General features: G+C 44.2%; 1 protein-coding gene across 1 annotated transcript; it reads right to left on the reverse strand.

Annotated features, from left to right (window-relative positions):
* Window positions 1-12,518: 12,518 nt before the first annotated feature.
* Fermt1 (FERM domain containing kindlin 1) lies at window positions 12,519-45,973 on the reverse strand. The gene is made up of 14 exons (XM_051144693.1): window positions 45,781-45,973; window positions 43,282-43,515; window positions 39,628-39,774; window positions 38,167-38,380; window positions 36,706-36,808; window positions 30,134-30,241; window positions 29,444-29,575; window positions 27,763-27,812; window positions 23,178-23,302; window positions 22,251-22,357; window positions 20,944-21,165; window positions 20,229-20,353; window positions 15,723-15,864; window positions 12,519-12,752 (listed from the first exon to the last, which is right to left on the reverse strand). Exons 1-14 carry the CDS (start codon window positions 45,971-45,973, stop codon window positions 12,579-12,581), a joined length of 2,076 nt encoding a protein of 691 aa, XP_051000650.1. The 3' UTR covers window positions 12,519-12,578.
* Window positions 45,974-72,089: the final 26,116 nt, after the last annotated feature.

The raw sequence follows: 72,089 nt of genomic DNA on the forward strand, positions 1-72,089 counted from the left end.
GCCCCACTAGGGCAAGTGTTGCTGTGAGGTGCAAAAGAAGAAGATAGGGCAACACCCAGTTTTGAGATGGAAGCTATACGGATAGTTCTGGATATCTAACAAGACAGCAAGCCTTAGTGGCTTTAACCAAGCCCTTCTAGTCTGTTCCATGTTTTCTGGTGAGGAATTTGATCAGAGCTTGGCTCTGTAGCTCATTTACTTGGTAGCATTGGCTGAAGTCGTAGGTAAGAATCTGCTTTGACTGGGCTAGATTGAGAACTCAGGTGATTTCGCTCAATGGCTGGTATTGCTCTGAGGAAGGCCAGATGGTCAGTTTCAGGCACTTGACTAGGCCTCCTCAGGAGAGTGATCAGCCAATTAGATACGTCACATGGTCTGTTGTTACCTGTGCCTGGAAGCTGCATAGCGTGACTTCCTCTGTGTTCTATAATCAGTTCAACCATGGGCCCACTCAGATCTAGTAGGAGACACTCGAGATCCCACCTCTTTGTGGGAACACTGGTCAGTACTATAAAGTATAATCAGCACCCCTACCCAGGCCGAACACACTTCCAGGCCGCATGCAAATGTGCCAGGAAGCTGGGAACAGCAGTCATACTTGGAGAGTGGAGATTGCAGGAGTGGAAGGGCCTTCAGAAGTCTCATGGGGACACTCAGAAGCCTGGAGAGGGGCCACTCTTCTCACTGAGGCAGGAGGGAAGCAAGTCACAGAGAGGGCAGATGCAGGGGTAGGATGATGCCACACAGCTCAACAACATCCAACTGACAAGGCTGAATAATGAGAGCTGAGAGAGAAGAGAGGGCATAGCATGGTGGCTTCTGGGCTGGGCACTATATATATAATGTGTGTGTGTGTGTGTGTGTGTGTGTGTGTATGGATGTATATATATGTACACACACACACACACACACACACACTCAAAATAAGAGTGGCAGGGCCTTCCCCTGCCATGTGAAGATATAGTGGACACGTGGGAGAGATCTCTCTGATAGAGTGTTCTCCTCCCAACGGACCTGAACCTAATGTGATCTCAAAAGCCCAGGACTACAGTGACCCCACTCACCTGTGTCATGGCAGTCCCAGGCTGCAACAAGGGCAATGTCAGAGCAGGCTGCAGAAACTGTGGCTACCCTGGTCATCTGACTTCTGAGTGCTGCAATTTCCTCTTAACCACCGAGCCATCTCTCTGGACACAAAAACAGTTCTTTAAAAAACAGTTTGGCAAGATTCAGTGCTCAGAAATTTACTTGATAAGCAATGTCTTCTTGCAAATGATGCCAAACGTGTTTGTAATTCTTTTTTTATTATGTCTATTTATGTGAGGTGGGAAGTAGGGCACATGCTCCATGTTGCCACGTAGGCTCTCTGTGTGAGAGAGAGGTGTGCTATCTTAGTGCCCTCTTCTCCTTGTGCTTTGCCTTCAGGCGGCAAGACAACCGCAGAGCCTCCAAGCATTGCAGCCACATTCAGGACGCATGAGCTGGAAAAGTTAAGTAAAAACAAATAACACTGCTGTTTCATCAAGGTAAGAGATGGTCACAGGGGTTGCCAGGGCATAGCTCAGGCCCCACTGGTCACAACTAGGCCATATATACACCCTTATCTGATAGGACTGTCATGATTGGTGTAGAACAGTGAACATCCACCGTTGGGGTGAGAGACATTGACTCCATCAAAAATCAAGTTCTGTTACAGAGGAGGAAAGGAGGCCGGGTGGTGGCGCACGCCTTTAATCCCAGCCTTTGGGAGGCAGAGGCAGGCAGATCACTGTGAGTTCGAGGCCAGCCTGGTCTACAAAAGCAAGTCCAGGACACCCATGGCTACACAGAGAAACCCTGTCTCGAAAAGAACAAAACAAACAAAAACAAAAACAAAAAACCAAAAAAACAAAACAAAACGGAGGAAGAAAGGAAAATGGTTTCTGCATGTATCAGTCCTCGCCACAGCAGCAGACACTGTTTGGCTTTGCGATGGCTTGCCAATGTCCTTCTAGCCCTTACTCTTACCTACTGGATGAACTCTGGCCAGGTCTCTGGCTATTATTAGATTACCACAACAGCTCTGAACTGTTCCAGTGGGGCCTGCCTTCCATTGCTCCACCATCAGTTGCCACACTTGCATTTTGCAGGCCAAGCTGACGGTGGGCCATTGTGGAGAAGACCGTTGCATAGTTTTCTGTACGGATGACATCTGCCAAGCTTGAGTAAATTCCTTGCTCCCCTCTCCACTTGGCAAATCCTTTGTTGACCTTTAAGGCCGAGTCTAACTATTCCCCCTGAGAAAACTTCCTGATCTTCTCTAGCCTCTGCTATCACAAACTTTCCTCGGGCTTCTTGGTTTCGTGTGTTTTTTCATTTATTGTGTTTGTGCTCGTTTTAGTGCATGGCAAAGTCTTTGCTCTGCCCAAACCCTAGCCATGACCCTGACCCTATCCCTAACCCTGTCTCTCACTTGCTCATGCATTTTGTGTAACCTTAGCAGCTAGCAGAGTTTCTGACACATCGAGCATGCCCATGGAAGCGGCAGTCACTCGTTTCCCAATACCCACTCTCACTACTTATACCAGTAAAATAACCCTGACTTCTAGCTGAGCCTGTGGCTGCTTCGAATAAAAAGCAAAATACTTCAAATTCCCTGGAGGAGAGCTAAAGCTGTGTGACATGCCTGGAGCCACAGCTGCTTTGTTGGACCAAGGGGTGGCTTTGGGGCTACAAGCTGTACAAGGTGGAGCCAAAAGATGAACGTATACGCTTGCCTTGTACACTGATGTTTAGTCTAGCATTGCCTCCATGAGGAGGTTCAGGTGGAAGAAAGGAAACTTTCCCCCAAGAAGAGACTCAATAGTAACACACACACACACACACACACACACACACACACACACACACACACACACACACACACACACACACACCACACTTTAAAGTAAGCTGATCTAGACCAGACATGGTGTCACATGCCGGTTACCCAAGCACTCAGGATGCTAATGCAGGGGAATCCAGAGCTTGAGGCCAGCTTGACTTGAATAGTAGGAGTCTGAAAATTAAAAAAAAAAAAAAAAAAAAAGGACAAGGTGCTGAAGCTCGGGATGTAGCTCAGTGGTGAGAGCTGGCCTCCACAGGCAGAGCTCTGCACTCTATCTCCAGCCCTGCAAGGGGGAAGAAGGTTGTTATAGTTGAATTACAATAGCTGAACCTTACACAGGTTGAAAATGATTGGTTGCTAGGTCTATTTGGTTCTGACATATATTATGTCATGTGGGTATTTTTTAAAAAAAAGATTTATTGTTTTAAAAAGTTTAAATTATGTATTTGCGTATGTTTCTGTGTCCCCTCTTCCCTCCCCCTGTGGATGTTTGGGTCCAGACACTTATCAAAATGATGAGATCTGTTAATTTAATGTCTGCTGGTATCGACTTTGTACTTTTCCATGGTCATCTGGGCTAGGGGTGGCTGTTAGTGCAAAACACACACACCATTAACAGTGGACATGTGCTAAGCTACTAGTAACACGTACATGCCAATTCCTTTTTATGATGTACGGTTCTGAGAGCATCATTACAACACACAATACAAATGTGCTTCCCTCAGTCCCTCCTCTCTTCTACAAAGAGTAGGCACGGTATGCCTCGCGCATAGCCTCCTATCTGACTGACTCCATGCCTGTCTATTTCCTGCCGCCCAGTGGTTTTGTTTGTCATGCTCTGTTCTACAGGTGACAAGGAACGGGCTATTTAGGAGCTTGTTTCCAAACATTCATTGGTCATTTGCTTTCCTGATGAGCACATGACCCCCAGCATCAGCTACAAAGGGTAGAAAAGGTCAGGACAACATTTCAGTCTACTGCTCCCCAAAGGGACTTGGTCCCCCAGAGAAAGTTGTTGCTCTCTGTGTGATTTGGCATCAACCGTTTGCTAGCAGCCGAAGTTTGGGCCAAGCGTTTGTCACAGATCTCAGGTTGGGATTTGATAGCCTTTCCCTCCATCTTGAGCCCACCCCTGACTCCAACTTGCAAATGCCTGCCACATTGGACAAGTACAGAGACACTTGGCATCTGAGGAGTTGTGTGACAATTGGCATCTGAGGACTTGTTTAGTAAAAATATTTGTCATTTGAAATCTAATATAAAGTAATTGGAGGGGCAAATGCCATGATTTTTATGGATTTCATCTAAATATGTTCTGTGAACAATCAACTCAGGTGTTCCTTTGTAAATGTAACTTTTATTCGCCAGATGTACTTGTCGTCTTGGAGGTTTGCTTCTGAATAAGCTCACCCTGTCCAGTTCTTTCTGAACTCTGGCTGGCTGGTTGAACTCAGCTGTTCTGGCTCAAACTCTTCTCCAAGGTGACTGACTCAAGCTGGCTTCTCTCAGGTTCTCACTGAGTTGCTCTGCTTGGTCCCAGACTAACTCTGGCAACTTATTCTTCTTGTTCCTTCTTGTTCTCTAGCTTCAGCTCCCTCTGCACGACCTCAGAAATGAACTCAACCCCAGTGCCCGGCACTCATGCAACTGCCCGACTCACCTGCACTCAACTGAACTGACTAAAATGCTCTGCCCTCCCTCTCTTTACACTGCTCCCTTAAGCCACCTCTTTTTTTGTCTGTTTTTTTTTTTTTTTAAGATTTATTTATTTATTATGTATACATTGCTCTGCCTGCATGTACACCTGCATGCCAGGAGAGGGCATTAAATCTCATTATAGATGGTTATAAGCCACCATGTGGTTGCTGGGAATTGAACTCAGGACCTCTGGAAGAGCAGTCAGGGCTCTTAACCTCTGAGCCATCTCTCTAGCTTCTGTCTGTTCTAGTGAGAATTGGGTGTATCCTGTCTCTGATTTATTCTGTCAGATTTTTCTCTGACTGGTCACGTTATCTGTCTCTCAATTAGACATCACTGTCTGGAATTAGTAGTGTGTCTTCATGCCAGCCAGATCATACAGACCTAGAAGGTCTTTGGATGTGATCAGAGCAGTCATGTTGCTGGATTACAATTCCTCTACTGGTGGTTGGGGTCTGAGACAGGTGTCTATTGCTGGGATAAAGAACATGATTCTCCTAGTTACAGTTAGTTGCTGTGATGAAACACCATGACCGAAAGCAACTTGGAGAGGAAAGGGTTTATTTGGTTTATGTTTCCACATCACTGAAGGAAGTCAAGCCCCAAGAGGACAGGTACCTGGAAGCAAGAGTTGATGCTGAGACCATGAAGGATGCTGCTTACTGGCTTGTTCCCCATGGCTTACTCAGCCTTCTTTCTTATAGAACTCAGGATCATCAATCCAGGGATGGCACCACCCACAATAGGCTTGGTCCTCCCTCATCAATAACTAATTAAGAAAATCCTCTACGGACAGACCTTGTAGAAGAACTTTCTCAATTGAGGTTCCTTCCTCTCAGATGGTTCTAGCTTGTGTCAAGTGGACATAAAGCTAGCCAACACAATGAATAAAAGCAACTTGGAAGGGAAGAGTTTATTTCATCTTATAGCTGTGGTACATCATGAAGGGAAGTCAGGGCAGAAAGGAATCCACTGTTAAGATTGACAGCAAGCCACAATGAGTGAAGATACTCAAGGGTCCTGACTATTGTTCCAGGCTTCCTGTTGTGGAGTTCAAGACAAGGAGGAATTGGTTACTAAGGGACATAGCATGGGCCGGTGTCTGTTTTAATCAGGAGATTTGGATTATGTAAGCTTTGGCATGTTGCATGTGCCTCTTTATGCATAAGCTACAAACCATATGCCTTAAACTATACTTAGGCAGAAGATGGTAAAAAAAAAAGGGATTTTTCCCTAAAAGTTCACCTGGGGACATAATTTTTCTTATTGCTCATACACCTCCAAGTAGTTCAGCCTGAACTCAGCCTCCTGAACCCAGGCATAACTGGGAAGACGTTTGAATGGAACCTGTTCTAATCTGATGGTCAACAGGGGAAGGGACACTTATCTGGAGAAGGCTGTGCATGCAGGTCAGCACAGGTAGGTTTGGGGCTGTAGGTTGCTAGCATGCTTCCAAGTGTATTGCTAGAATCTCTCTCTCTCTCTCTCTCTCTCTCTCTCTCTCTCTCTCTCTCTCTCTCTCTGTGTGTGTGTGTGTGTGTGTGTGTGTGTGTGTGTGAGAGAGAGAGAGAGAGAGAGAGAGAGAGAGAGAGAGAGAGAGAGAAACAAAATAGAGTCCCATGTAACTACACTATTCTCCACACCCTCCGTGCCTCACAAGGATGCTTTTGTGAAAAAATACAAGCTAGAACTCCTGGCACAGAATCTTTGAATTCACCTGGAAGATCAAGAGCGGTGCTGGAGAGTGCACTTTAGTGCGCTACTGTCACATTAGCGGTGGCACTAGTCTTTGCATCGTAGGTATTGGCCAATGAGCCTTCTCCATGCCACAGGGTTTCTAAGCATTTACTAGCACACCACTCCTAAGTCTGTGTGATGGAGCTTACAGTGCACACCTGACTGAGGAGGGGACTGGGTGTCACGTCCCTTCCGACTAGCGGAAAATAAGGACATGGCCCGAGCGTTCTTCTCCAGGCAGTTTATTCAGGAACCTTTTCAGCAAGCTTCTTCTTCTCCCGCTCGCTCGCTTCTCCTCCCCCAACACCTCCGCGCCCCTTTATATCCTCTGTCTCAACCAATCAGCAGCCCTTACGTCGGTAGCTCCAATTGGTTCCCAACAAGGCGGGATGCTTACGTTAGAGCAAAGCACGGCCCACAACCCAAATAAGGACTTGTTTACCAGGAGCAGAATTGCAAGTCATCCTGCCTGGCAGGTTGCCAGGCGCCATCTTAGCGAGGGCGATAGCTTCAGCTTCCCACAACTGGGCATGAAGCACAAGCAGCAGTCCTTACTCCAGCAGCATCGCCCACATTCTCTTGCCCTGGGGCAGAGCTGACAACAGTGAAGGCCGTCTTTTTAGCATGAAGTGTAAATGACATAGCCAGAAGAGCTGGCCCAGGTGACCAAGCTGTGTTGGCACTTGCACAGGCCTCCTTCCATGTGCCTTATAGTGCTTTGGTGACTCCATCCTGGTTTGGGGCTTGTGTTTCTGACAAGTGTGCTGGCTGAGGTTTACAGTTCAAGTAGCAAGGCCTCAAGTGGAAATCAACGTGGGCTTAATACTTGGCCTTTGGCTTTCGAGAGCAGTGAGGGAATTCACATGTGATGTGTTTATCTTTGGGAAAAGAAGCATTGGTTTTACTTTTTTTTTTTTTAAAGTAGCAGTGGTTGTCAGGTTGACGTGGCTTCCAGTCCTGGTTCTATGACAACCTCCAGAAAACTGAGTGACATCCCCTTTAAGTACCCCAGCCACCTCCAGCTCCCAGAATACCCCACCGTTACAATGCCATGCAGCCAGGAATAGTATCTGCACTCTCTCCTAATAGCCATATGCCACACTTGGGATCCAGCCAGGCACTGTACTCAAACTAGCCTCCCACTGCCAGTACAGTGCCTTCTCTGTTCCAGGCCCTGTGGAAACCACCACGGCCTTCAAGGGTGATGCATTGTTTGGACCATACCACATAGGCTTTGGAGCTTCCCTTCCCAGAAGTCCTCTGCTCCCTCACACAGGGTTGTCTCCTCCTTATGGCTCACTTTTTCATGTCATGCCACCGCAAATGTTGGGGGCACTCTCAGAAGCTTTTTACTATACGTTCTAATCTATTGGCATTAAGACTAGGTTCCATGTGACTCTGAGCTCAGAACTGGTTTAATTACTAGGGTCCTGTTCTTCATTTAGCCAAAGAGTTTCTCTGAAAATAAGTCTGAGAAGTTACCATATACACTTAGGTTTTCAACTACAGGGATGAGCTCTGAATTATGCTTCGCCACCAGCCAAAAAGCATGCATAGACTGGACCTTGGCCCCCGACATATACGTAGCCGATGGACAGCTTGGTCTTCATGTGAGTCCCCTAGCAAGTGGAGCAGGGGCTGTCTCTGAGATGGTCTCTGTTGCCTGGCTTTGGATCACTTTCCCCTAGCTGGGCTGCCTTGTCTGGCCTCAGTGGAAGAGGATGAGCTTAGTCCTGGTGGGACCTGATGGGTTTGTATGGAGGTGGGGGTCCCTTTTTCTGAGGAGAAGGGGAAGGGGTAAGGTGAAGGAGGGTGGGAGGGTGGGACCAGGTGGAGTAGTATGGAATACTACTTAGCTATTAAAAACAAGAAATTCCCAAAATTCGTGGACAAATGGATTGAACTAGAAATTATCATAATGAGTGAGTTCACCCAGAAGCAGAAAGAGTCAAATGGCATATACTCACTTATATATAGATACTAGCCCAAGGGGCATGTCCCATGAAAGTTTTCACTTACCAGGAAGGTGGGTCAGAAGGGTGGACATCCTATTGGTACTTTAGGTGAGAGAAGCATGGGAGAATGGGGAGATAGAACGATAAGAGGGTCCTAGAAACATACAAGAAGAACATTATGACTGTGGATCTGGGCCCAGGGGTCCTGCTCAAACTATGGTACCAGCCAAGGACAACATGGGAAGTAAACTACCTACCTACATGGGAAGAAGCCCTACCCAGATCTAGCCGATGGACAGGACATTCTCCACCATTGAGTGGAGAGTGGAGATCTGACTTTCACACGAACTCTGGTGTCCCATATTTGACCACGTCCCTTTGATGGGGAGGCCTGGTGGCACTCAGAGGAAGGATAGCAGGCTACCAAGAAGAGACTTGATACCCTATGAGCATATACAGGGGAGGAGGTCCCCCTCAGGAACAGTCATAGGGGAGGGGAGTAGGGGGAAAGCGGGAGGGAGGGAGGGAGGAATGGGAGGATACAAGGGATGAGCTGACAATTGAGATGTAATATGAATAAATTAATAAAATATTAAAAAATTCTAAAGAAAAAAAGAAAGCAATTATGCCTCACGCATGTTAAGCATACATCCTCAGACCAATTGAAATGATTTTTAAATCACTTTAAGAAATAATTATTGCATAACATCCTGGCTTCTAAGGCTACTGACTAAAGGACTAGCTTTCAAATGAAAAAACTCCTAATTTCCTTACTGTTTAGGACTCAAAATCTAAATTAAACAAAATGAAACCTTTTAGTGAGGTATTTCTCTGTCTCCCAGATCTCTTTGGTCCACCTCTACCTTACCCATCTAACTCTGGAGCAGCCAGTTTCCCAAAGCTGATGACACTTTCTTACCAGTATGAGTTTGATATGGGGATGGGTGGCTGGGAGTGGTGGCCACTGAGCCACACAGGACCTGGGGGTGGTGGCCACTGAGCCACACAGGACCTGGGGGTGGTGGCCACTGAGCCACACAGGACTGGGAGTGGTGGCCACTGAGCCACACAGGACCTGGGGGTGGTGGCCACTGAGTCATACTGGACCTGGGGGTGGTGGCCACTGAGTCATACTGGACCTGGGAGTGGGGGGGACAATGGAGTCACACTGGACCCAGAAATGGGGAACACAAAGTCACACAGGATGTGGGAAGTGGGGGACACGGAGTCACATTGGACCGGGGGTTGGGGGACACTGAGCTTCATTGAGTGGGATGTTGACAAAATCGGCTTTGGATCTGGTTCCACTGCTTCTCAGCGATACAACCTCAGGTAATTTCCCTTCTGAACTTTCTGCTCTTCGGTAGAAAGAGTAGAAGAGCTCTTCTTGCCCCCTATGGGCTGGTGTGAGAATTGCATGGAAGGAGTCCTACTACCGTAGGTTTAGCCCTGTTAGGGCTCATTAAATAGGTGCCCTCAGCATCCAGCTATCAAAAATTGAAGTCTTGGCCCTTCCTTTCTCTGGATATATATTTCTTTGTTTTCTGGTAGTTTCTCAAGCTCTAGAAAAGACAAGACATGCCACAGTAAGGATAGGGAAGGACATCTGATGTCCATCAGTGAGAGAAGTGTTGAAAGCGACGGTTACGAAAGGTTCTTAGCTGACCTCTGAGGACTCAAGGTCAAGTGCACTTTAATGCCCTGGAGGAGGAGCTGGGATCTTGGTGTGCAGAGCCACATGACCGCCTGACTGGCTCTTCTTTCACAGGAGAAAGAATGTTCACCTTTAAGCAGACAGCAGCAGGATAGGACACAACTGGACTGTATTCAAGCCCATATGAAACTCAATTTCAAAAGTCATATAAATAATACAATGCAGATTTCAGCATTTATGGCACATAATACAGTAAATTGTGGTGGTGGGCAAACAGTTTAAAATTTCACCAAGGACAAATCCCCTGATCTTTTGTATCTTCTCACACCAAATTATTCCTTTGATATGTTGCTGTGTAACCACAGCAGAAACGCTACTGAAAATTGCATAACATTTGGATAGGATGCAGCCAGTTCCTCTGAGGATTTCATGGAAACATCAGTCAACTGTGAAAAGCGAAGGAGGGACTGACCTGAATGCCTGGGCTCTGGTAAATCAGGGAAGCCCAATTGTCCCTGGGGATGTGTAATCAAGGTGACACATAATCAAAGAGGTCCTTGTGACCAGAGTCTGAAAGAGCTATCTAAGCTCTAGCCTGCAAATGATTTTTGTTTGGGAAAAGGTCTTATTATGGAGTCCTGGCTGGTCTCAGGCTCACAGAGGTCTGCCTGCCTCCTGAGTTCTGGCATTAAAAGTGTGTACACTACACTCCAGCCTAGTGTAGTGTACCAGGGGGTTACTGTGGGCCCTGTTTAGGAGCCAACAGTAGAGCCACGGACAGCAGAGGAAAGACCTGGGATGTTTCCTATGTTTACTGCATGCACTCTACGCTGCTGTCTGCATAAACCATTCCAAGTTAAGTTCTTTGTGATGGGAGCCAAGATCTTCCAAATGCCTAAAGCACTTCTGAGCTGAGCTGAGTCCCAGAAACTCAGTGGGTACCTGGAAGGCCCACGAGAACACACCTCTAAGGCTAAAAGAAACCTCCAGAAGGTTCTTCTGGCTCAGGTCTGTGGTCTCCAGGCAGGACTGTCTCCTGACTCCTGGCATTGCAGAACTCTCATTTCCCCAGTGGCTTTGTTGGGAAACAAAGCAACAGCAGAGGCTGCAAGTTCTCTGGATTCCATCCAAATAAATTGCTGAAACGTGCAGCCTAGGAGAGTGGCAGAGTTCAGGTAAAGCTCTTGCTCTGTCTGTGCATCTCAAGCTGTGTGTGTGGAAGGAGAAGGCTGTGTGTGGACAAAATAAAGCATCTCCCTTTAGCTCTGATGCTGCGTTCCACCCACTCAAAACCCAGTAATTTCTTCCTACTGAAAACCCAGAATATGACATGCAGGCAGCTGTCAAGGGCTTGTACCCGTAACTGGGCAGGGCTGAGACTGCAAACAGTAGCCTCCTCCAAGAGTCTGTTACTGTCTCTTGACTTACAGAGCTGAGGATGTTTAGGGGAAATGGCTAGAATCATAGAAGCAGACTAAGCACCCAGAATTCTGTGGAGTGTTGACAGGAAGACTTCTTTACCACTCAGACCAGCCAGGGCTTGGGAAGCAGCCAGCCAGCAGTCCCCAGAACTTCAGCATGGGGGACTATAGAAACAGATCTACTCTTCTTTCCTTCCTTGCCTGGAATGGAGGCCTAACTGGACTTGGAATCCTGCCAACAGTGGGGTGTTTTTGTTGTTGTTGTTGTTGTTGTTGTTGTTTGTTTGTTTTTGAGTCATTTTTAACTGTGTGTGGGTTTGTGTGTGTGAGTGCAGGTACTCCTGGAGGCCAGAAGAAGACATACAATCCCTAAGTCCTGGGAACTCAACGGAGGTCCTCTGGAAGAGCAGCAAGCCCTCTAACTACTGAGCCATCTTCCCAGCTCCGTGGAAGGTACTTTTTAATTCACAGAGAGCTGGGCTAGCTTTCTTGAGACCCGGCCCAGAACAGAAGCGATTGAGTCGTGGGGTCTTGGCTAAGATCGGGCTTTCCTGTATCTCTTCAGCACCTAGGTCTTTAAGAGAGACTTCAACGTGCCTGTGGGATTCCCTGGGAATGGAGCTTCTAGGGTCAGCGATGATATGAAGACTAATGATTAGTGGTCACCCGAACCGATGTGACAGCCACTGTAAACTGATGATGCCAAAGACCACCACAACCCTATCTTCCCCACTCATTTCTTTGACCTCCAAAGAAAAAGGGTGTGGAGACTCCCTCTGCCCTTTTGGAAAGACGAGAGCTATGACTAGTTTTGTTAAGGACTTTGGTGACTGGGATCCGTACTTGCTGGCTGTTGCTTTTAGGCCTTCCATTCTCACTGCTGACTTTACCATGAGGCATACACGCAGAAGGTCAGCAGCTGGTTGGTTCTTGCCTGTGCCTGCAAAGCCACACATCTGGAGAGCCATACTGGGCCCCAGAGCAGCCACAGGGTACCCGCCCTCTCTCTCCCCCACCCACTTTATAGGAAAAGCAGCAGCCAGAGCCCAGTCTACTGCTGGCGGTGCAAGGCGAAGCAAGGAAAGGGATGAGCTGGCAGTGTGTTCAGACGAGGCAAGTATCTGGGCATCTGGTGGTGGGAAGTGTACATCGCGCTAGTCTGGAATCTACATGTTGGGAAAGCCACAGATTCTGTCCATCCAGGAAGGACTCCGAAGTCCACGTGGGCCAGGTAGGTCGGCTTCACTTCAGTCTTGACCACCAGTCAGTTTGTGAAAGAGGTCCTCATCGAGTGTTTCATTTTGGTCCTTGGATCGAGTGGACAAGAAAATGTAGCCACCGATGTACTCGTGCACAATCTTGCAATCTGCACTTAGGCAGGTGAATGCGATGGAGACATTCTGGTCAAACTCGATTGCCACCTGGAAAAGTAAGCCACGGGTAAACTTAAACTTTGCTCTTTGCGCCCTCTTGTGGTATCAGCTCTGATGCTTGCCTGGTAAATCACTGAGAGTTTCCTTAGGTCCTTCACTCTTTTAGAGGTTAAAAATGTCCCAATACAAGCAGTGGAGTAGCTGGGTCTTGAGGAAGCCCTACTCCCAGTTTTCTGAGATAGCGCCAGATAGATTTCCAAAGTGGTTGTAAGAAGATGCTCCACCACACAACAAGGACATATGCTCAGCCATGTTCATAGCAGCCTTATTTACAGTAGCCAGAACCTGGAAACAACCTAAATATTCCTCAAAGAATAGATAAAGATGGGGCTGGAGAGATGGCTCAGCGGTTAGGAGCACTGACTGCTCTTCCAGAGGTCCTGAGTTCAATTTCCAGCAACCACATGGTGGCTCACAACCATCTATAATGAGTTCTGGTGCCCTTTTCTGGCCTGCAGGGATACATGCAAGCAAAACATTGTATATATAATAAATAAATAAATCTTAAAAAAAACCCAAAAGAATAGATAAAGAAACCGTGGTACATTTATCCTATGGAATACTACTCAGCTATTAAAAACAAGGAAATCCCAAAATTTGTGGACAAATGAATGGAACTAGAAATGATTGTACCGAGTGAGTAACCCAGAAGCAGAAAGACTCACATGGTATATACTTACTTATAATTGGATACTAGCCTAAGAGGCATGTCACATGAAAGTCTTCACTTACCAGGAGATAGGAATAGATGTGAGGACATCCTATTGGGACTCTAGGTGTGAGAAGTATGGGAGAGTGGGGGGGAGAATGGGGAAATAGAAGGATCCAGAGGGTCCTAGAAACCTATGAGAAGAATATCATGATGGGCAGATCTGGGCCCAAGGGTTCTGCTCAAACTACTGCACCAAGCAAGGACAATACTTGCAGTAAGCATCGAACCCCTTCTCAGATCTAGCCAATGGGCAGGACATTCTCTACAGTTGAGTGGAGAGCGGGGACTGGCTTGGATATGAACTCTGGTGCCCCATATTTGACCACTTCCCCGTGGTGGGGAGGCCTGGTGGTACTCAGAGAAAGGATAGGCAGGCTACCAAGATGGGACTTGATAGCCTATGACCATACAGTGGGGGAGGAGGTCCCCCTCAGTCACAGACAAAGGGGAGGGGAATAGGGTGAAAGTGAGAGGGAGGGAGGAATGGGAGGATACAAGAGATGGGATTTTTAAAAATAGTATATAATAATTAAAAAAAAAAACAAAAAACAGAATGTCCCAATCAGGAAACTTCTCTTTTGTTTTTGTTTGGTGTTTGGTTTTTGGAGATAGGGTTTCTCTGTGTGGCCTTGGCTTTCCTGAACTCATCAGGCTGGTCTTGAACTCATGGAGATCCATCTGCCTCTGCCTCCCTGAGTGCTGGATTACAGGCATGCACCACTACACCCCGCTGCTTTCTGGATTCTTTAGGATAAAATCTCACTGTGTGTAGCCTAGGCTGGAAGCCCTGAGCCTGCAGTGATCCTCCTGTCTCCGCCCCTGAGTGCTAGGATTACAGGCCTGAGCCACCATTGTGGGATACAGATTGTTTAATGGAGAATAAAACAACCTGCCTTAGTTTTCCAGTGGCCACTGCCCTTTATCCCTTCCTACACTAAAGTCATAAGTTCTAAACACTACAAGAATGACCTGTCCACCCCCAGCCCCTCCCCCGTAGTTCCATGCAGAACTGTAAAGACGAGTGACGTCAGTTCCTACTCCTGGAAAGCAGTATTAAAATGCTTTAAGGTGTTAGATCTATGTTCTGACTTTCACTCTATGCATGTGTGTCTAGTTAATATTTCTGAGAGGACTCCATCCAGCATTCTGAAAAACAGTGTGGGTCTTTTACTGCTCCTTCATGTTGCTGGTTTTCTTTTAGAAAGATGAGAATGGAAAAAGGAAAAATGGAAGATAGCTCCTTTTGTATTTATGTGTGTGTGTGTGTCAGGGAGTGTGCGGGCATGTGCGCGCGCCTGTGTGCCTCCATGTGGAGGCCGGAGAACAAGGTCAAGGGTTTTCCTCTGTCATTCTCTATGTATTCTTTCAAGACAGGGTCTGTCACTGAACAAGAGCGCCATGTTTGAGCCAGCTTGGATATTCAGCAAGCTCCTGGGATGTGCCTGGCTCCGTTCCTCACTGCCGAGGTTACATGTATTTATAGTTGTGCCTAATGTTTTACATGGATGCTAAGGATTCATATCCAGGTCCCTTGAGCTTATACAGCGCACACTCTTTACCACTGAGCCATCTCGCCATATGCAAGGCAGATTTTTATACCAGCAGCATCCAACTGTTCTGCACCATCAGTAGGTTACTGTCTAGACTTTTCTATGATGTACGCTTGGCCTAAACATAGTTCCTAGGAGTTGAGATGACGGCAACTGTTACACAGCTGTGGGATCACGAGCTCATGTCATAGGACAAGTTTCCCTTGGTCATCTCTGGGCATCTCTATCGCTCCTTCAGCACTATTCCCCTCTTGGGCCTGGACTGTTCTCTGGGCAAGCAACTGAGCCTGTGGGTCCACATGCAGCTCTAGCTCCTGGCAGTTAGATGAGGCTTTTATGGATTTGTTTTGTATGGGGCTTCATCTAATGTAATTTCTGCTAAACAATGATTGTGCTCAATCATATATAATCCTGTGGTGCATTTATGAAATTGGAACAAACTACACAGAAGGTTGGTAATCTGTATGTGGAGTTGTCCTAGATGCTAAACCAATTGGCAGTGTTAACTGAAGAGCTCTGGGCCTGGACATGTTAGGAAACTGTTCAGAAATATATGGTAGTATGTTAGTGGGCAATTATTATATGTCTGTGGCTCTAGAGTTCTAAGAATAAAGGCACATTAAAAAGAAAAAAAGTGGAATCTCTGAGAATGTGCATTTATGCATGAGCTTGGAGTATGGGTAACTTCCGCCTTACCTGGCGGATTTCCCAGTTGACTTTCCACTGCCTCATATTGGCGAATCTCCATGTTGTAATTGGAATCCCAGTGACTGCATCGATTCTAATCAACCTGTTATATGAAACGCCCAGGATGTCATCTTTCTTGATTCCTTTAAATCTGAAAATAATAGCATAAATTAAGAGAACAGCTTATTTATATATGATTTCTTTAAAATAACTTATTATTATTAGTTGTATGCACGATGCATATGTGTGGGTGCAAAACACACCTGTGAGAGTCAGAGGACAAGTTCACCTTTATGTAGGTTCCAGGGACCTCAGGTCACCAGGCTTGTGTGGCTTTTACCTGCTGAGCCAGCTCACTGGCCCCACATACAGTGTCTTAAAGGTCACATCATAACAGTTCTAAATTATCTCAGAAGAAAAGGCAATGAGCAACCTGCTTCCTAAAGGAGGGCTATTTTATGGTGATAAAGAAGATATGGAGAATGGGAGGGAACTAAGGCTTTCCTGAGACACTCTCTAGAAGAAGATGATATCAGAGGAAAGTGAAATCAGAGGAAGTCAAATCACTTCATACAAAATTAGCACCTCTGTGTTCTAGGCTTATGGGGTAGAATAGTCCCGACCAGCACGGAGCGAAAAACATGAATAAGAGAAGTCCATGTGCCAGATAAGACAACAGAAAAAAAAAAAAAAAGCAAAGCTGGATAGGGAGTTCTAACATGAGGTTATTACCATTTTAGATAGAGGTCAGAGAAGGAGGTGACAGAAGGGAAGAGTCAATGCCTGGGGGCGAGTGAGCTACATGGACATCTGGAGGAAAAGTACTCCAGGCGGAAGATACAGTCACTTACATGTATGAGGTAAAGACATATATAGTTAAAGTCCAGCAGGAGGTCTGGGTGGCAGGCACAGAGTAAGGAGGGCAGAGGGATGGACACACAGAGCTCAGCTGTAAAAACATGCTGACTTTGAGCGGCAAAGACTCTAGGTGGTTTTTAGCAGATGTTTAGCTGTCTTAGCTGCTATCTTGGAAGAATAACTGTAGCTGCTATCTTAGAACAAAAAGCTAGAGGCAGAGAGACAAGGTGAGGTCATAGTGACAGTGAGATTTTGTGTGTGCTTTGAAGGCAGAGCTGGCAGGATTTGTGAATATACATGATGTCAGTGCAATAGAGGCCACAGAGTCAAGAATGACCTGGGGCGCATTTGCAGGAAGAATTTCCATTTAGTGAGGTGTCGAGCAATTCAAGGAGGGGCAGCTTTAGTGGGGGAAAGAATAGAAGTTTTGGGCATGGCAAGGTGAGATGCCAACTCATTAGACATTGGACATTAGATGTTTGGTTGGGTGAATCTGCAGTTTAAGAGAGGGTTTCTGGCTTGAGATAAAGGAAGGCAAAGAAATGGCTGAGCCCCAAGAAGGTGAGTATAGTTTGGAGAGTGGTTTAAATCCCATGGGCATGTGTACTCCAGTATTATTAGAAACTGGGGAGACAAAATGAATCATGAAAGAAGATTAAAAGAAGTGGCCAGGGCAGAAGGCGGGGGGTAACTAGGGAGGACTGCTGTGTCAGAATCTAAGGTCCTGAGGAAGGCAAACTTTACAGCCAAAGGCTGCTAAGAGGTCTTATGGCACATGGGCTCAGCAAAGGTCAAGGGTAAGCAGCAGGTGACCTTGATGACAGCAGGTAGAAGGCTGTGGAGTAGGGACGGGCATGCTTCGAGTAGGTTCAGGAAGAGAAGGAACTGGAGGCAGCATGGACAGCATGCTGGAGGGATCCTGCTGGAAAGGGAACAGACACGGGGGCAACAAGAGAGGATGCGAGGAGGGGAGGCTAATAGCAGTGCGGATGTTGTAGGAGAGAGAACAGCAATCTGGGGGAAATTCTAATTGAGCACACCACTGCTCATCTTTCTTCTCTCCTACCTTTGATTAAAGTTGGCGTTGCCTTTCTAGGATCCTTTCTTTATTATTTTATTATTTATTCTGTTACCTCCAGTCTTCATTTTGAATGAATGTCTCTTTTTAGAGACAGGGTCCTTATTTATTAGGTCCATTTGACTTATACCATCTGTTACTTTCATTTTTTCTCTATTTAGTTCTGTCTGTTAACCTTGTCCATTAGAGAAAGTAGGTTGTTGAAGTCTCCCATTAATGTGTAGGGTACAAATTGTGATTTAAGCTTTTTAATGTTTATTTTACAAATGTGGGTGCCTTTGCATTTGAGGTATAGATATTCATATTTAGAGATCATCTTGGTGGATTTTTCCTTTTGAATATTTTTATTACAACTATATCATTAGATATTACAATAGCTACTCCAGCTTGCTTCTTGTGTCCATTTGCTTGGAAAACCTTTTTTCAGGCTATAACTCCTACTGCCTCATCTTTCAAAGGCTGGGATTACATGTCTGCACCACCATGCCCAGTTTTATGAAATACTGGGGAATCCCAGAACTCTGAGCATGCTAGGCGAGCACTCTACCAACAGAGCTACACCTCTACCCCCCTCAATGTTTAATACCAAGTCTTACCACTTGTCTTGCTTTAGTGTTTGGAAACCTCTTGGGCTGCTTTTTAGCTTCCAGGAACTTGGCCAAGTCCTTGCTGCTGCCTGCCGTCATCCTACACATGGGGTCTGTTCAACCCCTTCCTTCTAGCCCTGTTTTAGCAGTTGGAAGTGTAGATAAACAAACAAACAAACAAACAAACAACGTCTTTGGTGTCTGCCTCAACATCTTTGTAAAGAAAATTTTGAGGTTACAGGTACAAGAGCTGATAGGACAAACAGGCAAAAGGAGAAGTCACGCCAAGGAGTAATCATCCTGAGATATCTGTTCAGGGCCTGCCCATAGTTTACAACTAATTACCATGTGATGCACACTGTTTCCTTGTTGGATTTGTTCAACAAAGCAGATTCAGATAACCCCTAGCATGCCCCAAAGCCAAGTCTTGGGAGGACCAATGCAAATGCCCAGGGTCAGAAGCTAGCACGGGAAGAGGTGAGATTGGATGCTGGGGCTTGTTGATTTAAGTACGCCTGCTTTCCACTGTGTTCTGACCTCTGAGTTACAGGCAACTGTATACACAGGTGTGCCACGTGTATTTACATGAGCACACATTGTGCTCATATGTGAGCATTCAATACAACTTTGTCCTCTTTCCATCTGTTTTTCTTCTTTGTGCTTGGGATGGAACCCAGAGCCTTGAGCATGAGCTCCTCCCCTGTGCTCCATGCCTACCCTTTGATGCTTTGAGAGAGCGTCTGGCTCTGTAGCTCAGGCTGGTCTTCAGGCTAACCTTCAACACAGAGTTCACCTGCCTTTGTCTTGATTGGCAGGCTGATAAGCCTGTGTCACCCTGTGCCATTTCCCTGACACTTTTTGTTGTGGTGACTAAAGCAGAAGCAACTGGTTTGTTTGTTTGTTTGTTTGTTTGTTTGTTTTTGTTTTTCCGACAAAGATTATAAGCACAAGTGAAATGAGATGTGAACAGGAGTGAGAAGAGAAGCATGCACACATTCCCTGCCGGCAGGGGCAGGAGGACCCGCATCTTTGGAAAGAACCGAGGAAGACGTACTTTGGTGTATAACAGCATCTGACCAAGCCAGACAGCCACACTGAAGTGAGATTGTGCCACACTGCTTGCTGTGCCAGAGGAAAAAAGCACACATTTTGCTTAGATGCCATTTTCCCTTACTTAGCAAAGTGGACTCGGTTGGGTTAAAAAACAAAACAAAACAAAACAAAACAAAAAGAGTACTGGAAGGTGGGAAAATGATTGGAAGGATCTGGAGAAAAAGGACTGGCAGAAGGTGGGTTTGATTAAAATACCAATTTATAAGCCCGTCTGTGGACACATTTTGGGGAACCATACTTTAAACGGTGGACACAGCCACCATACCGGTACAGATGACCAATGTCTGTGTCCCTGAACTTTGACAAGTCCTGGAACTCTTTTTCCCATAGAAAGATATGGTCTCATCTGTAAAATACCAGAAGGTAATAGCAGATAAGCCGCACAGAATATTGAGAGCCGGCAATCGGCTGTGATCCCCCGGGGCAGGTCTGTATCTGGAATGGCTGGGCACCATAATATATGTGTTTTCTAGGACATCCGTCTAGAAACCCAGAACTCGACAAAGCCACACAAGGGCCACCCTGTGAGATATATGACAGGGAGAGAAACTTCACATGAAGCGAAGTCACAAGTGGCACTAACTCAGGAGCTGACAGTCTCCTTTCAGTTTGGCACAGGTTGGCCTAAAGGAACAGTTTCTTTGTAAAACTCAAACAGTTCCTTTCCTACATTTGGCTGAGTTTCACGGAGTGCTGATTCACTGAGCACAAGGCATGGAAGATTTTTAAGGGCCGTCAAAGCAGCACTCAGGCCATTTGTGAAATGGCAACTTTCTAAAATAAAGAGAATGTGACATTCCAGACTGAGAAGGAAGGAGGCGTCGAGAAAGCCCTCTGTAGCCAAAGGGAAGGGAAAGCAAAGTGGACCCTGTAAATCACCTGACAAGATAGTAGGTGAGGCCGAACTCAGGTAAGGACTGCCAGGCCTGGATGAACTGCAGTTTGGCTTCGACCAGAGGCATCTGAGCCACGTTATGGTGAGCTTCCAGGATCCGGGCTGCCAGCTGAGCAGAAACAGGAGATGTCAGAGCCCGCTTTCCACCCACAGATTGCTTTGTGGCCATTCTCCTTGCTCAAGATTCCCAGTGAGAAAAATAAACACAGGTCTCCCCTGAACTCTGCCAGACGGCCCATTCTCTTAATTAATTATTAATTAATTCATTTTGTCCTTTCTGCAGAGTTGTGAAAATCACCAACTAGAAGAAGGGCCAAGATCAGCCAACACACACACACACACACACACACACACACACACACACACACACACTTCTAAGGTTCATGCAGCATTAATTCCACTGGAATAGGTTCACCGGTGCAACCTTTAACCCACTCAATGGAATCAAGGGTTTGATTCTTAATTTGTAGGGACCAAATAGTTTCATCCTTAATTAGGTTCAACCTATGACTATTACTATATTTAATCAGCAATAAAATAATTTCTAACAAATTCAACAGTGAGCCTACCCACATTGTCTACTGCCCAGCGCATAGTCAAATTTCTCCATTAACCTATTTTTTCATAAGGATGGCCTTAATTGAACGAGTCCCTCCTTTTAGAGTGGAAGTACTGTATACAAACAACCAAGACGAGAACCTGTTTAGACTTGTGCTTTTTTGCACAGCGAGGTGATACTAAACATTCCGGATTCACATCCATGCTCTCGAGGCTGGAAGCCACCAAAGGTGAAGAGTTCCGGTTTTTCATCTTCAGGAATGAAAGGATGCTCATGACCTCTGGCTGGTAGGAGCTGTCTGCCATGGTTTTACCCTTCGATGCCAAGATACAGGCAGCCATCCACCGGGCGTATTGATCTTCCTGTCACAAAAACCAGAGAGCTTAGAAGCAAGTTCACCTCTGGGGCCACCTTGCCACAGACTCAACGGAGCTTGGCTCAACAGTTCTCATCCCAGCCAAAAGGTTAAGAAGCAACAGTGATCCTGGGAAAGCTATTGCCTTCCAATCAAGGGAAGATGTGACGTGGTACACACTCTGAGTGGCTGTTAACCACTGAACGTATCAGCCAGCAAAAGTTTGCGAACGTGTGTCCTGTCAGCTTTGAAGCATTGTGCACAGGGAACTTTGTGTGTGCAAAGGTGATGCAAAGGGATAAGAAGTCCCAAGAGTACGCGTGTGCACAGAGAATACACATGCACACAAAACAAACAAACAGACAAACAAACAAAACCTGGCTTTCATATGATGTAATTCTATCAAGCCAGTTAATACTGGCCTGGAACATCAGACAACCCCAGTGAAATTTCAGATGCTTTTGCAATGTCAGTGCAGTACCACTCACCATGCCTGTTACAGAGCAGCAGCTTGGGATCCTATCTCTATATGACTGCTGTTTATACAGTTCTATAGAGGAGCCTTCAGTTTTGCAGTAATGTGAAAACATGCTTTAACGATCATCATTTTCCCTTTCAGTACAGAATTCAATACATTACATACAGTATTTAGTACTTTACTATAGATTTGGTAATAGATGACTTAGCCTACGTGTAGGCTGGTGTATGTGTTCTCGGCCTGCCTAAGGTATGATAAACTGGGATACTTGTAGGTGTTTTAAATTTGATTTTTGTCTGAACAGTAATTTTAAGTTATGATGTGTTTATGGGATCGACCACATGATATGAAAAATCAACAAGTATCTGTGTGTTTTGCTTAGCTTTGTTTGTTTATTGTGTGAGGGGGTGGGTAGGTGCATGTGTATCCCGGTGCATGAGCGGAGGAGGTTAGAAGGCAAGCTGGGGGAATCCAGTGTTTTCCTTCCACTATGTGAGTCATGGGGATCAACCTCAGACCGTCCAGTTTGACATCAGGTACCTTCACCCACTAAGCCACCTCATCAGCCCCGGCTCTTAGTCTTACTAAAGATCATGGCTATTGGCTTTACTTACATGGTCACATCTCAAGTACAGTTCATTCATACCGTCAGCAACAGGGATTAGTAACTTGATTCCAAATTTTCTCCCCGATACATTTACATCTGGCACAATTTCACACCCTGAAAAAAAAAAGAGCAGGGGGGACAGAAGGGAATGTTGAGAGATCCATTTTAATAAATACCAATGCATATCCACAGCAAAGACTGACCATAAGTCACAGCTGGAGGAGCAACCGATAGCAATAATTCAAAGAAAACTAAATAGGCTTATAAACAACATGGATAAGAAAAATGACTTTACTGTTTTCTTTAAAAAATCAATTGCATTTCATTCATTTTTAGGATGATATTGGTTATGTTGTTAGGAATAATTACATATATATATATATATATATATATATATATATATATATATATATATACATAATTTTTTCTTTTTCTTTTTCTTTATTTTATTTTTTTTTTTTTGAGACAAGCTCTTGATGTGTCCCAGGCTGGCCTTGAATCCATAATCCTCCTACCTCAGGAAGTTATCACTACCCTGGCATAGCTGAGCTTGCTGGCTGGATAAATAACTCAGGGAGCAGAGACACTGATGTGCTGATGTACTTTCAGACATCAGAATGGGTACTGATGTAATTAAGAATGAAACGCATTTCTTGGCATTTTTTTTCTCTTCTGTAGTGCTTGGGTCTGAACCAGGAACCTTGCACAAAAGCACATCCTCTAGCACCAAGCTACATCCCCCAACCTGGATGCAACCTGTTTTTGAGTCAGAAAGCCTCACATGCTGAGTGAGAAGGGAGTGCATAGCACAATGGCCCTGCCCTGTGATGGAGAAGAGCTGCTGTCTGGCAAACAGCAGGCTCAGAGGTTCTTCTGGATCCTTCTGGAACTGTGTTTTCAGTCTGTGCCACAGTGAGGCGCAGAAAACTCTTACCTCTGATGTTTAGTTTTTCTATTGGCTCTCCTTGTTCAAGTTCCTTATTTTTAAAGTAGGCTATAGATGTGTCTTTAAAGACAAACCAGTATTGCTTGAAAGCTTTTAACATTAGCTTCTTGGGCCTGCAAATTAAAGTACAGCAAATATTTAAACATCAGTCAGAACCGCAGAGCACATTACTACACGGTGCTACTAAAAATATGAAGCCAAGCTGGTGATGGTGCATGTCTTGAATCCCAGCACTCAGGAGGATCTCTGTGAGTTCGAGGCCAGCCTAGTCTACCGCATGAGTTCCAAGACAGCCAAGGCTACACACAGAGAAACCATGTCTTGAAAAAAACAAAACAAAAAACCCCCAAACCAACAACAACAACAATAACAGCAGCAGCAGCAGCAACAGCAGCAGCAACCCTTTAAACCTAAACAAAAATATAAAGTGAATGGAATGTTCAGTCCATTACAAGAAAGGAAACTGTTATTTAAACCCCAATGGATTTCTCTTAGTTGTGATAGCTGAATTGTGACGCCATAGCCCCATGTACATGTGCAGGTATTTGTCGAGACAAAACTACTAACTTCCATCTTCTCTGAAGCCAGTCACTTATGTAGCAAAGTTAAGTAGAATATACTCATTTGAACATTTTTAATAAGTATGTTTCAAACTCACTGTAGCTCTATTCAGTGTGGGAATATATGCTACCAAGTTTTAAAATCATTCAGACATTTTATTTTCTTTTATGGTTTTAAGGACTGAACCAGGACCTGGCACTCTAGACGTATGTCCTCAGTCATTGTTGTGTCTATAAAACCACTTTATTGGGGGGATAGTGGGTAGGAATGAATGAGAAAAAAGTATAATGACATTTACATAGGAGGATGCCATCATGTATCGCTTTGTACACCAGTATAAAAATTACCGAGACACTGTATTGAGTTATCACTGACATTATAAAGAGCTGTGTATACTTAATGTATACACCTGGATGAGTTTGGGGATACCAACGTGAAATCACTGCCATTAGTGCCATATCCATGTTTGAAGTCTCTCGTGGTTTTCACATGCCTTCCTTCCTTCTATTCTGTTCAGCGCAGGAACTGTTAATTTTCTAGCGAATTAGAGGTCTCTGCTGTGGAGACCTCCGGGACTCACTTATTTTACAGGCTGAGTCTTTGTATTCTTTAGTCATCAGCCCATTTCCTCCTTATTCCAGGCCACACCACCAGGCTGCCCTATGCTTCTATAAATTTGATGTCTTAGAAACACAACGTTTGTCTAGTTCATTAATGGCATGATTATTGGCAACAGGGTAACCATGGAAACATTGCAGAATATTTTTAAAATGTTATCTCTGGGAGCTGGAGAGTAGGCTCGGCAATTAAGAGTACTTGTTGCACCCACAAAGCCATCTGTTACTCTGTTTCCATGCAGTCCAGCGCCCTCTTCTGACCTCTGTGGGCACCAGGCATGCACATGGCGCACATAATACATGCGGGCAAAACACTCACATGTGTATAGTACGAAAAAAAATCTAAAAATTGCTATCTTCACAACATTACTGTCTTTCAAAATCTGGTTATATTATCATTATTTCATAATTGCTTGTTCTTTCAAGCAGCAGTCAGAGTGTTTATTGCTTTGGAAGCATGTGGTGGCTTACAAGTGATGACTAAAAGGTCATAAGGTTGGGATACTTAGTTTTCACAAAGAAAACATTACAATATCACAGGCCTTTGCCTACATGTGAAGCCAATGAGTCCCCCTACCTGCTCCCTCCCCCCAGGATTTTTGAGACAGGGTTCCTCTATATAGCCCTAGATATCCTTGAACTTGCTCTGTAGACCAGTCTGGCCTTGAGATTTAGAGAGAGATTTAGAGAGATTTAGAACAAGCATGCATGTTATTCCCCATTTATTTATGAAGCATTGCCAAGATCATCGGATATTTATAAATCTCCTGTCTTGCATAGCTTATGTGTAAGTATAACTAGAAGTCCCTTGCTGTGATGGCTTGCCTATAAATAACTTTATCTGCAACATTCATGGAGCCATTTTATCTGCTCCAAAGTGGCATTGGTATCAGTGGTGGCACCTTGCGGCTTTGCCATACTTCCTGTTCTCATGATGTCACTTACTAACAGTGCCAAGACTTCTAAATCTGCTTTTCTCAAATGTGGAATTTATTAGGATCATGTTTGTGTGGTACATACTTACGGGCGTATAGGAAGTGGACTTGACAGGTTTGGCTGAGAGCTCTCTCAGCACTGTTTGGGCCTCTTCCCGTCTACACTGGTTGCGCGTGGGACACGGCTGGGACACTACCTCTCTATTGCTTTCCTGCAGGGAGTCAGTCGTTTTCTCCCTCTGATCTCTTATCAATATTTACTGATTTATTGATTTATCTTTCCCAAGACCCATGATCTAATGAATTTAAGAAATTTTATTATCAAGATTTACAAAAAAAAAAAAAAAAAAAGAAAGAAAAAAAGAAAAGTTTAAATATTCTCTCTCGAATTCTTCATTCTTTCCAAGTCTTTCCTCTAGAACTCCCAGTAGATGCAAGTGAGGCCTTTCTTAGTTATTTAAGTCACATTTTAAATTTATGCCTTTTTGGGTTTTCTTTGATGGTTTTGAATGATTTAATGGTTAATATATTGAAACAATTAAACTTTTTATTAGGCGTCATGTTCTCACTATGTAGCCCAGGCTAACTTCAGACTTGCAGCAGTCCTCATGTTTTTTGCTTAGCAATTTAATATTTCTACGCTACACATTTTGTCTTCAGAATTACTATTTGGATTCTTTCAATATCTCATGTTCTATTTTGCTAGAGTTTTTACTTTTAAATTTCCTTACTGATTGTAATCATACTCACTAGATAGTTTCTTAATATTTTATCATCCAAAATTATTAATGGCCCATCAGCTCATGTGCTGCGACTTTTGGCGGGAACTCACATTGTTTTCCATCTGAAGTGTGTCTGCATCTCCCTATGAGTATTTTCAGAGCTGCAGTTGCGAGGGCTTTATGGGTCTTGTGGTCCCAACCAGCTTCTGTTTAGATTTCCCTTATCATTCGGTGGCACACATCTTTTACTCCAGCACTTGGAGGCAGAGGCAGGCAGATCTCTCTGTGAGTGTTAGCCGGGCCTGGTCTACATAGTGAGTTCCAGGTGAGCCAGAGCCACACAGTGGCCTGTCTCAAAACAAACAATCAAAGCAATGAACCCAACAAAGCAAAACACTGGATACCAGCCCCAGGGCACAGGAACCCAATTCCCATGTGGCTGGGGCTTCATATGCAGAACTAAGTTTCTTTCTTGCTTTTTTTCTTTTTCTTTCTTTCTTTCTTTCTTTCTTTCTTTTTTTTTTTTTTGGTTTTTTCGAGACAGGGTTTCTTGGCTGTCCTGGATTTGCTTTGTAGACTAGGCTGGCCTCGAACTCAGCTCCACCTGCCTCTGCCTCCCGAGTGTGGGATTAAAGGTGTGCACCACAGGTCACTTCCAACATGTCCTCTCTTTGTACACACTAGACCGTCTACAGGAAGGGGCTGTCTTTGTTCGTTTCGCTGGCTGTACTCTATTTGGAGACTATGGGAACTAAATTTCTAGGTGGAATCATTATGTATATTTTGTAAAGCTATTCTTGCCACATTAAATTACTCCCTCCCTCCCCTGCCAAGCTCTGAGTATCATTATACAATTCAGCTGTAGTGTTAGGTACTTATGCCACAGAAGTTACCAGCAATCACACCTTATCATCACAACCGATGACCAAACAAATGTTGTCTTTGGACCCTTGCTTCTCAAGTAGACCCCATTTACCATGCAGTCCTTGCACGTCCTTCTTTGCCTCCTGCACTGTCAAAAGCAACTTGCATTCCCGCCCTCGCGCCCCCCCCCCCCCCCCGCCCCGAGCCACCTGCTCCAGTGACGTGCTGGCTTGTTAAGAAAAGTCAATAAACCATAAAGCGACACAGGGACTGCCTTGTTTCTTTCAGCCCAGCACACCTTGGCACTATCACAAAGGTGGTTGTCACCCATTAAGACAAACAGAAGTGGCAGCAGATTGGCCAACACTGAGCAAGTGAATAGAGGTGACCCCTTCCCTATAAGCCCCGGGGACGAAGTACTGCAAACAAGCAATTCTTATACTGCCAAACAGCTCTCAGAAGGTGCCAGTCCCGAGCCTCCCAAGCAGACCCTAACAGAAACACCGCTGTGGTGTACATGTTCACTCTTGCCGACCTGCTCAAGTCTATGCCACTGGTCCGTGAGCACGTATGTTTCAGGCACTCTGCTAAAGTCTTCAAATGCCCCATTTTATCCAGTGCCCTCAACAAATTCAAGAAGAAGGCACTCCTACTTTATAGTGTAGGAAACCAAAGCTCAGAGTCATTAAAAATTCCATTCAAGTGGCTAGGGCATGTGGTGGAGTTTAAGGTTCAACCCACCATTGGCTTATGCCAAGGGCCATAACTCAGAGCCTACCTTTGACCCGTGAGCCTGCCTCACTTGTATGCAATCCCAGACCCTACTTGCGAGAGTCTCTTACAAGGCACTCTTTTGCCCTTTCAAGATACTTACCGAAATAATTTGAGGTAATCTGCAAGTGTAGGAATATCAGTAATGTCCTCCTAAGGAGAAATACAAGAATTACTAGCAGGAATGTCACAGATGGCCCTGCTAGTCCGCACCTGTGTCACCCAGCGTGTCAGTCACGCGCCACAGAGACTTTACAAATCTGAATCAACTAAAATGAAATGAGAGACTGGGTTCCACGAACCACAATAGCTATCTCTGGGGGAGGAGAGAGGGGGCAAAGAGTGGCGCTGAATGAGGAGCTTGCAGGGGCTCCTGGGCAGGAGACAAAGTCCTGTTTTCTCAATTCTGGATGGTGACTTGGGTGGTAATATTAATTGTTAACATGAGGATAAGAATGTGAAAAGAAGTAAAAAAAAAAAAAAGTCAACTCATACGTACACATCATTCAAGTTAAAAATTGCAGTTAGAAATGATGATTTAGTGTACGAACAGATCGTTTGTAATCTTAAAGTTAAAGTCGGAAAGTCCAGTGGCTTCCAGGTCACTGATTAATCTGAGCCGGACCTGGTTCAAAGTTCGTTCTGAGGCGGCAGTTGAAGGCTGGCTGCAGCCCATAAAGCTACGGAGGGAAGGAGGGAATTTCTCACTTGTTACAAGAAGGATTGACTTCCTGTTACATTTTCAGTGTAGGTGGCAGGCAAAAAGAAGCTCCAGTTCCTGTTTGGGCAGGGCTCTGCTCTCCCATGAAACCAGCGTCCCATGTTAAGGCAGTTCTTGATAAGAAAACTAACAAAGGGTTGCGTTAGAATGTGGTGACTCGGTCTTAGTGCTCACTTGCATCCAGTTTCAGCGGACCCACTGCTTGGGTCTGATGTGATTAAACCGGCAATTAATTCCCTTGGTTGGAACAACAGAAAAGTGCCCAGTGAAAGTCAAGCCACAGAGGCGCTGCAATCACAAGGCTGTCATCCAACCGCCTCTGGCGGGAGGGGGAGGGGCAAGCGTGTTTACTGGTTTGTCTTTTTTTTTCCCCCCTTAGGTATGACTAGAGAGTTTTAGCTTCTGAAATTTAAAAAAAAAAAAAAAAATGTTTAGGAATGTTTGGTGATATCCCAGATCAGTGGTTCTCAATCTTCCTAATGTCGTAATCTTTACCACAGTTCCTCATGTTGTGATCCCCAGCCATAAAATTATTTTGTTGCTACTTTATGACTGTAATTTTGCTACTGTTAGGAATTTTAATGGAGATGCCTGTTTCAGGGTTGTTCAACTCCCCAAAAGGGGTTGCAAGCCACAGCTTGAGGACCACACTGTCCTAGAGAAAGGCCGTCTCTCTTGTCAGCCTTACTCAGTGGCAACATATGACCAGACACTAAGGGTTTCCAAGCTTTTTCTTCACCTTCTTATGTGTCCCATGCTATAGGCTGTGTGGCTCTTTCTTCACTTAAAGGACCAACTCTATGTTTCCTGTTAGTGTAGTGGAGCCCACTGGAATTTCCCCACACGCTATATCAACTGATCCCAGGCAGAAATGCAATACAAAAGTTTCCATTGGTGATGATAACATTAACCCTCCCTTGCAGAGCTAACCCCAAGAAGAGCTGGTTCTTGCTAACTTTAAGCTTGTCACATGAGCAGCACATTTTTCTTTTGGAAGACATTTTCTCTTGGTGCCAATGTGCACTTGTCAGGCCAGATCCTGAGCTACCCGAAGCGTCCGTACCAAAGCGTTGTCAGCCTTTCCTCCTTCGAGAGTCACTTCCAAACTAGTCAGGGCGGCTTCCACTTCATCAACCTCGGACTTGGCTGCAAAGTCCTGTATCTCAGCACGCAGCGACAGTTTGCTGATGTGGTACTAAAACACAAACAGAGGGATTTATTTTTGTTTAGTTAAACTGACGTATGTTTTTGAGACAGGATCTTGCTAAATTGTTCAGGCTAGCCTCAAACTCTCTAGGTAGCCCAAACTGCTCTTGAATTTATGATCCACCTGCCTCAGTCCTCCCACATGACGGAGTTGCAGGTGCTCTCTCTACCTTATCTGGCTCACGACAGAAGTTTTAGAAACGTTACTGCCGCAGATGGATCATTAACCATCTTCTTCTTTGAGAGGAATTTCCCTGGACTCCTGCACACCTTCTGGAAGGAGGTGTGTCTTTGCAGGGAATGACATCTAATTAAACTAATTTTGAGATTTACACGTAGTTGTGGTCAAAGTTAGTCCTGCATTGTCATTGTGCGTATGGGAGGCAAGTGACGGGAGTTGCAGAACAGGTGCCTCATGTCGTGCGTACTTTACATACAAACCCACTCTCTTAATTTTCATTCATGTCATCAAACGAATAGGGTGCTTTAATCAGAACAAACTAAAATTCCTTCCCTCCCCCAAGAAAAGCTACAGACATTCCATAACCTGCAGGGCTGCAAAGATCAGCATCTCTTCTTCTGTGCAGTCGATTTCCTCCAAGAGAACAGCCCACCTGGCTTGCTCGTAGAGTTGGTTTATTCGTACAGCGTCATACTAGAGGAAGAAACAGATGCATATATGAATGTGGGCACCAATGTGTATTCTACAGTACAAAATCCCTCGAACAACTGAGCTCGTTCTTTATCTTCCCACTGCCCCCGCCTGCCTTTGACTTCTGAGGTTGGAAGGAACTTCCCCTAAATACTTCCCAGAGCCTTTTCAAGCATCCAAATCAACCCAGCTGAGGTCCCATGATTTTTCCTCTCCATATCACAAGGATACTGAAAGTAAAAACACGCACTTCATGATAGGTAGTCAAAGATGAAGCTAATTTTCAAACTTTGCCATTCCAAAAAGACTATGACAGGGACTTTTAAGAGGAAACTTTGTACCAGTTCTTTAGGTAAAGCAGCGGAAGTAATATTCAAGTATTGACAGGACAACTTTGAAGAAGAATCACATTGAAAGAGACATTGTACCATCAGGCATCAAACACAGAAATCACAACAGCATCGCATTGGTTTATGATGCACACCAGTTACTAATGCATGTGTGTGTGTGCACGCACATGCACACACACTTACTAGAAAGTAAAAACCATTATATACAGTGTGGAAGATGCATAGATATTTGGGGGGGGGGATCCCAAACAAGGAAAAAAAATAACATCGCCCCAAATGAACTGGTGTATGGATTAAAGAATTAAACATACACAACCTCAATGGGGTTCCAGTTCACACCATTATGATGATTATGATCTGAAAACCAGGCAATAACCAAGGGTGGTGAGGATGCGGTGCCGTCTGCGGTGCCATCAGGACACCAGTACACAGCTGGCTCTAACACGGGACAGAGAAACCAGTAATAAAATCCAGGAGCCCGCAATTCTAATTCTACTCCTTTAAAAGAGTGAGTGTAAGACCTCAAACAGATACTTGGGACTTATTCACAGCAACGTTATCCAGAGTAGCCAAAATGTTGAAGCAACACAAATGCCAATCAAGAGATAAGTAGATAAAGAAAAGGTAGTACATAACACACACACACACACACACACACACACACACACACACACACACACACACGAACGCTAGCCCATGTGGTGGCTTGAATGAGAATGTCCCCCATAGGCTCATATGTTTGAGTACTTAGTCCCCAGTTAGTGGAACTGTTCAGGAAGGGTCAGGAGGAGCAACCTCATTGGAGGAGGTGTGTTGCTGGGGGCCGGCTTTGAGGGTTCAAAGCCCATGCCATTCCCAGTTAGCTCTCTTGTCTCTGCTCCAGTGCTGGGCCTGCTGCCATGCTCCCCAACATAAAGGGCATAGACTCACCCTATAAAACTGTAGGCCGTCAATAAACTCTTTCTCCTATAAAATGCCTTGGCCAAGGTGTTTTGTCACAGAAATTGAAAAGTAACTACGATATTTGGCTTTTAAAAGGAAGGGAAGGGAAATTATCTATCTGCCTGTCTATCTACCTACCTACCTACCTATCTGTCTGTCTATGTAAATTAATCAGGTCATGGAATGTGTTGAAAATTGTCAGTAGTTATAGTTGAACAATTCTGTGAATACATAAGAAGCATTTAACTGCATGTAGTGTGGGTGAACTTATGGTCTTTAAATGAGCGGAGGAAGCCTTCTGTTTCCCTTCCTTTCCCCCTTTCCTCCTTACCATCTTCTTTCTGTTTTTACTCTCTCTTTTTGCCTTGGGGTTGGACCAAACCTGGAGCATGCTGAGTGCACGCTCTCTCCCTGGCGGGGAAGTTCAACATGACAAGATGCTAAAAGTTACGGTGTATAAAGAAGACTTGACATGTAAAATTCAGGATTTACAATGAGAAATAACCTTATAGGTTATATACATCTTAAGATAAAGATTGGAGCACATTTCCATAAATAGAAAAGACAATATCTATTAATATAAATGATCTTCATGAATGAATAGAAAAATCAGACAGTCTAAGAGGATATGGGGTCAACATAGACAGGTGTCTCACAGAGAAAACCAAATGGCCATTTAAACACTGGAAAAGTCGACAAGCATTATCAAAAGTTAGAGAACCCAAAATAAAACAAGATGACAGAATTCCTGTTCTTTCGGGCTAGAATACCTGTTAGGTATTTATGGTATCTGATGTTGTGGGAGGTGGAGCGGCTGGTAATCTTTGTTTCTTTGATTATGTTTTGGTCGATAAAAGAACAAATTAGATAATATACTGACATGAATGACAGTCAGTAAAAAGCTGCAGGCTCAAAGCATGGAAAAGCCCTCATCTATACAGGGAGTACAAGGCCCTGGAAACCTGGCAAAATATAGGCTAGTAAACACGTGTGAAGAGTCTGCAAGGATGGGTAAACATGACGTTGTTTTATTATTATTTTTTTATTTTTGTTTTTGTTTTACTTTTGAGACAGGGTTTCTCTGTGTACCCTTGGCTGGCCTGGACTCTCTTTGTAGACCAGGCTGGCCTCGAACTCACAGAGATCCACCTGCCTCTGTCTCCTCTGGCTACTCTGGATTAAAGAAGTGCGCCACTGCCCCAGGCTTGGACTCTTGATCCTATTTCAGCAAATTCTTGAGTGCTGGAACTACAGGTGTGTGCCATGATGCCTGACTTCCAGTGAATGAGTTTTATGGTACATAAATTATAGTTCAACCAGGACTTGACAGCAAAAGAAATCCAGTGTGCATGAGTTCAGCTGTGGGCATATGTGAATCATGTCAGGTACAGGGGAGCCCAAAGCAGTTAGAGATGAACCTGGCAATGTAGCCAGTCTGCTCTCAAAAACAAACAAACCCAAAAGCCACACAACCACTACCACCCCACCTCACACCACTACCACACCACACCACACACAAAAGAGAGCCCTGTTTTAATTCACAGATTATAAACAGAATCTAAATAGTGATATCAAAATTGTCAGAACTTCATTTGGCCGACGAACTGCCCACCTAGATATCTGCTAGCCCCTCAGTCCCAGCATATCCACCCGCCAACCACGACACAGGACACTAAACCTGTATCATCATTTCTATGATCTCAAGAAAGCTTACTGCTTACGTCTGACCGCAAGGTTCTCTGCCTGCTGGGAATGGGGGGAGGTCAGTATCCTGGGGTCCTCTAATGTGCTTATTGCTGACAAAACTTGACGATACCGTGGACTGTCAAGAGTTAGGAAAAAAAAAAAAGGCTCTTTCCTCAGTTCACATGTTTCAAACATATTGAAAAGAGGCAAACGTATTCACAACAGACCAAATGAGCTGACTCATTCTTCTTAACAATAGTGTGATATGGACATATCGTAATATATTTAATCAGCTCTCTACTGATGGACATGTAAGTGGTTTCCAATCTTTTCTTAATGACCTATAGTAGCAGTGTGTAAAGTTATATAACGACCACTATGCTATAGATGGTACAGTTGCAGGTCAAAGTAGAGTGGTAATTCTGATAGATTTTGCCATATTGCTTTCCACAGAGGATAGATTATTTTGTATTTTGACTTACAATGACTATGTGAGGTTTACCCTGGGTTTTACTATTTATTCAACTAAGAAACACACACACATATATATATATAAAACAATGTCTGCTTTGATAAAGATTTTGCTCACTATGGTTCACTGTTTCACATGGCAGACCTATGCCTTTTAGTTCCTTGGCTTTAAAGCCTGGCACTTTTTGATTTCCTGCATGAAGTTTAGTTTTTGGCTAATAATAATTGCTTGATAAGTATGTGAATAAATAAACAAACAGATGGGGGAAACCTTTGGTTAGATAAACCGGGGCAAGAGTACTGACTTAGCAATTAAAACCACATGAGTATATTTCCTATATGTCGTTACTTGGTTTATAAACAATTTCAGGTAGATTATGAGACTAGAAAGCACAGAGCAACATACTTCATCTGGGAACTAAATGAGGAAAGACTTCAGTTGCAGCAGGGCTAAGGCTTAAAAATGAAGCCACAGATCCTCAGCAATAGGAATAACAAAACAAAAACAAAAACAACAAAAACAAAACAAAACCTCCTTTTGGGTTGTTGGTCAGGGGAGTCCAAAAGACCCCTAAAGTATTATAGTCTATAGCTATCGCCCTTGGTTGCCTCCCAGAAGTTGAAGGTGAAAATCCTGTTGATGATACTACAAATTTCAGTCACAGAACTCAGGAGTATGAGCTAGAGTTGACCTGAAAGCCTCCTTCCTGGAGTATAGCTTTCACAGTACCAGAAGGTGCTATGCAAAATTCCAAGGAAGAAAAACAATTCAAAGTCCTATCCAGCTATGATACCTATGAACCTATGAATTGCAGCAATAACCATCATGGAAAGACATTTTTAATTGTGCAATAGTAGCGCTCATGCCTTGGCAGTAACCAACAGCTGTCTAATTAGACCCAAGTGTCGCTTAATAGGAGAGAAACCATGCTTGGTACTGGAAACCTAGGAGAACCTACTACTGTCACTTCTTAAACAGTATAATTCTTAACTTAATTATAAATACTTACTCTTATACCCATAGGTAATTGTAGCTGTTATCCCTCACCAAAGAAGGCTATATTTTTGTTGCTACAAATGGAGACCGTTACAGGAATCCACAACTGTTCAAACTGCAGAGAGTAACTGACTATGGGTCCTAGCTCCAGTTGACACATATACAACACATCGCCTACACCTAACGCTCAGAACATTCTGGAAAAGAGGGTAAGAGCCAGATGACCAGATAGTCTGCCATGAGATTGTGTCTTCCAGATATGACAGTGAAGCTGTCATATACATCTGCCTAACTAACACCTGAACAATTCTAATAACAGTTGACATTCCAACATGGAGGGGGGAAGTCTCATGGGACCCCACTCATACATAATGAGCAACAAGCAGTTAATTACTGCTGAGTTAGAATTAGTCATCCTCAGGGATGAAATCTGTAATCAGTTATCCAATACCAAGTAGTCTGCCTTAAACACATACACACACACACATACACACACACACACACACACACACACACACACACACACACACACCCCACAAATGGAGTCAGCAGACTGTACTTATGCATTTATTCATATATATGCAAGAATAATAGAGAAGAAAAAAGATGCCATGAATCTGAGATGGAGTGGAGAAGGTCATGTGAGGGGTTTGAGGAAGGAGAGGGGGTGAATGATATATTTTAATTAAAAATAAAATAAAAAAATATTTTACTTTAAGCTAACATACTATTTAAAAAAAACTTTTGTAGGTCAGAAATATTTTATAGTTTATAAAGCACTTTTAAAAACAACAAAAAAATGCATTCACAAAAAAATGTATTGCTTTGTGTCTAGTAGACAGTGCAAAAAAGAAACCACAAACAGGGGTTCACAAGGAATGTAAACAAAGAACAGAGAACAGAACAAAGCAGTTGCTAGGAGAGGGATACATTCATGATCTCTGAATACTTTTGCTGAAAAGCCAAAGTTTCCTCTTTTGCCACAATTCACTTGGGATCATGCATTCCAGACACAGGGCAGACCATCAGCTTTAACTTTTGTCCCATCCAAGGGCTAGGCAGAGTTTTTCCATAGAAATGACAAAGGAAAAAAAAAATGACAAGGAATAGGGCTCAGTCAGTAAAATGTTTAACATGGGGACCTGAGATGAAGTCCCAGCACTCAGCACGGTGGTCCTCTCTGTAATCCAGGGACTGTGCCGGGGTAGACAGGAGGGCTCAGACACTTGCTGCCAGCCAGTCTAGCTGAATTTGGTGAGTTCAGTGTTTCAGTTAGAGACTTTGTCTTAAAAATAAGCCAGAGAGTGGTAGAGGATGACGTCTGATGTTGACTTTGGCCTTCATACGTAGACACACATCCACACATGCACCCCCACACATGAACACATGCATGCACGCACATCCCTAAAACGAAATGAAAAAGAGTAAGTTTTGTTTTTTTCTGGTTTGTTTTTGTCTGTTTGTTTTTGTTTTGTCTTTTGAAGAAATTAAGTAGGAAAGTTAGGGAGCTGAGACGAGCCTTTGAAAGACAGATATAAATCAACCAAGAAGGCCGAGATGCTGCTGCAGAGGAGAAAAGTATAGAGAAAGGTTGAGACAAGCTCCTCACACAAAGGCTCAGAGAGAAACACAGCCTGCTTAGGGTGGATGCAGGGGGTTGCCTGGCCACTCAGAGACTACACTGTTTCATTTTATGTTTTCTACAGTGGGCCAATTAGCGGCCCATGTTCAACCCAATTCCGCAAAATGGCTAATTGGAGGCCGGAAGGCAATAGAAGTCCCAAAGACTCATCTCATCCCTCATTAATTTTCCAAATAAGCTACAGGTGGAGACTGGGCCTAAAATTGGAGTTGGTGACTTGCAGAGCTCTTTGTTTAGACGAGCCCCTTTCCCAAAAGACATTCTAACACTGTGGTGGAGTCTTTGTGGGTTACCTTATGGTCCTGGCTTGTTCTTAAGAACATGCTCTCAATCACACCACACAAGGAAAACAAGATGAAACAAAAGAAGAATTTCTTACTTTAGGATTCAAGTCAAAGAAGGTGTAGTATTTAAATCTCAGCAGTAGCTGCTCATCCTCTTGAATGTTTTGTTCCATAAGGGATCTTGATGAGTCCAGCCAACTAGGACACAACAGATTAGGATTTAATAAACCAGCCCATGTTGCACTCGTAGCCACCCAACATTGCATTTTAAATAAACCCATCAACATGGGCAGGGTAAACAATGTCAACAAAGCCAATGAGCACACAATAGCTTATATTTGCACTTTACCATACTGTTTTTAAGATAAAAAAAATATTCTTAATGATATATTAAAGTGAAGGAGCCATGAGGGTTTGCTGACTGCTGGCGAAGCACCTGCTGGGCCTACATCTCACCACAGGCCTTTGTGCCAAGCTGAGCATGGCAGGAGTTGATATCTAGTGTTTCTTTCCTTTTCCCTACCCCTCTCTCTTTCTTCCTTTCCTTCCTTCCTTCCTTCCTTCCTTTTCTTCCTCCCTCTCTTTTTATTTTTTTAATTTGAGAAAAAAAATCTCACTTGTAGTCCAAGCTGGCTTTGAACACGTGACTCCTTTGCCTCGGCTTCCTGAGCGCTGGGGTTACAGACATGTACCACTATGTTTGTCATTACCTCAGCGTAGCAGATGAAGTGACCATGTCTCAGCGAATTGGATGATTTATGCAAGGTTATAGCTTCCTGTGGAGCCGCATGTAAGTCTGTATCTGACCACCTGTCCTGCTGTTACACTGTGGTCAGCCCAAAGCTAGGTCCAGCTTAGCCAGTGTCCGGCCTTTTGACAAGCAACACAGCATTGTCATCTACAAAGTTCATGATCGCGAACTGTACAACAGTTAGAAATTAAGGAAAAAAAAAAAAAAAACCAACCTCGTCATTTAAGGAACTTGATAATTTTGTGTTGGGATGTATTTGTGGTTATCTTGTGCATGTGTGAGCCATGGGTTGTTCATTGGACATGCCTGGTAGACTTTTCTGCAGTGATGGGAAAAGTTACATGTGCTGTGCAATGCATTAATCTCTAGCCAGATGTGGCTACTAAACATTTAAATGTGAGTAATGTTGCATCTTAATTTTAATTAGGGAGAAGCGACGGTCTATAAAATAAAGTGTGCGCTGGGTTGACCACCTACAATGTCTCTAACCAGTTCATAGAGGCCACCATGCTTATAGACTACTCTCTATGCCCCAATACTCTTTCCACACCCGTAACAGTAAGAATTATAGCCATGGATAGTAAGACATCAAGTTATTTGAATACAACAGTTTTGTCACCCTTTACAGGCACTGGGACCACCATAGTCTGTGTTCATCTTTTTCTTTTTTTCTGTTAAAGATAGCCCTCTTAATTTTGCTAAGAAGCACAATGTTCATGGCTATTAACTCAAAAATTAGATAGTCCCCATCTCTTAGTGTTTGAATGCCAGTTCAGACAGGAGGAGGATGGAGCCCCACCCTTACCCTGCATTCATCTTGGCTTTGTCAACCAAAGATCGAGGCTGGAACATGTCGGCTAGCACATCCGGTGGTGGAGGAGGTTGGCTGAAGGCCAGAACATTGCAGTTTTGCTCCGTCAAAGGGCTGTCACCAAACCAAGTCATAGTGGATAAGGCTGGTGTCCCATTGATGGGGTCATATGTAGGTGTCATGGTCTTACTGTACAAGCCAGGGCTTACTATGAGGCAAGGAAAGAAACACTTTAGAAGATTATACTAAAATGAATTTCAAATTTAAATGGACCAGGAGTCAGGATGGTAGGTCAGTTACACACAGGTAAAGATTTTGTCTGGACCTTCCAGTCTTGGGATCCCAGATATGTAAAAGTTTCCCAAAACCAACACAGATAAATGTTGGTAAGTAAGTCTTTTCTAATCAAAGTTCACTTATTTCCCCATGCTATTAGCAGATTGAGAACATAGATACAAAATGTCTCAGACAGCAAAGAGCTATGTTGCTCCTCCGTCTCCACCCCCAGGCAGGGTTTCTCTGTGTAGCCTTGGCTGTCCTGGACTAGCTTTGTAGACCAGGCTGGACTCGAACTCACAGAGATCCACTTGCCTCTGCCTCCCTAGTGCTGGGTGTGTTTTCTACTTTTAAGAACACAATAGCTGGTTACCTGGCTCTAACTCTGAACTCAAGTCCCCCTTTTACTCTTTGTATTGGAATATACTACACAAGAGAGCCCTCGAGATTGCAAGAAAGCTAGGGAAGCTGTTTTGATGTGGGAAGAAAAGAGTATACCTCCTCCAAATCTTAACCTGCCTTTTCCTGTACAAGCCAATGAAAACAGGCTTAAGAAAGAGCCACACAAAGACAAACCAGGAGAAGAAGAATATATTTAAATGATACAAGTTACCTTCTTCCTAAAATTTACTTCTTTCACCCACAATTCATGGCAATATGCACTAGCATTTTAAAACATAAGATACGCAATTAAAACCATGAGCTACTAGGCATACCTTTGTAAAAGTCTAAATTTAAAATATTTCTAAGCTTAACTAGATATTCCCTTCTCAACTTGTCAGTTGATCCTTCTTTGCTTGGAGAGGAAGTGGGGGTGGTGGGGGATGGAGGGAGAAGAAAAGGAAGAGTGAGAGGCACAGATCCTATCTCTTGCTTTAAGGGTTCTGATGGCTCCTTTAGATCCCCTGATCCGGTCAGTTCACTAACTGATGGGAAGGAGGGAGGAAAAGACAGACAGACAGAGAGAGAGAGAGAGAGAGAGAGAGAGAGAGACAGAGACAGACAGAGAGACAGAGACACACAGAGAGAAACAGAGAGAGAGAGACAGAGAGATTGATTGATTGATTGATTATCTAATTGATTGGTTGGTTGGTTAATTCATGGATTGACTGATTGATTGGCTTTCCTTTGGGATCTACAGTCACAGCGATAGTCACAGCTGGAACAGCAGCCCCTCACCTGGGGAACCTGAGCTTGTTGAGGAGCTTTCCAAGTCCAGGATGTCTTCAATCACTGGCTCTTTATTATTTTTTTCTTTTTTCTTTTTCTTCTTAGAATAGTCACCAGAAGGCCTTAATAATGAAAGTTCTTCTGGTCTTCTAATATCTAAAATAAATCAAAGTAACAACTAACAAAAACAAAAAGCAAGAAAACTAAAAAGCAAAAGAACTCCTTCTGAGCCTCATGGCCATTCTAAATATTTGACAGGTCTCAGGGAGTTGTAGCAGCAAATGTCACCCAGCGCATCTCTTTTGGAAGACCAGAAAGGAACAAAGACCCTCAAGATGGATAAGGATAGCAAATCGTGGCAGAAGTTTCAGTTAGTGTAATTTATAGTTTGTGTTTTAATGTGTGATGAAAAGTTTTCTAACATACCCAGTGCAAAGGGAATGGGACAGTGCCTTCACCGCAGGTTTCCCACCAGCTTCAACCATGGTCAGCGCTGCGCGCCACTTATGTTATCTATAAGCTACCATTTTTTCCCTCTTTTCCTCCCCCCTCCATCTCCTTCCCTCCCTCACCCCCCTGTTTTTGTAACTAACCCAAGGCACATCCTTTTTTCTTTGTGGACCACTGCCTCTGAGATCTTTTTTTTCTCCCTACATAGTACGCATGTGGAGGTGTCTTCATGGTGTCCTGCCTTGCCTTCTGAGTCCCCATCATTCCAATGTATGCCAACCTAACTTTCAATAGTTTGACAGCATCTGTGTATCTGTCAAGGGTTTGTGCTGGCTGCTAGCCATGTTCTGCACTGCCCGCCTCCAGTGGTCCATGTGAGTGCATCCATGCTCCTCCCCACAAAGAGCCTTCAGTGGTAGATTCCTTCTTTGGTACCTTCACACTGCCTCCCAGAGGTCTTGGCTGGCCACAGTGTGATGCTCTTACTGGAAACCGAATGTTTACAATCTCTCTTCCCAGTTTCCACACAGTATCTCCTGGCATCAGGACCTAAATTCTAGATCCCTTATCTCAGAGTTGGCTCTTGAAGAAACCAAGCCATGATAGCCCTTCCCCAACTCATCCCAGGGTACACTTGTGGTCATTACTGCTGATAACACACTGAGCAGCTGTAATTTCAGCTAAGGTCCAAGGAAGGGGCTGCTTTAAGGGTCCTGGCACTGCTCTCCTAGGTCCTCTCATCCACTCAGCTCATGAACTGCTTGGTGGGCTGAGGCCAGAACACAGTAGGAGACTTACCCCATCACCCAAGATATCTGACTGTCAAGCTACAAAACACACCTGGGACCAACCCAGATGCATACTTTATACACACCTGATAACTCAATTATAGTGTAAGCATTAAGCATAAAACAACAAAGTGAAACTCCGCCTAAGATCTGCTCCTCTTCTACTCTTCAGGGAGTCTGCCATAACGCTGTATCTACCTGAGCCAGTGGGGATTGGTGAGATGTTAAGAGCTGCCATTAGGACGCCGAGCAGAGCTCTCTCTTAGTGTCTCTTCAAAGCCACAGTTGGAGAAGAGAGCACTTGACTGCTCTGCCTCAGTGGTGATGTGTCACCTAGTCCCTTTGGCGTGTGAAAAGGCCTTTTATTTGATCGCTTACTTGGTATCTGAATCCTCACCAGACTACTGCTGCTGCTGCTGCTGCTGCTACGACTACTATTACTACTAGCAACAACAGCAACAACAACAGCAACAGCAACAGCAACAACAACGTGTCCTTTTGCTTCACATCTGCCTACCCCATGCCAGGGACACTCTAGGAGCTTGTGCTCTGCCAGGGTATATACCATGTATCAATTGGTTCACTGGACAGCCACTGGGCAGCTGGAGTGTGGCAGACATTGCTATGCTGAGTTAGTTAGTGCTTTCCGTCCTAATCCTGTTTCAGGCCATCAGAACCCTCACTGTCCAACAGGGGCACTCCTAAAGCCGTGAATACTTGCCTTCATTTGCTCTACCTCCCACGCCATTTTGACACACTCTACTCTTTTCCTTGCTGGCTACCCATCTCTGCCTACTTCAAAGGGCAAGATTTCAGTGATCTTCATCACGGTGTCTACCATCCACTACACTGGCTGCTGCATAGTCGGGCTCAACGAGTGGTGTTGAGTGAATGAGTGGAGCAGCTATATAGTTTAGTGGCGGAGAGTGAATAGGCAGTGATGATGCGTCACATTCTGTGTTCACATGTTGGGTGATGCACCATATTCTGTGTGTGTTCACATGCTAGGTGATGCGCCCTATTCTGTGTGTGTTCACATGCTAGGTGAAGCGTCATATTCTGTGTGTGTTCACATGCTAGGTGATGCACCATATTCTGTATGTGTTCACATGCTAGGTGATGCGTCATATTCTTGGTACCAAAGGAGGCATGCACGCATCTTCAAAAACTAGGAAATGCCAACCACTCATGGCACAAAGGTCCCTGTTTCTATAGTGTATCATAAAAAAAAAAAAAAAAAACAATAGTCAGGATAGTGTCATCTCTGTGATATTATACCATGAGACACCAGTTCATTAGGTGGGCCTGGGGCACATGCAGATACTCTCAATAGTTTTGAGCCTGAGGCAGGAGGATCACAAGTTTGAGGTAAGCCTTAGCTACATAAGATCATATTTAAAAACCAAACAAAAATAAGATTAGGTTTCTATTAATAAATAATGTGTGTGTGTGTGTGTGTGTGTGGTACGTATGTAGATATTTGTGTGTATGCAGGTACACTGCACCTGTGTGCACATGTGTGTGAGGCTAGGGGACATCCTTGGGTGTCATTCCTCAGGCATCTTCCAGGTTATTTTTCTGAGATAGGGCCTCTCACTGGCCTAGACCTTGCCAAGTAGGCAGGCTAGTTGGCCAATAAATGCCAAAACCCAGCCTCTCTCTGCCCCCTCACTCCTGAGACTGCAAGTGTGTAGTGCTGTGCCCATCTTCTTAAAAACAAGGTTTCTAGGGGCTTGATAAGGCAAGCACTGTACTGATAAGCTCTATTCCCAAAGAGAACTTTCCTGATTATGCTTCCTGATGACTTTTGTAGACAGAGTTATTTCAGGAGCCAAGTAGTAATGAAGGAATTAGAGCGTGTGGTACTCTCACCTCAAAGACCGAGATCACTCCATGTGTCACAGTGAAGGATTTAACCAAAGCCCCATTCTTTTGTTTGTCTTAAAAATCCAAGTATATGCTGGGTGTAGTGGTGCATGTCTGTAATCCCAGCACTCAGGGAGGCAGACACAGATGGATTGCTGTGAGTTCAAGGCCAGCCTGGTCTACAAAGTGAGCCCAAGACCTCAAAGGCTACACAGAGAAAACCTGTCTCAAAAAACAAAACAAAACTAAACAACAACAACAACAACAAATCTGAGTGTAGTTTGGAGAGGCACTGTTAACATGCCTGCTTCTCCTTACAAAGGTATATGAACATTTAATTGTAAGCTTGTGGAAATGACTCTGAGTTATGTAAATAGTGTTGCTTTCATTTCATTCCACTTGAAGGGCTGCAGTGCTCTGCACTAGGTGTGGGAGTTTACTTCCTTGTAAAGGAGGGTTCTCCAGCCATTGCTTGAGGCGGGCAGAAAGCATAAGTAATTTTCCTGTCTTCCTTTGCCAAGAGTCTAAAGGGCACTGTGGGCCTCTGTAGGGAACTCACTTAGCATTTTGCAGATATCAGCGACAGCCTTAAACACCACAGCTGAGAAGCTGACTCGAAGTCGCACTGTCTTGGCATTGGGTAGGCGAAGGCGAAGCATTTTATGCTGAGGGGTGAAGAGGAGCTTGGCGTCGGCCTGGACCCCACACTTGTCCAGGGTCCAGTGGGTCTTCAGAAGCCAGCAACGCTTCTGCTCCCACCACAGAGCAAAGTCTGACCAGTCCTGGGCTATGTCTGCAAAAGTGGAAAACACAGTAAATCGTATGCGACAAAACAAAATCTTTGTTCTGATGAATGGTAAATAGCCCCAATCCCTCTGCCCACCAATCTTGATAGCTTTAATCAATCTTAATCTCCTCTAGAAATGAAGCCTTTCACTACTGGATCCAAGGGAACAGGACCATCCACCTAGGCCACCCAGGCCACACAGGCCACACAGGCCACAGAAAGCTCTCTTAGCCACATGTAGCTTCTCTTACAGTTTACAAAGCACCTGGGCTGATGACAGACCTATGCATTCTCCCTTCAGTGTCAGCATCCACACCCAGACTTTCCTTCAACATCAGTATCAGAGGTCTCCCTTCACTGGTGTGAAGTCAATTCAGTCTTTCATTTTGCTAAATTAAGAGACACCAGCCAATTCCCACCCCAACCCGGAGACAGGGTTCTCTCTGTGTAGGCCTGGCTGTCCTGGAACTTGCTCAGTAGACCAGGCTGGCCTCAAGAGACATCAACATTTTAATTTACCTGTTATTTCTCTCTTGGTGAACGTTGCTGCCTCTTTTTGAATTAGCAACCTCTTCTCTCAATGTTCTTGAGTAGAAGCATGAGATTATTACGTAAGGCAATGAGTCAGTGATTGTTCTCTGTGGCATAGAAACTAGCTGCTGTGGCTGGGGTATGGCTTGAGTGTCCCCTGAGGCTCTATGAGTTGAGGTTTGGTCCCCACTGTTAGGAATGAAGAGGGTAGAAACTTAATCTGCCCTTGGTGTCCGGAGATGAAGTCTGCAGAAATGGAGCATTTCTGGTTGAATCTAGTGGCTTTACAAGAAGAGATAGGAAAACCCATGTCTCACACATGTGCACATGCATCCATGTACACACACATGCCTTGCTACATGATACCTGTGCTGTCTTGAAAGCCAGAACCATGTGCCAAAATAATCATCTTTTCTCTACAGTCACCTAACCTCAGGTATTTTTGGTATAACAACAAAGAAATAAACCAATGTAATCCTCAACAGAAATGTCTATTAAGAGACTGTGTGTGTGTATATGTGTGTGTATGTATGTGTGTGTGTGTGTGTGTATGTATGTATGTGTGTGTGTGTGTGTGTGTGTGTGTGTGTGTGTGTGTGTATCTCACCACCAACATAAAATGAAATGGAGATAACTCAAATGTGCATCAGGGGATAAGTAGATAAATTGTGATAGGCTCACATAATAGAGTATTATTTATCAACAAAATTAGATGAACTCAAACTATATGCAACAATATGGATTTCTTTCAAACATAAAATTAAATAAAAGAAAGCAGCTGATTAAAAAGATATCTTTTAAGCCAGGCATGGTGGCACACGCCTTTAATCCCAGCACTTGGGAAGCAGAGGCAGAGGCAGGTGGATCGCTGTGAGTTCGAAGCCAGCCTAGTCTACAGTGTAAGTGCAGGACATTCAAGACTACACAAAGAAACCCTGTTTCGAAAAACCAAAACCAACCAACCAACCAACCAAAACCCCACAAAAACAAAAACAAACAAACAAACAAACAGAATATATCCCTTATGAGCCCATTGACAGGAAATTCAAAAACAGTGAGGTAAGAGGCCAGGACAGTGGTGGTCCTTAGTGAAGCAATGATGGGGTATGCGTAGCAAGTGTGGGCTTGAGAGGGGGGAGCAGGCGATGTGTTTTCTTGATTTGGGTGATGGCCATGTGAATATGGACATTCACTGAGCAGAACCTTACAAGTGTATTTTTCCATCTACACATTACCTTCTGTTGAAGGTGCACTTAGAAAAGTGATTTGTCTAAGTATAAATGAGAAGCCAGCATCCAAGGCCTCAAATAAACACAAAACAATATTAAATCCTAAGGCCAGAAGAAGACTTCTTCTCTGTTGATGGGCATGTGTGTAATGACACATTGACAACAGGCTGAGTTTAGCTGAAGTTAACAAGTATCCACAGAGAATGGACGCAGTAGTCTACTGCCATGTCACCTCAGATCACTGTGGGTGTCTTGTGTGATGACCCTTGACCTTGTAGGACTGTAACAGTCTACCTTCCTGAGAGCTTTAGCTCGCCACCAAAGACTCAAGCTTTTGCAGCAGTGGCTGGGTTCGTTTGAAGTTCTTTCACGGTCCCTGCTTCTCCTCCTGGGAGAAATTATGGGATGGGAAGAGGAGCATGAGCTCAGGAAGTGGAGGGCCAGCCACGGCATGGTGAAGTAGCAGAGAGGGCTTCAGACACAGGAAAACCGTGGAGAGTGAGTGACTTACTCATCTGCTCTGCCAGTTTGAGCATCACTCCCCCGACATGCAGGTCCCCAGACACTTGCAGCGTCACGTCTTTCTGCTGCTTCTCACTGGCGTGGTCAACTCGGACTACTAGCTCCCAGGACGCAGATGCAAAGTCACCGGATGACAGCATTGTGGCACTGGCAGGCGTCTTCCAGGGACAAAAGGCAAGCATATGTCAGAGTGGCAGAGGACAGTGGAAGATGCGGCAGGTTCTCAGTGAAAAGTCATTGCCTTTCATTTTTAATATTTATTTTAGATTCTTGCTCAAAGAATTCTGCAGTGCTCCTGGACACTAAATTAGGAACCTAACATGACCATAATCCCAATTATCTAAAGTTCTATATTTTCTTTTCTCTTCTGGGGTATGTTCTCCCCCCTCCCCCCATACACACATAATGTATCAATATTGATTTTTTTCCTTTCTGCTAATTTTTCTTAACTCTTTGAACTGTTTTGACAAAATACATAAACCATAGCAATACTCCATGAGATCTTAACGTAGCCCCCATCTTTACTGAGATATAGTTTGTGTGTAATAAAGCATACGTATTTTAATGTAACAGTTCAACACACTTTGTTGTATGAAAATTATGCTTCAATAAAGTCAATTTTAAGAAGCTTTCCACTAAAGCCATTTTCCACTAAAATCCTCTCTTCAGCATCTCAAATACATCAGTGTTATTATCTTCATCCCAGTAATATGGGTACCTTCTGGTATGAGGACCCTAAAACAAAATCTCAACAAAATAACTGTATATCAGTCATTATCTTACCTTAATGTGCATGATGGCATAGGCGCATGACAATAACTGTTGTCGTGTATTTGATTTTCTTAAGCTAATGTCTTATTTCTATAGTGTTGGGCCTTGTGATTCTAGTCAAGTGATCTTAGCACTGAGATATATGCCTCTTCCTCCAAAGCAAGTCACTGGTTTAAAGCACACAATAAACGATGCATAAATTACATTAAGTGTTTTATTTTTACTTTTTGAGACAAAGTCACTCTATTGCCTCTACCTTGCATTCCTCTTGTCTCAGCCTCCCAAGTGCTGACATGACAGGTCTATGACCCCACTCTCCTCTCCATAATGTATTTGGACACCTTTTTTGGGCAAAATATTAAGAAGAGAAACATGAGTGACAGGCCAAAATTTAGTCTTGAAGATAGGGTAGCAAGTTCAAGCCTCCTAGGCGTTGAGAGGAGAGAAAACAATGGACCCCAGACTGAAATGATTTGGTGGTTCTAGGAACAATTCAAAGCAGCCAAAACTCGAGCTGTTGGCTCAGATGATACCACTAATGTGGGCTTTTTAAAGAACCTTAAATAAGGCCATTTAAATGACTGTAAAGGATCCTTTTCACGGCTCTATGTTAGACAGCTTATGAGAAGCCTGTATTTCATAAGGCCTATCTTGAGGGACCCACTATACTCATATTCCCAATGCAGCACCCCTTAAGGTGACACTTAGTCTCAGGGCATCCTATGGAGGCGTGGGGCAGAGCCAGAGACTCTGAGACCCACCCAGCTTCTGTGGCTCATACGCTAAAAATGGAGGTGTAGAACTCAGTACCTGCTTCAACTTCCCAGATGAAGCTGGGACAGTAATAGTGTCTATGAGGCACTGCTTTCACAATAATGGATAATTAAACCACCGGTGCCATATCACGTGTTCATCTCAGCTGGTGTGTTTGTAAGCACTACGTTAATAACCTCAAAAATACATAGATACATTTACTACCACAAATCCATAAGTGGACTGGTGCACACCTGAATATGCTCGGGATAGATTTAAGGTGTTTGAATCAAATTCAAGACTTCAGGAGTGTTCTATAACCAAAAGCATCCCAAGGGTGCCATGCAGGGATGCAGTGCCGTGCCTCTCAACACAGATGAGCGACTGTTTGCATTTGTTGATTGAGCTGGCTGGAATGCTTGCTTCCGGGTCAGCCTGCGGGAGCATTTCTGCACTGTGCACCAGCTACCATCCCGGTGCCAGCTCCCTCGCCAACACCCATTTTGCAAAAACAGGAGAGAAAACTTCTAACACACGAATGAAATTCTAGCTTTTAACCACATCTATCCTTTTTACAAACAGAGCAGCAGTGAAGAGACAATACAACACCCTCTTCACTGTCAACTCGACACGGAAAAGCCTTAAAAATCTCCAAAATGCTACTTTTTTTGAGGCTGAGTTTTTAAACAACGTTTTGCACAAAAGTAAATACGTTTATTTCATTTTTTTTTAAGGTGATTTCTTTTTGCTCATTCCCTGGGCCTTCAGACACAGGGTCCTTAGTTTTCCTGACCAGAGTGGTTAAAACGTTTGTTTAGACAATGGATATATTCTTTACAACGAAAATTCATCCTAAAATTAAGAAAATCTGGTTTTCCTACATTCCTTTCCTATCTCTCTGCGCCTTCTTTTTGGCCTAAAGTTTTCATTCTCAACAAGCTGTTACTTGTGGAGTAAACTTCAGCGGGTGGAAGCACATCCAAGGAGACCAAAATAGGACTTACCTTCCCTGGTTAAGGGTGCTCCCGCCCCAGCTCAAAGAACGACGGGAAGAAAAGTGAGGGAAGAAAGCCCGTAATATAACCGGCCCCTCGGTTTTGGAGGGTGTTGCAAGGTATGCTCTGTGCCCAGCCACCTGTCCCTTGCCCATTAACGAAAACAGCCCGCGCTGAACAGAAGTTAATTTGAGCGGCCAGATTACTGGGCCCAAGAAGGTGATCACATCCAGCCCGGGAGCTCACCTGCTATGGAGCCTGCCTGGTCCAGTCTGCAGCCCGCACGCACGTGGACAGCCTGCGTCTCCAGAGACCGCCTTGGGCGAGCAGGAGTCTTTCGGGGACCTCACAAGGCTGCGGTGGGACTGGTGACTCTGCGGGGACTTCTCGACAGCCAGTGTAAGCTCCTGGAGCCCAGAGCCCAAGCACAGTCCGCGTCTCGGGGCCGCAGCGTCCCAGCGCAGGCTAACATGCCGGGCAGGCGGGGGCACGCCCAGCCTGGCCTGCAAGGTCTTGCTCGTACGGAGCAGGCAAAGGCTGCAGATGCAGTTAGGGTTGAAAGGAGCCTCAGGGCTGCTCCAGGCAGGAGCCAAGCAGCCTGGAACACACTCCACCCCTCCCGTCTCCACTTTTATAAGGTTTTTCCTGGCCGCCTCCAGGGTTCTGGGTACCCTGAAGCTCTGGGTACCCAGTACTCTGCTACTGGCCTGGGTCCCAAAGCCCAGTGGATTTCCCTGCCCCTTAGGTAAATTCGTCACTGATACCTGGGTGGGGGGGGGGGTGGGGGGGGGAGGGGTGGGCGTCGGGAGAATCTCTTCCTGTCTGCAACAGTCTGCCTATGCGGAGCTCTTGGAGTAAGCCTGACCAGACAGGTGGCATGCACAGAGGCGATTCACCTCTGAGTAAGAGGGTGATGTCAGTCCTCCAAAAAGGTGAGGAGGCAGGAGGAATACCCCTCTGATCAGACAAGCCTATAAGCTAAAGGCTGGACCACTCCTGGGGTGGCTCACCCCAGGAAGTCAGCAGTTACTTTCCAGTTGGATGTACTCCCCAGACAGCTGCCCGCCCAGGAAGTGTGGGCGACGTTGGATAATAAACACAGCCTGTCGAACCCCTCCTGTATAGCGTACACTAGGGGCTGGGCTCTGGGGATACAGAGCCACTCCTTGGGGAACTTTTATGCATCATGTCTCAGACCTCAAGGTACATGAGCTATATTTGGCGTTAATTTCTTCCTTTTGGCGTTAATTTCTTCTCTTCTTCTTCTTCTTCTTCTTCTTCTTCTTCTTCTTCTTCTTCTTCTTCTTCTTCTTCTTCTTCTTCTTCTTCTTCTTCTTCTTCTTCCTCCTCCTCCTCCTCCTCCTCCTCCCTCCTCCTCCTCCTCTCTTCTTTTTCCGAGACAAAGTTTCTCTGTGTAGCCTTGGCTGTCCTGGACCCACTCTGTAGACCAGGCTGGCCTCGAACTCACAAAGATCTGCCTGCCTCTGCCTCCTGAGTGCTGAGATTACTGGCGTGCGCTACCACGCCCGGCCTGGTGTTAATTTCTTAAATCGAAATTATTCTGAAACTTAAAGTCGAATCTTTGGTTTCGTTTGAACATCACAGTGTTTAGGAGTTGGTTTGGTTTAAAAGTATTTTAAATTTGAATTAAAAGCTGGGGGGTGTAGCTCCATGGTATAGACACACATACACACACACACACACACACACACACACACACACACACACACACACACACACACACACTGGATTCTATCCCCAGTGCCGGAATAAAGAAATATCTCTTGAACTTTATCAAAAAACACAGGATTTTAGGAACAGAGGATGCAGTTCGGTGGCAGAGCACTTTCCCTGAGTTCTTTGCCCAGCATGAACAAAAGATAATTTATAATAATTAAGAAATGATGGGACATACAGGCTAGAGGCTAGAGGTACCTGAGGAGGTAAACTTAATTAGGAACTCGTCTCCATAGGGTCTGGCTGTAGGCAAGCCTGAAGAGTATTTTCTTAATAGCAATTGATGAGGGAGGGGCCCAGCTCATAGTGTGTGAGGCAGCCCTGGGCTAGTGGTCCTGGGTTCTATAAGCAGGCAGGCTGAACCACTCTTCTCCAGGTGGTGGGTGGAGTGGCAGGGTGGTGGGGCTGGTGGGCTGGTGGGCTGGTGGGCTGGTGGGCAAGGTGGTGGGGTGGTAATGTAGTGTTCCTGACCTGACTTCCTTCGATGAATGGAGATGTGGAAGTTAAGTGTAAGCAGAATAAACCCTTTCCTTCCCAAGTTGCTTCTGGTTACAGTGTTTCCTCACAGCAATGGTAACCATAACTAAGACAGGGAAGTTCCTAATTTAGTACTGTCGGCTGACGGGGTGGGGCTGTCACCTGACTCTACTTTTCCCAGGTGAATATCCCCAGACCTTGGGCAGACAGGAAGCTTTTACAGACCTGCTTTCTGAAGACTCTGCTCCTGGGCAATTCATGGTTCAAGGATCAATGGCTCTATTGGTACCAGTGCAGATTTTCCTTCCTGCTGAAAACTGTACTAAAAAATTTATACTGAAGAAAATTGTACCAAAGAACCCCCCTGGATTGTAGTAGAGGATTCAGCTGCCTTTAGGCTTCCTCCTTGCTGTTATTTTAAACATTTATACAGATGGGGCTGGAGAGGTGGCTCAGTGGTTAAGAGCACTGTCTGCTCTTTCAGAGGTCCTGAGTGCGATTCCCGGCAATATAATGCCCAGAGAGTATATCAGAGAGCAGTGACCTTTTCCCTCAAGATGCCATGGCTGACTGGCTGCAGTGCTCAGCACAAAGAGAACGATGCCCATCCTCAAGCTTAAAGCCATCCTTGCTGCTTCTGAGCCTCTGAATGCTCAACCACGAGAAATCATAAACTAGACACCTTCTCAGATGAGTTTTGCAGTCTTTGAACTTTGTTTAAATGGAACAGAATAGTATGTATTGTTTCATGTCTTTCTTGTTTGGTGAAATATATTTGTGATTTTCATCCATAGTATGTATCTGAGGCTTGTGATTTATTTATCTAATCTTTATTTATTTAGTCTTTGAAACCTCACACTTGGTGCCAGAGGAGGGCACCAGATCTCATTATAGGTGGTCGTGAGCCACCATGTGGTTGCTGGGGATTGAACTCAGGACCTCTGGAAGAGCAGCCAATGCTCTTAACCTCTGAGCCATCTCTCCAGCCCCACCCCACCCCGACCCTGAGGCTTGTGATTTAAAATTTTACTTATCACTTGGTTATTTTAAATTTTCTAAATGGGTCTAAGACCATGAGTACAAAATAGATTGGAAAGTGCATTCTGGACTTCAACATTCCACACCCTTCCACACCCATGTACACATACACACACACCCACATATATCAAACATACACAAACCCATACCCACATACATCCCCGGCCATCCCCCACATATACACACCTACCCCCTTTCCCTCCTTTGTAAGAAAAGCAGAATCAACACAGAGTCTTTCATTTAATTAATTATACATATTAATCAGCAGTGAATTTAATTTGCACATTTATTTCCTTACTTACTGTGTTAGCTAGATGATGAACTAGACGTGGTAGCACAAACTGAAAGCATACAGTGGCTTGTCTTCAAGTTTTAAGTGTAATGTGGAGGAATAGAAAATAGAGATGTCTAACTCTGCCACATGTTCAGAGTGGAAGCGGGGCTTGAGACTAGGCTTAGGAAGAGGGTGACTTTTTTCCTTATTAGTCTTTGATAACCTCACACATGTGTTTAGTGTATTTCAGTCACAGTTGTCTCTCCTATTACTCTGTCACTCACTCCTCTCCCACGTCTACCGAATCACATCTTCCCAGCAGGCTACTCTACTATTTTCACATATTTTCTCTTCTCTTCTCTTCTCTTCTCTTCTCTTCTCTTCTCTTCTCTTCTCTTCTCTTCTCTTCTCTTCTCTCCTCTCCTCTCCTCTCCTTCCTCTCCTCTCCTCTCTTCTCTTCTCTTCTCGTCTCTCCTCTAATCTACTCCCCTATCATCTCCTCTCCTCTCCTCTATCTCTCCTCCTACTTCTTCTTCTTTTCTCTCTCTCTCTCTCTCTCTCTCTCTCTCTCTCTCTCTCTCTCTCTCTCTCTCTCTCTCTCTCCCCATGTCGGTGACAGGCTGAGTTTAACTATAGTTGCTTGAATGCACCTGTGTAATCATGGCTGCTGTGAGTTCGTGAATGCCACAGCTATTCCGTGCTCAGAAGATGGCACTTTATAGCATTCCTTCCCACTGTTCACCTCTTACATTCTTTCTACCACCTTTCTGCTGTGTTTCCTGATCTCAGTGTGTGTATGTGTGTGTGTGTGTGTGTGTGTGTGTGTGTGTGTATGTGTGTGTGTGTTGGGGAGCACATATGATGCACATATGTGGAGGTCAGAGGAGAACTTTGCAGGAGTCTGTTCTCCTTCCACCTTGCTTCTGAGACATGGCCTCTCATCATATCTGCCACTGCTCTGCCTATGCAAGCTTCTGCTTGATTCTCCTTTCTCTGCCTCCATCTTGCCAAAGGAGTGCCGAGAGTAGAGATGTGAGTCATGCCCAGCTTTACATGTGGGTTCTGGGGGTCAAACTCAGGTCATTAGGTTTGTGTGGCAAGTGCCATCTCCCTAGCCTGAGCTCTTTATAAACCTGTTTGAGTCTTCTGGTCCACTGGATGTGCCCTGAAGTTAAATTGTGAACTGATGTTGATAGATTGAGAATATTTCTTGAGGAGAGAAGAGGTGACCTCCATGTCCCATTCACTTCTGATCGATGGTTTTATTTGTCAAGATGAAGAGGATCTCACCCAATATAAGTTTCTACATCAAGATTTTAGCTTAAATATGCAACTAAGCAAGAAATGCAACAAACACATTAAAATTTATTTTCTCGAAGTCCTTGGGATGTACACAAAGATTATGTGGTCAGCTGAACAGAGACTATGCTTGTTCTTTGTAATGATGCAGTGGTGTGTGTGTGTGTGTGTGTGTGTGTGTGTGTGTGTGTGTGTGTGTGTGTGATCACTTAGAGTTCTTTCCACCAGATGAATAGCCAACACTTTTTAAAATGTTCTCCATGCCATAGTGGAAAGATCATGTCTCATGTATCTGCAAGCCCTGGATGAAGACCAGCGTTTAAAAAAAAAGTAACAAGGCTTTCTTCAGAGGCCATGCGGCAGTCACCACAGAGACACGGCTGCTGTCTTCCTCTCTCTCTCTCTCTCAAGAGCTGTCTCTTACTCTTTTTTGAACAGTGTCTGCCTTAGTCAGAAAACACAGTGATAATTAAGTCTTCATCCTACCACTGAGTATAAATTTTCTTCCCTGCAGATAATAGTTACCTGCTTCTTTAGAAACTCTTTCAACAAATGACAGGATCGCAGACACACCATCATTACATCTTTTGCTGCTCTCCCTTTAGAATAGCTTGACTGTGGCAAGTGACAGATGTTTTCAGGGATGCCTCCCATCCTTGAAAAATCCCATCTAATATTTGTGGAAATTCCTATGACTCCATCACAGTCTAGAAGTTAGAACTTGGATTATCAATTGCCCTTGCAGCCATGCTCCAGGCTGACTTACAGGTAAGACCTTGATTTGGAAGAGAGTGAGGCGAGGGGGCGTGATGTGCTTGGGGTTTTCATTCTTCTTGATGGTGGCAGAGTGACTAACTTTGGTGGTAGTTGCGCAGTGACATCAGTGCTGGCTGGTACCAGCAACAAGCACAGGGAAGTCAACTTCAGATGCGTCAGTGTGTTCCTCCAATCAGTCTTAAGGCGTTATGTCAGAGGTTGCTTTTGACACCCAATTCCACCCCTTTCTTCCTGTACCCAAAGATGCTGCATTTTTGTGCTTAATTACTTTTCTGTTCAAAAAGCCATGATGGATTCTATTATTTTTACCTGATACAGAGTGGGGCACTTAGAAGTGAGGTTAATGGCACGCAGAACTTCACATAAGGGGAGATGGGGCATAAACATTTCAGACTGCAAAGTGATGGCTCCTATTATACTCTAGCCAGAAGATAGCATTTCACAACACTCCACCCCGTCCTCTAGCTCTTCCTTTCTTCTGACCCTCTCTTCTACGGTGCTTCCCGAGTCTTGGGCTGGGGTTGATGTGGATGTCCCGGAAGGTGTAAATGCGTGACCTGTTAACGAATCTCTACAATTAACTGCTGCTCACTGGAAAAAGAAGCTTCATTGACCAAGGTTGAGGTCAGCACTAATTGATGGGTATAGACATAAAGATTCAGAAAGCAGCTGACAGTGTGTTTAGTTAGCAAAACAACAGTTGTAGGTGTCTCCTAGGCCCGTGACCTTCTGAACCATGGGCTTTTCATCATATTTCACCATATTTACATCCTGGGAGTGGAGCTTAAATACAATCAGTTACTTGCCACATGCAACTTCCAAGCTTCTTTTGTACACATCTTGCCTGATGTGTAGGGTCCACCATGGGTGAGACTGTTGACATTTTCTCTCACCCAGTGGCCTGCATAGTACCTTCCAGCACTATAAGGGTTGGCCAGCAGGATGAGGCTTCTAGCTTGATTTTTCTATATCTTAAAAGTAAAGTGTGTGAAGCCTTTTGCAATATGGTCTCTCTATCTAGTTCTGGTACCTACCAATAGGAGTGGTAATAGCTTGCATTATTTTATGGACTTCTAGAGTCTCCCTGATCAATAATGCGCAGGGGAGGGGTATCACATATCCAGCATAGAGATTTTCACTTAATAACATATAGTGTCTAGGAGCAGTGTTGTCTATCTATGCAAAGTCCTCGCTTCAAATTTCCTTAAAAATATTTTAAATTAGCTTATACAGTTTTGGATTTACATATGTTCTTTGCTTGATTGACTCTTGCCCTGTTCTCTCCTCCATCCCCACAATTGATTTAACCCTTTCCACCCCCAGTATCCCCTGCACCTCATCTCTCTCCCATCCTCAGTCCATCCTCATTTAAGCCTTTAGCCCACAGCATTTCCTCCTTTTTTCCATATCATGTGTGCTGTGCTATTCATAACTCCCTTAAGACCCACCCCATGAGCCCTTTCTAACTTCCTGACCTCTATAGACACCCCAAATTAGACACATAAATCTAAATATTCAATGCCAGGATCTGCATAAGAAAGATCATGTGGTATTGGTTTTTCAGGGCCAGGTTAACCCACAAGTGCAATATTTTCCAGTTATGTCCATCTTTCTGTGAATTTCACCTTACAGCTGAATGATATTCTATTATATACACAATTGCATATATTCATTATGCATTATTTGCTGATGGCCATCTAGGCAGATTCCTCTTTCTAGTTGCTGTGACTACAGTAGTGGCATATGTGATATTTGAGATGCAGATTGCAAGCCGAGTGAGGCAATAATATTAGTGAGAATGGCGAGGACTGTTTAGAATGTTGATTCATAGTGATTACTTCTTGCCTGTAGCAGCAGGGATTGCTGAATTTGTTATCTTTTTTTTTTTTCTTTTCTTTTTTTAACTGCTGTGATAAAAACAACATGATCAAGACAATTTACAGAAGAAAAGGTTGATTTGGGCTTAGGTTTCCAGAGGACTAGAGCCCATGATGGCAGAGTGAAGGCATGACGGCAAGAGCAGGAAGCTGGAGGTTCAGATCTTGGACTGTAAGCAGGAAAAAGAGAAAACTGGAAGTGGGCAGAATTTTTCAACTCTCAAAGCCCGCCTCCAATGACACGCTTCCTCCAACAAGGCCGTGCCTCCTGAGCTTCCTCAAACTGCCCCATCGATTGGGGAACCAGATGTTCATATGCCCAAGACTGTGGGGGATATCTCCTTTAAATCACTACAGCTGGTGGGGAGGATATGCCAAGACCAAAGCCAACACCTGACAAAAAGGGATGGGAGAAACTGCCCTTTGTCAAGAAGGCTCATACTGCAACTGGAGGTCCAAGTTGACGGAAAATCCTATAATTTGGGTGAAAAGAACAAAATCACCAGTTGATTGAAAGTCAAGATGGTATAAGCGTCTGAAGCTCCTGGTAACAACAGTATTACGAGGGCCTAAAGAATCCACGTGCCCAGTGCACGTGTAGTGTGTGTTCAGAATGGCCCCACAGTGAAGTCCTTGTCTCCAGCTCTTTAATAAAGAAGGATCTTTCTTCTGATGCCATTTGGACCATATGCGTGCCTCTCTGCCATAACTCTTCTGTGAAAAAGATGCTTTCTCCGGATGGATGAGGCAGGTACCCCAGATGCTTCAGCAGATGGCACAGCTGCATCTAGGGCCACTGCAGGTGTTCTGCCATCCCTCTCCGCTAAGGCGTAGTTCTATGAACCAACATCTGAGCAACAATAGGAAGAAGGAAAAAACATTTTAATTTTGCCAAGATTGACATTTCATCACGTGGAACTAGACCGCACATTACTGAGCTGAGATGGTTCTTCAGTGAGCAGCAGCTTCTGGAACACTTTCTCTGACATGCTTCACCAAAAAACTTTCCCACATGCCTCACAAAAGCTACCCTCACTTTCATGCATGAACAGAAAAACATGCCTTCTAGTAACTTCTGTAGGGCTGGGTTTGTGGATATAATCTAAATAAATTATAAAAAAGAAAAAAGAAAAAAAAAAGAAAAATATTAAACAAAACAAAACATGCCTTCTAGTAACTTCTGTAGGTCTGGGTTTGTGGATAGATGCTGTTTGAATTTGTTTTTGTTATGGACTATCTAACAATCGGGATATAATCTAAATAAATTATAAAAAAGAAAAAAAAGAAAAATATTAAACAAAACAAAACATGCCTTCTAGTAACTTCTGTAGGGCTGGGTTTGTGGATAGATGCTGTTTGAATTTGTTTTTGTTATGGACTATCTAACAATCGGGATATAATCTAAATAAATTATAAAAAAGAAAAATATTAAACAAAACAAAACATGCCCCTCTCCCCAAACCCACAGGATAGAAGGGCAAGCAATAAAAATACCGTTTTTAATTGCAGTACATGAGTCTTGCTTGTCTTATATGTTGCTCACTGTGATTGTTAAGCTTTGAACTGTAGGGTATTCTAATTTATTCATTGACTCTACTAATTTGAATAATTTCCATTTTCCCTCAATATAAATCTGTACTAAAATTTTGTGTATGTGCTTAAGTACTTCACCATGATAAATGCGCAAACCTAGATTATGTCAATAATTATTAACTAAAGGGTTTTGATATGATTACCAGGTATTTTTTTTTTGCCCAAAAGATTGTTGACATTATATCTCTGGTACCATGTCAGAGCTCCAAAAGAGTATTGCTTATTGCTACAAAGCACTGCCTGTACCAAATATGTATATTCTCCTAAGCTGTCTTCCAGTACTTAGGGATCCAGCATTGAGCACATAAGAGAGACAGTGGGGATGTATGACAAACAACTGAAAATATAATAACGACAATGCATGCATTTAGAGCCTTAGAGTTTACATTCTCAGGTAACTTAGCTCAAAGAGATTCAAATGTAACATGCATTGTAGGTCCTTGGAGGATTCTGATTCATTGAGTCTGGGTTAGAGCTGGGGACATTTTATTCTAGCAAACTCCCAGCTGAAGCCAAAGCAGCCTACCCTTGACTAATCAGGATCAGTACATCTTAATTCCTATAATAATCTAACTTGGTAGACTTTTTAAATCATCTGTGTCATTATTTTTGAGTTTTTGAAATGGGGGATCTCACTGTATAACCCAGGCCTCGAATCGACTATGTAGTAAGGCTGATCTCCAACTGGTAGTGAATCTTCTACCTCCAGTGCGGGATGGCAGGTCTGAGCTGCCATGCCTATCCTATCTTTATATCAATGATGAGAAATCAAAACCGTTAAAGTAAATTGTCTATAATGCTAACACTGTAGTGTATTTGGAGCTTGTTTCACCCGTTCATTTGTTTATATGCTCACTTTAACCCTATCTCTTCTCCATTCTGACTCTTAGCTCCCTCTCATCCTATGTCTGTCTAATCAAATAAGGTGTATGAATAAAGAAAAGTCAGGGAAATTGTAGGAGAACATGGTAGACTTCTGCTATGTCTTTGTTTTATGTCAGCTTCACACAAGTTAGAGTTATCTGGGAAGAGGACATCAATTGAGAAAATGCCTCCAGCAGATCACCTATAGATAAGTTCTGTAAGGCATTTTTTTTTTTTCTTTAGAGATTGATGTCAGAGTGCCCAGACATTGGGATGGTGCTCCTGGGTAGCAGAAGAAAGTAGGCTGATCAAGCCACGGGGAACAAGCCTCTTAGCCACACTCTTCCATGGCCTCTGCATCTTTTCCTGCCTTCAGGTTCCTGCCTTCAGTTCCTACTCCCGCTTCTTTCAATGATAGAGGGTGACCTAGGAGTTGTAAGAAGAAATAAATCCTTCCTTCCTCCAGTTGCATTTGATCATGGTATTTTATCACAGCAATAAGAGTGGAGGGTGGGGACTGACTTTCACATGAACTCTGGTGCCCCATATTTGACCACGTCCCCTGGATGGGGAGGCCTGGTGGCACTCAGAGGAAGGATAGCAGGCTACCAAGAAGAGACTTGATACCCTATGAACATATACAGGGGGAGGAGGTCCCCCTCAGTCACAGTCATAGGGGAGGGGAGTAAGGGGAAAATGGGAGGGAGAGAGAAATAGGAGGATACAAGGGATGAGATAACAATTGAGATGTAGTACAAATAAATTAATAAAATATATATTAAAAAAAAAAAGAAGTAAGACAATTGTGTTCCCTTGTCACCTTTCCCTTTATGACTACTATGTTATGGTTTGACTATGGTTTATCCCTCACTCTCAGCTGGATTGGCCCCATCTGGTGAACCTGATTTAATCTATTAATCTATTGATGAAATTATAATTTGATGACGTTATCAGGCAAAGCCTCGGTTCCCTGCCCTGATGACCTTGTAACGCACATGTAAAAGCAGGACATTTGGCGGTAGGACCTAGTTGGAAGTAGGTCACTGGGAACATGTCTTGTTGCACGTCCTTCCTCAGTCTCCCTTTCTGCCCACTGTGAGGTGAGCAGCTTGCCCCTGCTAGGCACATGATGCTCGGCTTAACCACAAGACCACAGCAATGGAAACAACTGACTGTGCAACAAAACCTCTTAAACTTTGAGACCAATGAATGGTCTCTTCTTTAAATTATTTATCTCAATTATTCTGTCACAGTGACAAAAGTAGACAAAAACAAACAAACAAACAAAAAAGGTTTTTACTACCACAGTGTATAGCTATTTGGAAAGGCCTTTAGCTGGTTTTCCGGGCTTAACGACAAAATAAGGCAAAAATCTGGAGGAAATCAACAGCCTTAAGATCTGTTAGAGGGAGGGAGGGAGGACACAGCTGGTGAGCACTCTGACTTCTTTGTCTTCAGAGAGACAGAACCTGAGGTGCTTGTGGCAGAGGCCTGCTCCCAAGTGCATTAGGGCCTTTCCTCTTTGTGGTCTTCTTTTCCCCATTTCCCTTCCCTGAGAGCTTCACAAAGCGTGCCACAGACACTTGGACTCTGGTTTCAGGGTTAGTCGGCCCATGGAGGGCAGCATCTATTGATGTGCTTTGCCTTGAGCAGAGAGAACACTTGTGTATTGTGTTCAAAGCTTCAAGTCCCTGCCCTGATGACTTTGTGATGCGTGTGTAAAAACAGGTGTGGAACCAATAGTCAGGAAGGTAAGATGCGTGGCCCTGCCTTTCTGCTCAGTGCTCATGGTTTCAATGGCATGTCAGTTCATCATTGTGGCAAAGCCAGGAGCGGTTCAGTTGCTGGTGGGAACTTGCTGCTTGGTGGCTTCTTATTCATGTGGTGCCAACTGGGGAGCAGAGACTGAAGATCAGAAGCAGAGGTGGGTGTGATCTTTAAGGCCCACCCCCTGTGGCTTACTTCCCCCTGTTGGCCTCATATCTCACAGACCCCACCATTTTAAAAAAGACTTATGTTTGAAAATGCCACAACGGAACCTATTACTTTCGATGACAGCTTAAAATTAATAAAATTAAGCGATTAGATTTAAGAAAACACCAGGCTGTAGGAAACACATGCATAAAGGAGAACTTTCAGAACACCACAGAGCTTGACAGGACTGAGCAGTCACAAGTTCAACTCCCCCTGCCTCACTTCCTTCTTGAAGGCTTCACTCAGCCTAGGCTGGCCTAGAATTTATAACCCTTGCTCGTCAGCTCTCCCAAATGCTGGGATCATAGGCATTACCACTGTGTCTGGGTCAAACAACTTCTTGTCCTACATTTTAAACACAGGCATGAATGTTTTTATTGAACAAGTATTTGCATTAAAATGTACATTATGGGCAGACAAGATGGTTCAGCAGACAAAGGTACTTGCTGCCAAGCCCTGATCCCTGGAAGCTGAAGTGTGAAGGGAGAACACTCACTCTCTATGGAAAGCTGACCTCTGACCTGCACATGTGTGCCATGGCATGCACTTGTGCATACATGCAGCTCTCCATAAGATGAAAAAAAATGTAAACATGCAATTTGCTATATGATAAGATATATAAGGTGGTAGATGTAGGACATTCGGCTGTAAGGGAGCTTGCTTTTCCCCTTCAGGTGACAACTTGATTTGGCCTTCTTTTGGGAGAGTTCCCTAGTGAATCCCAAGTGGTCGCTCTACTTTTCTGATAGTCTGCTACGGAAAAGACATCAACAGGAGCAAAGGGAATTGTTAGTGCCGCGTGTGGTGCTTAGGACTCTGCTGAAAAGTAACTGGGCAGGTTCTCTTGCTTGGAGCTGCTGTGCTCTACGGTTTAACTTATCCCCTCCCCGTGCCAGACCATCATGCTCCAAGGGAATCAATGTTGAGAGGCAAGGCTTTACGGGAACCGTGTGGGTCATGGGGCTGAGCTCTTATAACTAGATGAATGCCCTTCTCACAGGCATGGGCAATTGACCTCACAGAGATTAAATCACTACCAGGAAGGGATTGTGTCTGTCTTTCTGCTGTGTGGCCTCTTTGCCTTGCCAGGGTCTCCTCCAGATAAGCAGTCCTATTGTTCTCCCTGCCTCCAGATCATGAGCTAGAGAAACGTTTTTCCGCCAGGTGTGACGGTGCATGCCTTTAATTCCAGCACTCGGGAGGGAGGCAGAGGTCTACAAAGTGAGTTCAGGACAGTTAAGGCTGTTACAACAACAACAACAACAACAACAACAACAACAACAACAACAAAAACCAAAAATAAACAGAACGAAAGAAAGAAAAGAAACATGTTTTCTTTCTAAATTGCATCAGTTACTTTTCTTATAACTGTGATAAAAGTCCCACGGAAGCAGTTTAAGAGAGGGACAATCCATTTAGGCTCAGGGCTAGAGATTACGTAGTCCACCACAGCAGGAAAGGCATGCTAGAGTGTATAGTGGCAGGAGCATTTGGCTGGGTTCCTCACATAGATGTACGACAGGAAGGAAAGAGGGCTGCGGCAAGACACAGGGCCTGACTATAACCCTGAAGGTCCTCCCTATAGTGACCTGCTTCCTCTATCTGGGCCCTAATGGTTCTACAATCCCCCAAATTGTACCTCTGGCTGAGGGCTGATTATTGAGACACCCAGGACCTCATGAATTCATGGTCATCTCATAATGCGAAGGACATTCAGTCCAACTTCAAAAGTCAAACAGGTTTTAAGAAGGTGTTTGTTTTTTATTATGTCTAATTATGTGTCTATGTATGGGCATGCAGGTACCCAAAGAGGCCAGAAGTATCCTCTTGGTCAGTCCCCTTGGATCTGGATGATTTACAGGTGGTTGTGAACTACCTAATGGGAGTGCTGGGAATGAAAGTTGGGTCATTTAGAAAAGCAGTGTATGCTTGTAATAGCAGATTCATCTCCCCAGGCCCCCCAGAGTCAGTCTTAACAGGCCCAACACTGTCCAAAAGCCCCATGTCTGAAGTGTCTTCTGGCACCCAAAGCAAACTCTTAGCAGTGATCCCTCACAAAATCAGTGATTTGCTTCCAATATCCAATGTAAGCCTTCCCATTCCAACAGGGAGGAATGGGGTATGGCATGGAAAGACTAAAGCAAGACCCAAGGGTTTTGGTCTAATAAGTGTTTATATTAGGCTAATTGTTATTATGGTGGTATTTTCTAAGCTGCTAACAATCCATGAAAACACAGACACCTGTTATATTTTAGACTAGCCTTGGTCCAGCTGGGGCAGAGCAGATATTAATGCTCTAAACTACCTTTCATATCTCCCTGCTCCAGTCCCATTCCACCTGTTTCTAAAATTTTCTGTTGAGCTGCCTCCCATTCATCATCCCAAATACTTGCTAATGTTCTTTGTCTGGGCCAAATCCTCCATCTATGCCGGCCATGTGCTTCTCCTCCACCTAACTAACCCATGCGTGGACTTCCTTCTCCTCTTCCTCTTCTGTCTCCAAGCCTCTTCTGGTCTCTGACTGCTCCCTTTCCCAAGAACCGCATTGTTTGACCAACCCTTGGAGCCTTAGCCGTGCTTATCCTGTTTGCCCAGCCTGGGTGTGTTGGCTTTTTTATTGTTCAAGGAGGAATACATTTTTAGGCAAGGTTACAAACATTTTGGGGCATGTGAGTCTGCTCATCTGGGCAGCAGCCAGACTGAACCTCAACACTCAAGGCTGGTAAACCAGACATAAAATGCTACAGCACCATGTCCAGAACCCAGGGCTAACAGTGGCATTGTCTGAACTCTGAAGGGCTTGGACATCCCTGCCCCCATAGCCTATGCCTGCAGTATACATGGCCTTTCTCTCAAGTCAGTCCCACTCAGTGCCCACAGCTTTCCTTAACTAAAGTCTTGTGTCCCTGGTATTGCTCACCTCCTGGACTCTCCACTGTGATAAAGGCTTTACCTTCAGAGATGTACATACCGTCTTCTCAGGATGTCTCTGTTGCATATCAATTGACCTCACTGTGCTCTGCTGGGACTTTGGATTGAGAACTTGATGACCCATGGCTTTACTGTGCTGTATGATTGTTCTGTGATCATCTCAGTGTAGCCTGGCCACTTCAGCCACAGCTGCAGTGGCCTGTTACTGAACTGACTTGGGCAGTCATTTCCATGGGTAGTACTGCTTGAGCAAGGCACTCGGGAAATGGGCATTCTCAGGTGCACTCTTCCTAGGTGTTCTCTTTCCAAGAAAATGCTCATACCCCCACCCCAGACAGGCTAATCTGATGGAGGCATTCCTTTCTTGAGGCTCTCTTTGTCTTGGTGACTCAAGCTTGTGTTAAGCTGATGAACCCTGACTCAGCACAGAGGAGCTCTTGGTGATGGTGGGTGGGGGGCTCTTGTCTGAGAAGCCAGGTGCTGTTCATCTATCTATCAACATCATGCAGAGCAGAATCAAGAAGGATGCCACTGCAGGGGCCATTTGTGACTGGCCCCAGCTGAGAAGTCTGGAGGCTGGATCCTTTGCTCCCGCCCCACAGGGTCCTTCCTCCTCCTCACCAGCTTTGGCCTGTTTTGTTGGCAGGAGCACCCCTGCACAGCTGCCATTAACCCTGTGTAATGAGTGACCTCTGTTTTGCTGAGTTGGGTTTCCATTGGCATGATGAGCACCATGACTAAAACCCAGGGAGGAAAGTGTCGACCGAGACAAGTTTAAAATACACATCAGTGAGCACATCAGAGAGAAGGGCACGTTGAGATAGGGGGACTATTCTATAGGCCCAAAATTCGATTTGATGGTGTTCTTAGCTTTTGAATTGGTGGAAGCTAGTGTTCTGCTAAGTTAATAGCTTCTAAGAGGTTTTTATTTATTATCACAAGGTGTTAGTTCAGAGAGATAGAGAGAGTGGGGTGAGAAATGGCTGTTCCAGAAGGCTAGAACCAGCCTCAAGATAAAGTAATTATCCTTTAAACCTACAAAACTCCAATCTCTCCAGAGTACTGAAAGTCCAGCCCATCAGTCAGTGCAGACACAGAGGAGCCTTCCAGGAGTTCTTTGTTCACAGCCAGATGTGGCTTCTTTTCAGGGATTTTCATTCACACGTGTTTATTGCATCTTATGGACAATAGTCCATCATCCAGGGAAGTCGGGTAGGAACCGAAGGCAGGCATTGTATGGAAGCAGAGACCATTAGGGAATCACTGCTTACTGGCTTTCTCTCCATGCTTTGCTCAGTCTGCTTTCTTACACACCTCAGGACCCCTAGCCCAGGGGTGGCACCAGCCACAATGGGCTGGGCCCTCCCACTTCAATAATTAGTCAAGAATATCTCCTATAGACTTGTCTATGTGAGGCATTTTCCCAATTGATGTTTCTGTTCCCAGATAATTCTACTTATATCCAACTGACAAAAAGAAAACAAAGCAAAAACACAAAAACCCTAACAGACAATGACAAAACAACAAAACCCCAAAGCAAAATCCACCACTAGCTACATTGATGTGCAGGGTTACTTCCTGATAATCTTGAGAACCAGGAAGTCTGGAGAGAAAGCCCAGGTAACAGCAGTCTGAGCCTAGATCTCAACAAGAGCCTCTTTTTCTCAGGTCCATTTATATAGAGTCCAAGGGACCAGCTGTGCATCTACCTGGAAGCCACCTCTGCCCATCTAGCTTTCAGTCTGTACTCTGGGACTCCGGAAGTCTCTAACTGTTCCCGAGACTGCCTGCGACTCTTCCTTGGCTCTGGGCTCTGGCCACCCGGGTTTACCCTTTGCTCATGGACAAGCGTTTAAGGCTGAGAAGAACAGGGCCTTGGTGCCTTCCACTTGCAGGGGGGACCCTGAAGTGTGTGTAATGTAGGGGTCTGTCTTTGCCAGCACTATTTTCATTCTCTGTTCCTCCATCTTTTTCTAACGGTCTCTGTATGGTTTGTAAGTCAGACTGGATTTGTTGGAGGGAGAAAGGAACGAAGAAAGAGTAATGGTCAGAGTTTATGGAGGAGTAAGAGACCCTCTCTTGGCTCTCCCGGATCATCTACTCCAGGGCACTGGCTCTTCTTTGTCCTTTCTGGACAAATGCCCCCATCTTATACCCGTGTTACTTGTTAGGTTGGCATAGAATCTCCCATCCTTCTGTTTTGGGAAGGAAAAAAAACAGCCTGCATAGTTTTCTTCACTCACATTGTGTCTGGGTCTTGGCTGAGGTGTGTGGATGGATCCAGAAGCACCTGGGGGCACTGTCTACAGGCCTGCCTTGGTGGCAACTTCTGTTAGTGTGTTATGGGTACCTAATGGCCATAGGTTCTGTGCTTCCCAGTAGGCTGTGGTGTGGCTTTACCAATGGTTCTCACTAGATGTCACTATTGCCATGTTTGCTAATTCTGTCTCCTACCCTGGTTTAATTTCGTTCGATTTATAACAGAAATATGTCCACTTTAAGGGAAGATTTTCCTCTGTAAATTCCTGGAATTTTGGCCCCATTCCCACACAGTCGCAGACTTTCCATTACTGTTGTTGCTTTCTTGCCTAGGTTGGGCACACGATGTTTTCGGTACACACTTGGGGCTCAACAGTCTGATTAGAACTGAACAGCGGCAGGGCCAGGGGGGTGGGGTGGGGCGGATTTTAGTTCTATTTTATCTTGATGAAGTATAATGTTAAAACACCAAACAGTGGCTTGATTCCTTCCAGGACTCTCATTTGTGTCATAAGCCCAGCTCAGTGAATCTGCAGGGAGAAAGAAGTCAGAGCAGGAAGCTAGGTTACAAGCAGCAGCAACACCAGGGATTATGGCACAACAGAAATGGAATGTTTTGTATCACACGATCAGAGACAGTTCTGAAATGTCATTTACATTCACATACATTTGAAATTAAAGAAATTATTGATTGTCATAGTAACCATCGCTGCTGCTGTGGTAAACGGAAGTAGAGGAAGAAAGGGCTTATTTGGGTTCACAGATCCTGGTTAAAATCCATCATGGTGGGAAGTAAAGACAACGGATCCTCGAAGCAGATGGCCATGTTTCATCTATAGTCAAGAAGCGGAGAGTAATGGGTACCAGTGCCCACCTCGCCTTCTCCCTCCTCCACAGCAGGACCCCAGCCCAGGGAATGTTGACACCCACCCCCTGTCATTATTGCTGTGCTTGCTAATTCTGTCCCATACCCTGGTTTGATTTCATTAGATTTAGAACACAAATGTCTGCCTCAATAGCCTAATGGAACTAATCTCCCACAGGATAGAGAGGTCTGTCTTACAGGTGACTCTGGGTTTCAGGGAGCTGGCAATTGAGGTTAACTATCACAGCCTTGTTTATAGTCTGTAATCAGAAAAGTATGTTCCACCTCATCCAAGATGTTTAAAAGGAATTTAATAACTGCATTCAGGAGAAGCACTTTCTTTTTCAGTCATGTGTACAGTATTTTGTGTATTTGATTTTTGGTTGTGAGCCTAGCCTTTAATGGCTGAGCCACCTCTCCAGCCTTATTTTGTGTATTTGAAAGCATAATTCTGAGAATGGATCCATAAACTTCCTCAGACTGACTGAGGCAGGTAACCTTGCAGACTGTAAAGTATTAATGTACGTAGTGGGGAGCTGAAGTTGCAGATAAAATTAAGGTGGTTAATCTGCTGATGTGAAGATGGGAAACAAAGCTGGGGAAGCCAGCATCTTTAAAATGAAAGGAGGTGGCCGTGTTGAGGGTCTATGTCAGAGATGGAGCTATGTTCATGAGAACGGAAGTGGGAGTCATACGATTGCTGATTTTGAAGATGAAAGATGTCACAAGCCAAGAAATACAGGCAGCCTCCAGCAGCTGGAGAAGAAAGCAGATTCTTTTCTGGAGCCTCAAGGAGACAATCACACTGACACCTTGGTTTTAGCACCGTGAGCCCTATTTTAGACTTCTAATCTCCAGAACCATAAGATAACAACTTTGTGTTCTTTAAATCAGGAATTTTATACCTTTTTATATCAACAGAAAGAAGCCAATGTACTGATAGGATGGTTTAGGTACAAAAAGTCCTGTGTGGAGGTGAAGGGTTGTGGACAGTGCCTGTGGTGGGAATAAGGGGCTGGTGGACTAAGGGATGGTCTATTGAAGTGATGCAAATCACTTCAACATAGCGCTTAGAAGTCTTTCATTTTGTTCAATTCCTGTGGGCCAGGGGTTTGGGAATGGCTTTGCCAGATGGCTCTGGCTGTTCTGTGAGATTGTAGTTAGGCTGTCAGTTGGCACTGCTTGCTTCAGGATGTTGACTGGGCTGAGGACACTTCTCTCAAGATGGTCATTGCCCTCAGCCCATGGACATACTACAGGGTAGCGGGGGTGTTCGCAGCACGATCTCAGGGAGAACAGGTGATGTCTGAGAGAGAGGAAGAAGCCAGGCATGGTGTCTAATGTGGCTTCTGAGGTGACCATTATCCTATTACCTAAGGTCCTCTAGAGATGATGTTAATGTCAAGGAAAAGAGAAATAGACTCTACTTCTTAAAAGGAAAAACATCAAAGTACTTGTGGACAGATTTTATTTCTTATCTTATGTGATGATGGAACCCAGGACTTTGTACACACTTGGCAAGTGCTGTCGATAAACTGCATCTCTAAGATGATGTACTTTTGAACTATTGTGCTATTTCTCTATTTCTTTAAAACACCTCCATCAGTCAACATTCTAGCATGAGCCCCACCTTGAGCTGAGAGCTATCGATAGTTGATGGCTTCTGGGGGAGGAAGAGTCAGTTTTCTTTTAGGCTGTGGCTCCTGGAAGGTGGACCACATGCCAGTGGATGGACCCACAGCCATGAACACATGGGCAGCCCTGTAGTGGTGAGCTGGAAGGGAGGTGTAAGCATTGAAGAACCCCAAATAAAGTAGGCTTGAAAAAGGTTCAAAGCCTACACAGCAAAACCCGGGTTATTTGGCACACACACACACACACACACACACACACACACACACACACACACACACAAGGCCAGTAGTTGGGAGATGTGGGGATAGGGATGTAAATCTGGGAGGAGTTGTGGGAAGGAATGGAAGAAGTGACTGTGATCAAAAGACATGGCATGGAATTCTCAAATAATTAACACAAATGTCATAGGAAAAATTCCCATGAGCAAAATGCACACAAAACTCAAAAACTGGGTAGAGCTTAAATGTCCAGGAAGACTATACCCAAAAGATTGCATTCTAACCTACCTTTTCCAACTCACTAGGTAAACCAAATCTGTACTTCAAATCCAAAGCTGAAGAAAAGAAACCCTCCTTTGTGGAAATTCTGTCCTGTCAAACTTGGCAGGGAACAGAATGTATTTTTTTTTTAAATAAACTTTTAAGTTTAGAATAGCTTTAGTACAGAAAACAGTTTCCAAGATGGTGTAGAAAGGCCATGCAGCCCGTGCCCAGTTCCCCTCTCTGTTGCTCTCTCAGATGTTGCAGTGTTAGTGTGTCTGATGAGCAATCTGCCTGATGAACCAATACCCATAGGCTATCGCTTATGCTTGTGATGGGTTTGGTTGTCTTGGTTTTGACCTAACACCCTCTCTTCCTGGAACAGTTTGCTGTTATGGGGTCCCATTTATTTGTAGTATTTGCAGCAGCAATTTCTGACGCATATTCAACAAGGCCTGGTTAGAACTTGTAGAAGCAGAGTTGAGGAGAAAGCAAATTAGAGAACACCACTGCGTTGGTGACGTGTGTCTGTTGCTGTGATTAAACACCATGACCAGACAACATAAGGAGGAAGGAATTTGTCTTAGTTCAGGGTTCCAGACAGATAAGGGTCCCTCATAGCAGGGAGGTGTGGCAGCAAGCAGCAGACTTGGTGGCAGGAACAGGGGACTGAGACATCACACCTTCAATCACCAACGAGAAGAGTAAACTTGGAAGTGGGCAAGGCTATGAGCTCTCAAATCCCATCCCCTGGTGACATGTTTTCTCCACAAGGCCACCAGTTTCTCCAAACATTTCTCCAAACACGCCACCGGTTGGGAACCAAGTGTTCAAATCTCTCAGCTTATGGGATACATTTCTCAGTCAAACCGCCACAGCCATGTTGGCCAGAGGCCTCCAAAGGGCAGGATGTCAAAAACAAGGATGGATTCCATGATGAGTGTGTGAAGAGATGTTAGAAAGTAAAGTTAGTTGGGCCTTAGGGCATGAAGGAGGTCATGGGGAGGGAGTCTGTGTGGGTTATGCCAGCTGTCATAATGAATTACCACAAAATCCTGCTTTAAGATGTCAGATGTTTACCCTGTCATGATTCTGGCAATCAAGGCTGCGCTCCTCCTGAGGGCTCTAGGGGGAATTCAGCTCTGCCCAGTCCAGGCTCTTCTGATGCTCCTGATGGGGTGATCTAGTTCTAGTCTACCTAACTCTTCACGTGGCAGGTCTAATTCTGGTTCACCTCTCGTCACCATGTGGTACGACTAGGTCCTGGATTCCTTCCCTTCTCCCCATACTCCTTAGCTTCTCCTCCTTGACCTCTTGTGATTCCTGAGCATCCTTTATATTCTGAGAAAAGGGGTCAAAGGTCAAAGGTGATTTTTATCTTGAGATCCTTAACCATTCACAGCAGTTATAATACTATCTCCAAATAAGGTTTAATGGAGGAGCTGATTGGGTCTGATGAATTTTGGGGTGAGTACTGTTCAACCTGTTCCGAAGGCAGAAACCAAACAAATGAGCACCCCCAAGACAAAAAGGAAGATAGTAACCAAAGTTATGTTCACAAAGCTCAAATGAAGAGTTAGTGATGTAGGGAAAGGCCAGTGAGTGTGGGTTGCGTTGTTGTTTCTTGAATATTCTTCTCTTCCACTTGAGCACACACTTAGACTACATTTCCCAGATTCCTTTGAAGATGGGTGTGGTCATGGGATTGGGCTGGCCAATGGAAGATGACTAAAAGCAATAAGTGCCACTCTTAGGTCAGCAGCACTTGCTCAGATGTTAGTCATCTATCTGCCTTTTCCTTTTAGAAGACTGGCAAGATGCTGAAGAAGGCAGGCAAGGAACCCTCGCTTCTACTCTACACAGTTGATCTCTTCTCAGGGGAGATGCTATCGGGTGAGGTGGGGGAGATACTATGGGGGGCAGGGTAGGGTGGTGGAGTACTTGTTTGGAATTGTTTGTTTGGTAGTAACAAGAATGAGAGAAACTTAACCTTCAACTGTGTTGACAAACAAAAAACAAAACAATACAAATTAAAACAAAAAAAGCACTCAACCAGGACAACTGACTCCTTGTCAAGTTGACACACCAAAACATTCCTATTAAGCCATAACCCTTACTTTATTGTTTATTGTTTATTGTTTATCCTCAAGATCTCAATATTAGTACAAAACATCCCAACTTTTAAAAGTTCCACAGTATTTAAAAATTCAACACACTTCAGCATCTTTAAAACATCCAGAGTCTCTTTCAAAGTCAAATCTTTTTAAAATTCTGAAGTCTTTCTAAGATTTTAGTCTTTTTACTCTGGGCTCCTATAAAATAAAAAACATATACTTTCTTAATCCAAGAGGGCCATAGTGACACTCAAAGAAAAACCGAAGTCCAACAGGGTAAAAAGCTCAAGGTCCTGCAACTGGGACTCACTCATGGCCTTCTGGACTCTAAGGGCTTTGGCAGCTCTGCATCTTATGCTCTGCCATTCACAGCACACAAAGCTCATTTCACAGGGGTCAGGCCTGCTCCTCGCCAGAGCTGCAAGAGCATAAAAACTCTTAACCATGGATCCATCCCTCCCGCCCACTAACTGATCATTTTGATATGATTTTTTAGTTCAGTTTTTGAGTATTTTCTTGCATCTATGTTTGCCAGTTACTAGTTTTATAAAAAGGAGCTCGTGAACCTTTTCTTTCCTGTTTTATGGAGTAACTTGAGTGGGATTGATAGTAGCTTTTCTTGGAATGTTTGGAATTCTTCAGTGAATCCATCTGGTCTTGGTTTTTCCCCCCTCCCCCAACTTGGTGGCTTTTTATTACTGCTTCAATCTCATTACTGGTTTTCTTTTCCCCCTCAAATTTCATCTTGGTTAAATTTTGGTATGCCATATGTGTTTGGGAGTTCACCCACCTCTAAGATTTTCAGCTTAGTGGAGTATAGTTATTTCAGATATGCCTTCCTGATTTCCTAAATTTCATTGATATCTGTTGTAATGTCTCACTTTTCATCTATAACCTGACCAACTGGCTCTTCTTCTTCTTTTTTTTTTTTTCTCCTTAATTTGGCTGAGAGTTTGTCAATTTTGTTTATCTTTTAAAAGAAGAAACTTTATTTTATTATTCTTTGGTTTCATTTTTTTTTTCATTTTTATTTCATTAGTTTCTGTCCAGAATTTTATAATTTTTTCCAGTATGCTATTTTTGGACTATGTGTGTTCTTGTTTTACTAAGACCTCAAGGTGAATCATTAACTTATTTAAATAAGATCTTTCACATTTTTTCCAGTTCCTGTCTTTTTATTAGCTCATACACACCTACTTGCCTTCTGGTTTGTTAAAGCAGTAAGTCAGACAACACTTGTCACAGTAATGTCTGTCAAAGTGGCTAGCCATGAAAACTCTAGCACCATATTCGTCAAAAGGACACTCTCAATGAAGGCAACTGATTTTTTCCATTTTCATCCACCTTATGTATTTTCAGAAAATCCAACCTAACCTTTCTCTTATGCTTATTCTTCTTGGGAGTGATATAAGATTTCTTCCCTTTCTTAGCACCATCACAAAGTCTCAACACAAGATGAAGGGAGGACTTCTTTTGAATGTCAGACAAAATATGGCACATTCCAGCTGTTTGTCAGCAAAGATCAGGAGGAATGCCTTCCTTATCCTGGATCATGGTCTTGACGTTTTCTATAGTGTCTGAAGGCT

The sequence above is a fragment of the Acomys russatus genome, chromosome 4, assembly GCF_903995435.1.
Source record: "Acomys russatus chromosome 4, mAcoRus1.1, whole genome shotgun sequence".
Lineage (NCBI taxonomy): Eukaryota > Metazoa > Chordata > Mammalia > Rodentia > Muridae > Acomys > Acomys russatus.

Excerpts from the sequence above, each read along its gene's own strand:
- Fermt1 (XM_051144693.1), bottom strand. The coding sequence starts at position 45,973 with ATGCTTGCCTTTTGTCCCTGGAAGACGCCTGCCAGTGCCACAATGCTG. Across the intron at positions 29,576-30,133 it reads TGATCTTTGCAGCCCTGCAG|TACCACATCAGCAAACTGTC; the intron begins GTTATGGAATGT and ends TTTGTGTTTTAG. Across the intron at positions 21,166-22,250 it reads TGTACTTGAGATGTGACCAT|GAAGATCAATACGCCCGGTG; the intron begins GTAAGTAAAGCC and ends TTTTTGTGACAG.